General features: G+C 46.0%; 1 protein-coding gene across 1 annotated transcript; it reads left to right on the top strand.

Annotated features, from left to right (window-relative positions):
• Positions 1-20,929: 20,929 nt before the first annotated feature.
• On the top strand, positions 20,930-70,618 carry FDX1 (ferredoxin 1). The gene is made up of 4 exons (XM_068264977.1): positions 20,930-21,114; positions 51,017-51,141; positions 62,300-62,429; positions 70,353-70,618. The coding sequence occupies exons 1-4, from the start codon at positions 20,993-20,995 to the stop codon at positions 70,465-70,467; spliced, it is 492 nt and encodes a 163-aa protein (XP_068121078.1). The 5' UTR covers positions 20,930-20,992; the 3' UTR covers positions 70,468-70,618.
• The last annotated feature ends 1,471 nt before the right edge of the window (positions 70,619-72,089 follow it).

The following is a 72,089-nucleotide window of genomic DNA, read 5'->3' as shown; positions in this document are numbered from 1 at the left end:
ATTGGTGATATGCTCCTATTTATTGCCTGAGGAAGTGGGATATACCCGTGAAATGCATTGCACCTTGTTCTGAGTATGTAAATAAACTGATTTTTGCTTAAAATAGCAATTTTTTGAGTCTGTTTTGGAGCGGTAAGTCCACCGCTACCTACTTCATTTGATCTATTTTAAAGAAATATTGTTTTTACCCTGTTGGCGCCTCTGTACTACTATTATAGTTGATGCAGAGTTGTGTTTTAATCCCTGAAGGGCAGATATCACATTACATTCCTACATTTGTGAAATAAAGTGCTGCTTAAAAACATTCGGCGTGTGTACTTGTCAGGTAGTGTATGGGTTAGGCCTACTACACAGTGACAGACCAAACGCCACATTTACCGCACTGCAAACAACCACAAAGAGCTATAGATTATGAAGTGCGCCCAGTAACGAGGTTAAAAAATCCCCAGCTCCACAGAGCCTATCCTAGCACCCAGCTCATACAGATACTCATTGATGGCTTGTTTTTTTTCAAACACATGAGAATGGTATTGCAGCGAGTCTGGCTGTTGCAAAAATGAATCGTCTCACTGGCATGTTGTTTCGCCACTGAATTTCAGCAAGGCGCTTTGACCGTGTATGAACGTCTGCAGCAGAGGCCAGAACAATGTTGTCATGGCGTATACATAGTTACATAGTTATTTGGGTTGAAAAAAGACATACGTCCATCGAGTTCAAACAGAGAACAAAGTACAACACCAGCCTGCTCCCTCACATATCCCTGTTGATCCAGAGGAAAGCGAAAAACCCTTACAAGGCATGGTCCAGTTAGCCCCAAAAGGGAAAAAAATTCCTTCCCGACTCCAGATGGCAATCAGATCAAATCCCTGGATCAACATCACTGGGCTTTACCTAGTAATTATAGCATGGATTCCTTTCAAAGCAAGGAAAACATCTAAGCCCCTTTTAAAGGGGAACTGAAGTAAGAGATATACAGAGACTGCCATATTTATTTCCTTGTAATCAATACCAGTTGCCTGGCAGCCCTGCTGGTCTATTTCTCTGTAGTAGTATCTGAATAACACCAGAAACAAGCATGCAGCTAGTCTTGTCAGATCTGACTTTAAAGTCTGAAACACCTGATCTGCTGCATGCTTGTTCAGGGGCTATAGCTAATAGTATTAGAGGCAGAGGATCAGCAGGGCTGCCAGGCAACTGGTATTGCCTAAAAGGAAATAAACATGGCAGCCTCCATATACCTCTCTCTTCAGTTCCCCTTTAAATGCTATACTAATTACTCCTATGGCAATACATTCCACATTTTAATCATTCTTACTGTAAAGAACCCTTTCCTAAATAAATGGCTAAAACGTTTTTTCCTCCTGGCGCAGATCATGTCCTCTAGTCCTTTGAGGAGGCCTAGGGACAAAAAGCTCATCCGCCAAGCTTTTATATTGCCCTCTGATGTATTTATACATGTTAATTAGATCTCCTCTAAGGCCACATATACACATCAGACCATAGTCTTTGGAAAATGAAAGATCACAGACCAATTTTACCCCCTTCCATGTAGTATGAGAGCCATACTCTACACAGTCTATTCTATGGAGCTGAACTCCCCATCAGAAAAAAATCTTTGCAAGATGCTGCACACACAGATGCTGTACAGACACAAAAGATCAGTATCTGTAAAAGATCTGTTCCTGCCAAAGATCCGTTCCTGCAAATTGCATTCATAGTCTATGAGATCTGCAGATCATCATACACACCTTGTTTAACTGACATTCATCTGCAGATCACACCATCATCTGCAGATCTAAAAATCCATCCTGGTGGATCTGATCTGCAGATGAATGTCTGTTAAACAAGGTGTGTATGATGATCTGCAGATATCAGACTATGGGCTCGATTCAGTAAACCGTGCTAAGTGTTAGCACGCCTTTGAAAAGCCCTATAGCATGCCTAAAGTTAGTTTAGGCATGATAAATTCACATCTAAAGACTTTAGGCGTGATAACTAGGGTGTTAACTGGGTTAGCACCCTTTACTAAATTCACATCGCGCGCACAGTCCCGCACGCAAAACTTTGCGCGCGCACCGCGAAAACAGTGCACTCGATGCGCCTATAAGGTCGCATTGGGTGCAACCTTAATGTCGCACTATGTGACGTTAAAGTCGCACGCAATGCGACCTTATAGGCGCATCAACGCACCGTTTTCGTCGCACCGCGATGCAACATTTCGCGCACACCGCGCTGTGGGCACGCAAAGTTTTCAGTGTGGGATTTTGCGCGCGATGTAAATTTAGTAAACGGTGCTGACCCAGTTAGCACCCTAGTTATCACGCCCAAAGTCTTTAGGCGTGCTAACTGGGTTAGCACCGTTTACTGAATCAAGCCCTTTGAATGCATTTTGCAGGAACGGATCTTTTGCAGTAACATATCTTTTGCAGATACTGATCTTTTGAATGTCTACAGCATCTCTGTGTGCAGCATCTTGCAAAGATTTTTTTCTGATGGGGAGTTCAGCTCCATAGAATAGACTGTGTAGGTATGGCTCTCATACTACATGGAAGGGGGTAAAATTGGTCTGTGATCTTTCATTTTCCAAAGACTATGGTCTGATGTGTGTATGAGCCTTAGGGCGTCTATTCTCCAGACTAAATAAACCCACTTTATCTAACCTTTCTTGGTAAGTGAGACCTTCCATCCCTGTTATCAATGTTGTTGCTTGTCTCTGCACCTGCTCTAAAACTGCAATATCCTTCCTGTAATGTGGTGCCCAGAACTGAATTCCATATTCCAGATGTGGCCTTACTAGAGAGTTAAACGGGCAATATTATCCTAACCAATATACCACCAACACAACACACTACAATGCTACATGCTGAAGCCAGCCTAGCATGTACCATTGTGATATACCCAAGAGAAAAATTAGCTTGCTTAGGGAATTGTAGGATTTCAAAAGCCAGCTTACATACATTGGCCGGGAATTGAACCCAGGTCTAGTGCTCAGTAGGCTGCTATCCTAACTATTATACCACCAACACTACATGCTGAAACTTCTTGGAGCAGACTTACTTCCTCCCTCCAAAAGACACATACATCCCCATAAAATCATTCAACAGCAACTGCATGCACAGTCTTTGTGGTACACAGTCTCTGTGGCACAATTGGTTAGCGCGGTTGGCTGTTAACTGCAAGGTTGGTGGTTCAAGCCCACCCAGGCATGGCCTTGCCTTTTGTGTTCAACAGTTGTCCGAAGAGAACCCCAGATAGCCATGTAGATTCATCTATCTCTCTCTCTCTTTCTCTCTCTCTAGTAGGGATGGTCACCACTTTCCGGGGAATTGTATTTTCCGCAATTTTAGGCGGAATTTGGTCATTCCGTTTGGTCGGAACGGAATTGCTTTTTCAATCCGGCGGAATTCCGAAATTGCCTGTGACATTCTGAGAGAGAGAGAGAGAGAGAGAGAGAGAGAGAGAGAGAGAGAGAGTCATTTTTCTCTTGGGTATATCACAATGGTACATGCTAGGCTGGCATTGTAGTGTGTTGTGTTGGTGGTATAATGGTTAGGATAGCAGCCCTCCATGTGTGCGCAGGCGTGTGCGCACTGCGTGCTGAACTGCGGCCGATGCGGCAGCAGTGACAAGGGCGGGAGGGGGTTTTGAGGGGTGTAGCGACAGAGGCCTAGTGCCCATTACTGTAACAGGCCTAAGGTCTAGTAACATATAATGATGTAGTACTTACCAGCTTCCAGTGGCAGACACAGCCAGCAGCGGGCCCCTGTGCAAAATTCCAATTGCGGGCCCCCATGGCCTCCGGCGCGTGAAAAAAAATGGGTGTGGCAATGACCGGATGAGGGCGGAGCTAACTGTAATTTAAAGTGAACACGGGGTTAGAGTGTTATGGAGGCTGCCGTATTTATTTCCTTTTAAACAATACTAGTTGCCTGGCAGCCCTGCTGATCTATTTGGCTGCAGTAATGAACTGAATTACACCAGAAACAAGCATGCAGCTAATTTACTCAGTTCTGACATTATTGTCAGAAACCACTGACCTGCTGCATGCTTGTTCAGGGTCTATGGTTGAAAGAATAAGAGGCAGAGGACCAGCACGGCAGCCAGGCAACTGATATTGCTTAAAAGGATGTGAGCAGATTTGCCCAGAAAATATGTTCAATCATGTCGGCAGATTTGACCAAAAAACATGTTCAATCATATGGCAGTTTTGACCAGAAAACGCGTTCAATCATGTCGGCAGATTGGACTAGAAAATATGTGCAATCATGTGGCAGATTTGACCAGAAAATACGTGCAATCATATCAGCAGATTTGTCCGTAAAATACATGCAATCATGTTGGCAGATTTGCCCAGAAAATACGTGCAATCATGTCGGCAGATTTGCCCAGAAAATACGTGCAATCATGTCGGCAGATTTGCCCAGAAAATACGTGCAATCAAGTCGGCAGATTAGCCCAGAAATTACGTGCAATTATGCCGGCAGATTTGCCCACAAAATACGTGCAATCATGTCGGCAGATTTGCCCAGAAAACGTGCAATCATGTCAGCAGATTTGCCCAGAAAATACATGCAATCATGTCGGCAGATTTGACCAGAAAATACGTGCAATCATGTCGGCAGATTTGCCCAGAAAATACATTCAATCATGTGGCAGATTTGACCAGAAAATACATGCAATCATGTGGCAGATTTGCCCAGAAAATACATGCAATCATGTGGCAGACCTGCCCAGAAAATACATGCAATCATTTGGCAGACCTGCCCAGAACATACACCTGCTAATATAAATAAAAATAAAACCATTTACTCACCTGCAGCAGCAGACCTCCTGTCCCAGCCTCCATCTGGCGCGCAGGTCCTATGGGTGGGTGGGTAGGTAGCCTGGTGGGCGGGTAGGTAGGTAGCCTGGTGGGTGGGTAGGTAGGTAGCGGGGTGGGTGGGTAGTTAGGTAGGTAGGTAGCCTGGTGGGTGAGTAGGTAGGTAGCCGGGTGGGTAGGTAGGTAGGTAGCCTGGTGGGTGGGTGGGTAGGAAGGTAGGTAGGTAGCCTGGTGGGTGGGTGGGCAGGTAGTCTGGTGGGTGGGTAGGTAGCCTGGTGGGTGGGTAGGTAGGTAGGTAGCCTGGTGGGTGGGTAGGTAGGTAGCCTGCTGGGTGGGTGGGTGGGTAGGTAGGTAGCCTGGTGGGTGGGTAGGTAGGTAGGTAGCCTGGTGGGTAGGTAGGCTGGTAAGTAGCCCGGTGGGTGGGTGGGTGGCTAGGTAGGTAGGTAGCCTGGTGGGTAGGTAGGTAGCCTGCTGGGTGGGTAGATAGGTAGCCTGGTGGGTGGGTAGGTAGCCTGGTGGGTGGATGGATAGGTAGGTAGCCTGGTGGGTGTGGGCTAGGTAGGTAGGTAGCCTGGTGGGTAGGTAGGTAGCCTGGTGGGTGGGTAGGTAGGTAGCTGGGTGGGTGGGTAGGTAGGTAGGTAGCCTGCTGGGTGGGTGGGTAGGTAGGTATCCTGGTGGGTGGGTAGGTAGCCTGGTGGGTGGATGGGTAGGTAGGTAGCCTGGTGGGTGGGTGGCTAGGTAGGTAGGTAGCCTGGTGGGTAGGTAGGCTGGTAGGTAGCCCAGTGGGTTGGTGGGTGGGTAGGTAGGTAGCCTGCTGGGTGGGTAGGTAGGTAGCCTGGTGGGTGGGTAGGTAGGTAGCCTGGTGGGAGGATGGGTAGGTAGGTAGCCTGGTGGGAGGATGGGTAGGTAGGTAGCCTGGTGGGTAGGTAGGTAGCCCAGTGGGTGGGTGCTTAGGTAGGTAGGTAGCCTGGTGGGTAGATAGGTAGCCTGCTGGGTGGGTAGGTAGGTAGCCTGCTGGGTGGGTGGGTAGGTAGGTAGCCTGGTGGGTGGATAGGTAGCCTGGTGGGTGGGTGGGTAGGTAGGTAGCCTGGTATGTGGGTGGCTAGGTAGGTAGGTAGCCTGGTGGGTGGGTAGGTAGGTAGCCTGGTGGGTGGGTAGGTAGGTAGCCTGGTGGGTAGGTAGGTAGGTAGCTAGGTCGGTAGGTAGGTAGCCTGGTGGGTAAGTAGGTAGCCTGGTATAGGTAGGTAGCCTGGTGGGTGGGTAGGTAGGTAGCCTGGTGGGTGGGTAGGTAGGAAGGTAGCCTGGTGGGTGGGTAGGTAGGTAGCCTGGTGAGTAGGTAGGTAGGTAGCCGGGTGGGTGGGTAGGTAACCTAGTGGGTAGGTAGGTAGCATGCTGGGTGGGTGGGTAGGTAGGTAGCCTGGTGGGTGGGTGGGTAGGTAGGTAGCCGGGTGGGTGGGTAGGTAGCCTGGTGGGTGGGTAGGTAGGTAGCCTGGTGGGTGGGTAGGTATGTAGGTAGCCCCTAGGTAGGTAGCCTGGTGGGTAGGTAGGTAGCCTGGTGGGTAGGTAGGTAGCCTGGTGGGTGGATAGCTGGGTGGGTAGCTGGTGGGCTAATAGGTAGCTAGCCTGGTGGGGGGCCCTACTCCAATCCTCCCTCCCTCACCTCGGGGGCCCCCCTCTCAGTACGCGTGGCAGAAGAGCAGGAGAGCGGCAAATATAGTAAGTCTCCGGCGGTTCCAGCTGGCGCTAGAGGTTCAGCCGCCTGGTCTACACTGTCCCCTCTCCTCTGTATGCTGCTCACTACTTCCTGGATTAGTGCGAGCGACATACAGAGGAGAGGAGACAGTGTAGACCAGACGGCTGAACCTCTAGTGCCTGCTGGAACCGCCGGAGACTTCCTATATTTGCCTCTCTTCTGCCGCATGAGGGGGGCCCCAAGGTGAGGGGGGATAGAAGTCGGGGCCCCCAAGGAAAAAAAAAATAATACAATTTAAAAAAAAAAAAAAACAGCAATACTTAATGGGCCCCTGAAACAACGAAACTTCAGGGGCCCTCGTGCGGTGGCACGGCCTGCACGGCCGTATGTCCATCCCTGCCAGCTTCTTCTGCTTCGCCAACACAAGGGGAGATATCCGATAACTGATATTCCGGCGCTGGATCCCCAGCTACTACCTCCACCACATGACCGGAATCACCTGTGAACACAAAGATAAAAGAATGATTAGCCTAGAATCCTGACTTTGTACATGTAGAACACATTAAAACCACTTCCCTACCACAGATTATTTCCCCTTAACAAGGTTAACCTGTTAGTGGGGTTTAAAGGATAACTGTAGCGAGAGGGATATGGAGGCTGCCATATTTATTTATCTTTAAACAATACCAGTTGCCTGGCAGCCCTTCTGGTATATTTGGCTACAGTAGTGTCTAAATCACATACCAGAAACAAGCACGCAGCTAATCTTATAGGAACTGACATCTGACAGTAATGTCAGAAACAACTGATTGTTTAGGGTCTGATTGTTCAGCATGCTTGTTCAGGGTCTATGGCTAAAAGTATTAGAGACATAGGATCAGCAGGATAGCCAGGCAACTAGTATGGCTTATAAGGAAATAAATATGGCAGCCTCCATATACCTCTCCCTACAGTTGTCCTTTAACTCACCTAGGCTCCGCCTCACTCTCGGTGCGCTCCATGCCGCTCTTCATCTTTCATATTCTAAACTGGAAGTCCCGCTGTAAAGGCGGAAGTATCAGAAGATGGAGAGCGACGTGGAGCGCATAAGAAGTGAGGCGCCGGAGTATTTATTATTATTATTATTATTATTTAGTATTTATATAGCGCCAACATATTACGCAGCGCTGTACAGTGTATATATATATATATATCTTGTCACTAACTGTCCCTCAAAGGAGCTCACAATCTAATCCCTACCATTGCCATATGTCTATATCATGTAGTGTAAGTACCGTAGTCTAGGGCCAATTGTTTAGGGGGAGCCAATTAACTTATCCGTATGTTTTTGGAATGTGGGAGGAAACCGGAGTGCCCGGAGGAAACCCACGCAGACACAGAGAGAACATACAAACTCTTTGCAGATAGTGCCCTGGCTGGGATTCGTACCAGGGACCCAGCGCTGCAAGGCAAGAGAGCTAACCACGACGCCACCGTGCTGCCCACAAGTAGGTGATTTTGCCGTTGCTTACATCCCCACACACTCCAAAACGATTACTTTTTAGTGAAATCGATTGGACTGATTCCATGATTAAACCAATCAGACAGGACCAATCACATTGGACAATTAGACCAATCAGAATGGACCAATCAAATTGCATGATTGAACAAATCAGATTGGACCAAATTTCAATTGTCTACAGGAAATAACACTCTATGCTGAGCTGGTGCTTCCAGAGGGGCAATCTAAGCCATTTCACAGGGTCCTAGTGCAGGCTGATGCCCCACCCAGGTCTATACCCAAGATAATAATGATCACTCCCTCAGGGTCCTGTATTGATGCAGTACTTACAGTGGAGCACACTCACCTTTCCAGCCGACACGCCCCCTTCCTATGTCCTGCCGTCTCCATTAGAGATGGCCCGAACAGTTCCCCGGCGAATGGTTCCAGGCGAACTTTGGGTGGTTCGCGTTTGCATGCGATCGCAAACTTTCCCGGAAGGTCGATTCGCCCCCATAGTGCGCCATTAGGGTCAACTTTGACCCTCTACATCACAGTCAGCAGGCACATTGTAGCAAATGAGGCTACACTCACTCCTGCAGCCACTCCCCCCCTTTTATAAGGCAGGCTCCGCCGGCCATTACACTCACTCATGTGCCTGCTATAGTGAGAGAAGGGCGAGCTGCTTCAGACTGTTTCTCCTTATGCTCTAAGGAAGCGTGTCAGCTGATCAGCTGTCAGCGGACATCCATGGCTCCACCTCCGGATCCGGATTGGCCAAGCAGCTTGGGGGCGTGTTCTCCTGCTTACCCGGACTACTTAAAGGGGAACTGAAGAGAGAGCTATATGGAGGCTGTCATGTTTATTTCCTTTTAGACAATACCAGTTGCCTGGCAGCCCTGCTGATCCTCTGCCTCTAATACTATTAGCCATAGCCCCTGAACAAGTATGCAGCAGATCAGGTGTTTCAGTGGTTCAGACTTATAAGTCTGACCTGACAAGACTAGCTGCATGCTTGTTTCTGGTTTTAATCAGATACTACTGCAGAGAAATAGACCAGCAGGGCTGCCAGGCAACTGGTATTGATTAAAAGGAAATAAACAGGACAGCCTCCATATACCTCTCTCTTCAGTTCCCCTTTAAGCTCTGTTCTGACACTTGCTCACTGTCTGCTCTAGCTAACACTTCGCAGTGAAGGCTTCAGACCCTAGTCAGTTCCGTGTGTGGCTTGAACTGGCAGGACCCCGGGGATTCCATACTAGCTCAGCCTATATATATATATATATATATATTGATTACTTGTGTTTTGACTTCTGCCTGTTTCTCTGACTTCTCTTTGCCTACCGATTCTGTACCTCTGCCAATTTGATCTGTTGTCGACCTCTGCCTGATTACTCACTTAGATTTTGCCTGCCGATTTTGTACCTTACCAATATGATCTGTTGCCGACCTGATTTGTTTGACCATTCTCTTGATCTGTACTCATTGTTAGTATTGCCTTCTACTGACACTGTCTGCAGACATTTCCCTTTCAGGGAACGTCTGATATTTGTCTGTCTGCTAGTGCTCTCACACTAGCAGATCGTTACACCTAGCTTTTGTGTTAAGTGAATGCACCTCATCACTGCATATACCTAGCTGTTGTGTTGAGTGAACCCACCTCATCACTGCATATACCTACCTTTTGTGTTAAGTGAATGCACCTCATCACTGCATATACCTAGCTTTTGTGTTAAGTGAACCCACCTCATCACTGCATATACCTAGCTGCTGTGTTCAGTGAACCCACCTCATCACTGCATATACCTAGCTGCTGTGTTCAGTGAACCCACCTCATCACTGCATATACTTACCTACCTTTTGTGTTGAGTGAACCCACCTCATCACTGCATATACCTAGCTGCTGTGTTCAGTGAACCCACCTACCTACGTGAGTGCCAGCAGTGTGATATACCACTTCGTGCATACCTGTTAACTGCTGCACCTGTGTGACTACACTTTGTATTAGTCAAATCAAGGCATACCTTTAACTTCATCCCCCCCCCCCCCCCCCCGATATGGACAAAATGGACAAAACAGGTAGAGGAAGATGCAGACCCAGAGGAAGGCCACCCGGCTCCGGCAGGTCTGTGCGAGGTCGTGTTGATGTGATTTTGTGCAGCCCTGGCTCAAAGTACAGTGCTCAGAAGAAGGCACATCCCATCACCTCCCAATATCGTCAGGACGTGGTTGACTATTTAACACAGAACACCTCATCTTCCGCAGCCACCAGTGCTACTACAAGTGCCACATCTGCTGCATTTGACAATTCGATGAAGTTATTTGGTGGTGAAATCACAGATTCACAGCCACTACTGCTACAACAAGATGAAGGCACTAAGGAAGTTACACCACCTCATATGTCTGAGCTAGGTGGCGACACTATGGACATAACGTGGGAGAAGGAGGATGATGAAGTGCCTGCTGTTGGTGTAGTTTTGAAGTTCTCTGATGCAAGCGAAGCTAGGCAGGATGATTATGATGATTATGATGATACGGATCCCACATGGGTTCCTAAGAGACAAGATTGCCAAGGGGACAGTACAGAGGGGGAGTCAGAGAGGAGTAGGAGGAGACGAGTTGCTGAAAGAAGCAGGGGGAGCTCGTTGTCAGAAACAGCTGGTGGCAGTGTCTGGCGCCATGTATCGCCACCCATGGGCAGCCAGCCAACATGCCCTTCAAAGTCAGCTGCTGAGGCCACCATAGAGCCCACACCCCAGGGTGGCTCAGCAGTGTGGATATGTTTTGATGTGTCTGCCTCAGATCAGAGTAGAGCCATCTGTTCTCTCTGTCTCCAAAATTGAGCCGTGGAAAGGCCAACACTCACGTAGGGACAAGTGCCTTACGAAGGCACCTGGAGAAAAGGCACAAACTGAAATAGGAAGAGCACCTGAGCAAAAGCAGCACACAAAAGAAAAGCCACCGTCCTTCTCCTTTCCTCATTCAGGTGCAGCATCTTCAGCCACTTTCTCCCTTGCACCTTCACAGCCACCCTCCTCCACTCCGCCTCTGCCCTTGAGCGGTTCCTGCTCCTCTGCCCACAGCAGCCAGGTGTCCATGAAGGAAATCTTTGAGCGGAAGAAGCCAATTTCTGCGTGTCCCCCACTTTCCCGGCGTCTGACAGCTGGAGTGTCGGAACTGTTAGTTCGCCAGCTGTTACCATACAAGCTGGTGGACTCTAAGGCTTTCCGTAAATTTGTGGCCATTGCGACACCGCAGTGGAAGATGCCAGGCCGCAATTATTTCTCTAAAAAGCAGTAGGGTATTGTACTGTGTTAGCCATCAGTAAAAGCAAGAAGTTTTAAATCAGGATGATACCATTTATTGGCTAACTAAAAATGAATAAAAATAAGCAAGCTTTCGGCCTTGCAGCCTTCGTTGGGCTTATATCCTGTTAGTTTGCAGGCTGGTGGTACAGACAGCTTATATACATGCAACATCAAAAGGGAAAACAGATTTTTGAAATGGAGAGCAGAGGACAGACAGCGTTAGACTTGAGCTGGAAGGTGAGTCCATAGGCAGAGAGCAAGGGGGGAAAAGGGGGGCACAGGGGAGGTAAAAGCACAGGGGGCAAACAGAGTACAGAGGCACAAGGGGTAGAAACGGAGGCAGGGGGGTGACAAAGGCGCAGAGGGTACAAAAATCCCCCTGTGAAATGGAGGCACAGAGGGTACAAATGGAGGCACATGGGGTACAAAGGCACAGAAGAGGTACAAAAGGCATAGGGGGTACAAACAAAGGTGGGGACATAGAGAGGCACCGAGGGGGGGACAAACGTGCGCAGAGAGAGTTCAAGGCACTGAAGGAGACAAACTGGCACAGAGGGAGACAGAGAGGCACAGAGGGGGGCACTGGAGGTAAAGCGGACAGAGATAGCACAGCGTTCTGACTTAAGAACGGATTCAGGTTAAGAACGAACCTTCAGTCCCTATCTCGTTTGTTAACCGAGGACCTGTAACCGCTAAAGTTGACAATATTCTTCAATGTAATCTTGCCTAATTCGGGGCTGCAGTATCCAAATCCGAACAGCCGTTTTCGGGTTGAACATAAGGACGACCCAAATTCGAACACCAACACTAATAATACATGTATGTATTTCTCTACTATAAATATGTTTATGTGTCTCCAATAGGTATTCCCATGATCCCATGCTGTAGTGATTTACAGGCTGTTTATGGATCTCCCCTCTGCGTCACTGCAGAGGAAGCGTGCGCATGCGTTCCCTGCCTATCCCCGCCCACCTCTCTTGACGCCAATCGGCATTAGGCGGTCCTGGGAGAGCCACTCTGTGGCCACCCATCGGCATTAGGCGGTCGCAGAGCAGTGAAGAACCACCTGCCTTTTCTTCTTCTTCCTCCAAGGCATCATAGCAGCTTCTATGATTTCTTATAAGGACTGATATCGTTTTAGAAAACATGGATGCTAATTGTTATTATTAATAGTTTTGATAACTTTTTTTACTGTGCAGTATGTGTGAAAATTTACTGTAGTGTGATAATTTACTAAAGCTAAGCAGCACTGTGACTTTTGTGCAGTCTGTTTGCGCCCTCTAGTGTATTTTCTTATGAAGGGAAGTTTGACACTGCAATTGTGCATAAGAACACTGTGTTCTATAGTGCATGTTCTAAACTAGACTGACTGCAAGCCAACACTTGAAATGTAAGATTGCATCCAAATCAAGTGTGATCCAATTTTATGCTGCTGACCGTCCGTTTTTTCCTCCGTACACAGATTCAGATGCAGCCTATTGATTTCAATAGGCTGTAAAATTGTGTCCAAATTTTCATGCAGGGAAACGGATAGTAATCAAAATAGTGAAAACTGAGCCTAAGACCCAAGCATTCTGTTAGGGCCTTTTGCCACGCCTTTTCTTGTTTTGAAAAAAAAAAATCAGATAATTTATGTTTGGCCTGTTCTTGGCCGATCCCAGGGCACTGTGGTTTCAATGTAATTATGCTGCCGAATTCCCAATGATGTTTGCTACAATTGTCCAACAGTTTTGTTTGGAGGCACAAGCAAATTGCGTAATAAATGTAGTACTATGCGATTTTCTTGAGAAAATTTTCTCTTCAGAAAATTGCAATCCCAACATGAAACCCAACTGATTGCATGAAAACTGCACCACATACAAACCAAAAATTGTATGGTGGAAATAGTAGAAACAATAATTGACCAGTCTGCACTCAAGACACTCACAGCAAGCCGGAAAACACCAAAAGCATTAAAAGCAACTAGGTTGCAAAATTATACAGAAATGGTACATTGGCTTCCAAAATGGATTGCGTGCAAAAATCATTGTCTAATAGACCTTTTCACCAGCGATGAGGTTTCCCCTTATGGAAAAGCCACGATCGGAAAGCCACTACTGTGTCTGCGCTTGGGAAGGTAAATATTGCAGGCACTACTGCACCTGCTCCCTTGTCAGCTGTAGTTTTGGGGGAGCCAATGCTGGAACCGAGAGGCAGAAGAGGATGGGTGGAATCCTCATTAGGATCCAGAGGCTTCCCCTTCCCGAGGTAAGTGTCCCCTGGGCAGGGGCGCAGCGAGGCATAAAGCGAACCAAGCGGACGCTTGGGGCCTCAAGATCGTAGGGGCCTCGGCGGCTCAGTGATGTCGGCGTGACGTCACTGTTTTCCCGCAGCCCCGCGGGGCTGGCAGAGCAGAGCAGGGCAGGGCTATGGGAAGATGGCCGCCGCCGAAGCCCTGCTTTGGAGACTATTTATGCCTCCAGTACAGGGCTTCGGGTGGCCATCTTCCCGTAGCCCTGATTCAATCAGCGCGGGAGATTGGAGGAGGGAGGGAGCTCTGTGGGAACTGCGCGCCTGAGGAGCCGGCCAGGAGAGGAGACGGGGAGAGAAGACTTCTGCCAGTGCCAGGTGAGTAAATTCTTTTTTTTTTGCAGCTCTGAAAATGTGCCCTAATTGCGTTTGATATCTGCTGAACTGTTCCCTAATTGTGTTTTATTTCTGCTGAACTGTGCCCTAATTGTGTTTGATTTCTGCTAAACTGTGCCCTAATTGTGTTTGATTTCTGCTTAACTGTGCCCTAATTGTGTTTGATTTCTGCTGAACTGTGCCCTAATTGCGTTTGATTTCTGCTGAACTGTTCCCTAATTGTGTTTGATTTCTGCTGAAAATGTGCCCTAATTGCGTTTGATATCTGCTGAAAATGTGCCCTAATTGCGTTTGATTTCTGCTGAACTGTGCCCTAATTGCGTTTGATTTCTGCTGAACTGTTCCCTAATTGTGTTTGATTTCTGCTGAAAATGTGCCCTAATTGCGTTTGATTTCTGCCGAAAATGTGCCCTAATTGCGTTCGATTTCTGCTGAAAATGTGCCCTAATTGCGTTTGATTTTCTGCTGAAAATGTGCCCTAATTGCGTTTGATTTCTGCTGAAAATGTGCCCAAATTGCGTTTGATTTCTGCTGAAATGTGGCCCTAATTGCGTTTGATTTCTGCTGAAAATGTGCCCAAATTGCGTTTAATTTCTGCTGAAATGTGGCCCTAATTGCGTTTGATTTCTGCTGAAAATGTGCCATAATTGCGTTTGATTTCTGCTGAAAATGTGCCCAAATTGCGTTTGATTTCTGCTGAAATGTGGCCCAAATTGCGTTTGACTTCTGCTGAAATGTGGCCCAAATTGCGTTTGATTTCTGCTGAAATGTGGCCCAAATTCTGTTTGTTTTCTGTTGAAATGTTGCACAAATTGCGTTTGTTTTCTGCTGAAATGTTGCACAAATTGCGTTTTTATTTTCTGGTGTCTGGGGTAACTGTTGCTGCATTTATTATTTAATTGTCATAGTTGGCTATATTTGCTGTGCTACGGTTAAGCTCCGCCCATACAATGCCATGGCCAAATCCATCTTTCGGCACAGCGCGCTGCGCGCACCTCAATCACCCCCACATCCATTTTCCCCGCAAACAGCCCCGCCACAATCCGCCCTCCAGCTCCACCCACATGTCATGGCCACGCCCACTTATGCGGGATAGCCACACCCATTTTTTGCCAGGGCCACTGTACAGCATTGGCAGTGCTCTATTGCCCAAGGGATCGTGTACTGACCCTCCCCCCCCACCCCCACCCCGTGTGTATGGGGCTCTATAGATGGCCACTTGCTGGTAGACAGTCATGACAGGGTCTGGTTACACTTTGAGGACCAGTTCACACCACAAACCTCTAGCAGATCTGCAAACGCAAGAGGTTTTTGAAGCAGATTTCAGAGCAAATCTAGGCATGTTTAGAGACGTTTTCTAAACATCCCTAGCGTTTTTTGGAGTGTTTTTGTGTAGCAGATTTCATGTATTGTTACAGTAAAGCTGTTACTGAACAGCTTCTGTAACAATAACGCCTGGAAAACCGCTCTGATCTAGCGTTATTCAGAGCAGTTTTCCAATTTCCTATACTTTAACATTGAGGCAGAAATGTCTCAGAAATCTCAAAAATGCTGCAGCTCCCTGAGTTTGCGTTTGGGAGAAAAAAACGAGCCACTCTGGTGTGCACCATCCCATTGACATACATTAGCCAAACGGTTTTCCACCTGCAAGCGTTTTAAAAACGCTCAGAACCGCTCTTAGTGTGCACCAGCCCTCAGTGATTGCTGCTCAGTCTACCTGCCCCCTCTGAATTACAAACCAATCACAGTTCAAGTCCTTGGAGAGAGATTTAGGTTTAAACTTATAAAACGCTGTAACTCAAAACCAATAAATGCCACATTTGCGCTGATAACAGATTAATATTCCTCAGATTATGACAATTCCTATGACATCAGACTTGGGTGCTTTTGCATGCCCGGTTACGAAGTAGCGGAATACCTCGGGTTCTGGGTATGTCAGTGGCTTCAATTTAATATTAAAATATTCACCAGACCCGGACCAGCAGAATGAGATAACTTCCATAACTCTCATATGAACGGTATTCCTTAAACCCTGGGACAGTAAATCCTTCGTTCCTTGATAATTAAACAAAACCTTGGGACAGTCACAGACAATAGGCTTCATTAACCCATTCAGGTTCCGTTGTTTTCACGTGAGAAATGTTCACCTCCCATTCATTAGCCTATAACTTTAACACTACTTATCACAATGCACTGATCTATATCTTGTTTTTTCCGCCACCAATTAGGCTTTCTTTGGGGGGTACATTTTGCTAAGAGCCACTTTACTGTAGATGCATTTTAACAGGAAGAATAAGAAAAAAATGGAAAAATTCATTATTTCTCAGTTTTCAGCCATTATAGTTTTAACCCTCCTGGCGGTTTGCAAAAAAATCGCCAGGGGGCAGCAAATCTTTTTTTTTTAATTTTTTTTTTTTTTCATGTAGCGAGACAAAGTCTCGCTACATGATAGCCGCTGCTCAGCGGCATCCCCCCAGCCCCTCCGATCGCCGCCGGCGATCGGAGATCCGGAGATCCCGTTCAAAGAACGGGATCTCCCGGAGGGCTTCCCCCGTCGCCATAGCGACGGGGCGGGATGACGTCACCGACGTCATCGACGTCGTGAAGTCAAGGGGGTTCCGATCCACCCCATAGAGCTGCCTGGCACTGATTGGCCAGGCAGCGCACGGGGTCTGGGGGGGGGGGCGGCTGCGGCGCGACGGATAGCGGCGGATCGGCGGGTAGCGGCGGCGATCGGGCACTGCACGCAGCTAGCAAAGTGCTAGCTGCGTGCAGCAAAAAAAAAATTATGCAAATCGGCCCAGCGGGGCCTGAGCGGTGCCTTCCGGCGGCTTACCCCGAGCTCAGCTCGGGCTTACCGCCAGGAAGGTTAAAATAATACATGCCTCCATAATTAAAACTCGCGTATTGTATTTGTCCATATGTCCCGGTTATTACACTGTTAAAATTATGTCCCTATCACAATGTATGGCGACAATATTTTATTTGGAAATAAAGGTGCATTTTTTCCATTTTGCATCTATCACTATTTACAAGTTTAAAATAAAAAAAATATAGAAATATTTCATCTTTACATTGATATTTAAAAAGTTTAGACCCTTAGGTAAATATTTACATTTTTTTTAATTTTTTTTATTGTAATGGTTTTTTTTTTATACTAAAAATTTTATTAGGGTACTTTTGGGAGGGTGGGAGGTAAACAATAGATTTATAATGTAAATGTGTGTTAATTTTTTTTTTTTCAGGTGTAGTATTACTTTTTGGCCACAAGATGGCGGCCATGAGTTTGTTTACATGACGTCACTCTAAGCGTAGCACGTGCTTAGAGTGATGCATCAGGAAGAAGACGGCCAGAAAAAGCTCAGCTTCCGAGAGAAGCTGTCGCTTTTTCAGCGGGGGAGAGGAATCAATGATCGGGCTCCGTAGCCCGATACATTGATTCCTTGGCTACCGAATCCGCGGCCGGGAGTGCGCGTGCACGCGCACGATCGGCCGCGGGGGCGCGCGGTAGCGCGCATGGTTCCTGGACGTAGAAACTGCGTCCAGGAACCAAAATAGGTTAAAGGGAAGGTTCAAGCAAAAAAAAAAAATGAGTTTCACTTACCTGGGGCTTCTACCAGCCCCATGCAGCCATCCTGTGCCCTCCTAGTCACTCACTGCTGCTCCAGTCCCCCGCTGGCAGCTTTCTGACCTCGGAGGTCAGGGCCGAATTGCGTACATTTTTACACATTCCCGCTAGTGCAGGAACATTAACGCATACATTTTTACGCGTTAGTGGTGCAACGCATAAATTTTTGTTCCTGCACTAGCTGGAATGCGTAAAAATGTATGCAATGTGGCCCTGACCTCCGAGGTCAGAAAGCTGCCAGCGGGGGACTGGAGCAGCAGTGAGTGACTACAAGGGCACAGGATGGCTACATGGGGCTGGTAGAAGCCCCAGGTAAGTAAAACTCATTTTTTTTTTTTGCTTGGACCTTCCCTTTAAAAGGCTTCCTCTAGCAGCTATGAATGCTAGATTTCCAACCAAATACCGCAGGCTTGACTGCCTGGTCCATAGACAGACAATCCAGATCTGGCAACGCAGCAACAATCGGTGCAGGAAACCGATTGCGATTGCGTTTTCTTTTCTCACGGCTGTTCCGTGACACCACGTGCCATGTGCAAAGTGCCACATACCAAGTGCAAAGTGCCACGTGCCAAGTGCAAAGTGCCACGTGCCAAGTGCCACGTGCCAAGTGCCACATGCCAAGTGCCACATGCCAAGCGCCACATGCCAAGTACCACGTGCCAAGTGCCACTGGTAAGTGCCACATCTGGCATGCTCCTGGCAGACGTTACACCTGCTGCTGCTGCATTGCCCTGCTCCTGCTGCCTTTGCTGCTCCCACCGCCAGGGTGCCACAGGCCACTGCTGCTGTGCTGATACCACCTATATTTAACCCAAGACACAATTGCTGCGTAATTTTTTGGAGGTGTTAAGCTGAAAACTGCCATGTCCCAGTTGTGTGGTTGGACTTTGGACACAATGTGGGCTGCACGACCGCTGTTTGGAACCTAGTCCTGATGTTAATTTGACAGCCATTTTTTTGGGGGGGGGGGGGGGGGTGTTAAGTTATCAATTAGTGTTTCCCTTTAAAAAATAATTATGCTACATGCCTCATTTACCCTAACAACCGTTTTTAAAGCAATTTAAAGGCCACTTCCGTTTTTTCCATCCAGATATCCGAGTGCGCCCGGATATCCCTGATACTGGGGTCGGATATCCGATTCTATTCGGATACCCAAAAGTTCGGATCCGGATATCCGATCCGAATCCGGATATCTGGGTATCCGGATCCGGATCAATTCGGATTTTGAAAAGGGGTATCCGAGCACCCCTGCCAGTGATACATTTCAGAAGGTAAATCAGGGAGAGGAAAGATTTTACAATCAGCAAACACGGACTACATAATCTATAAATGAATATTGTAAACAATAAGCAATTTTATTAATTACGTTATTTTCATGTCAGTTACTCTTTAAGGCAGGCAAAATGTGCACGATTCCACCGACTATTGAAGTCAATAGCCTCACTCGTGAAACGCTTGCCATGACCATTCGTCTACGTTTGCGATTTTCAGTGTGCTTTTAAATCACACAGCTTTCCACTTTTTCTGCTGCATGCGTTCACAATTACAGTTTATGCAGCCGCAAATTAAAAATCGCGGCAATCGCAAAAGCCGACGGAGAGCCGGGAATTGCAGGGAAAAACGGCCATGCAAGTGTGTTCCCTCCCTTTGTCGCTGACCCTCCTTTTCCTCCATAGCGACAAAAAAGAAAAGATGCATCGCTATCCGCCGTGCCTCGGAACTGCCACCCTAAATCATATACTGGTGCCTACCGCCACTTATTGAAGTGTGTATGTAGCTTTAAATAATTTAAAGTCAATCAATAAATTGTAACTCAATCAATGAATTGTTCAATGCAGTGCTTTAGAAAACGACAGTCAGGATTATATGGATGTAAAACGATAAGACCCCGTTCTTACTTGAGATCGCAAAACGCTAACGATTATTACTAGCATTTTGCACTGGTGATTTTTACGAGGTTAATATAGTATTTTTCACGGAACATTTTTGCGTTTTTTGAGCAATAGCGATTGAAATAAATTGCAATCGTGAACGCTCAAAAAATACGGAAAAATGCTGCATGTAGCGCGTTTGCGTTTCACACTAATTGTGAATTACCAGTGATCGCGGTGGTGAGATCACTGCCATATATTTAACAATGCACTAGTGCTTTAAAAAGCACTAAAGATCGCCGGTGATAAGCGGTAAACGCTCACCAATTGCCCAAGTGTGAATGGACCCCAACAGTGATAATATGATGAGTAAACTTTCAGGCTGCTTTCACAGTGGGATGTTACAGGCGCACGTTAGAGCAGCCTGTAACGCAGCCCACCGCACAGCAATGAAAAGTCAATGGGCTGTTTTAAAAAAAGTGCTGCATGCTGTGCGTTATACGCGGCTAAGCCGCGTTAGACTGTTTGCACATGCTCAGTGATGTTGGAGGAGGAGGTCTCCCCTTCTCCGGGGCCAGCCACATGGCTAATTAATATTCACTCCACTCAGTGACGTGCAGTGTTTACTTCCTGGAGCGGACGCTCTGTGCTGCGATTGGCCGGCGGGACCAGGTGATGCGGATCACGTGGTCTCTGAATTACATTGCACAAAAAGGGCGCACCAAGAGCTGCATAACGCAGCTCTAGGTAGCGTCCTCGTCCGCCACCACCAGGCGTTGCGTTAGGGGCACGTTATGCGACCTATAACGTCCATACCTCTCAACTTTTTGAGATGAGAAAGAGGGACACTTAAGCCACGCACTTGCCACACCCCTGATCACGGCCCTGTTACACCCCTAGTCACGCATGCCATAAAAATTTCATAAGAAAAATATGTTGTATTATAATTCAAACCATACTGGTCCTTGCTATCCGGGTTCATTTTCCTTCATATTAACATTTTAAAAGTAGTATAATATATCAATTTAAAGGATGGGAATAAAGTTTAGAGTCAATCAAACACATTTTTAGTAGAGAAATATATATATTTACATAGAAAGAGGAACTACATCCTGAAAGAAAGAGGGACAAATGAGGAGCAAAGAGGGACAGAGGGACAGGGCTCCCAAAGAGGGACTGTCCTTCCAAAAAAGGGAAAGTTGGGAGCTATGCAAGTACCGGTATATAAAGGCAAGCAGCTGCTGCTGACAACCATTAAAAATGAAAGATTATTTATTGTTTGCAGATTATTTGATATTATTGCATGCACATTATTTTAGATGATTGTATGCAAATTATTTTTATATACTGTATGCAGTTCACAGCCCTGCAGTGCTCACAGTCAGCATTAGTAGAGCAGATCAGCCCAAACACAGTCAGGACAGGTAGCAGGCTAGCAGCAGGTTAGCTTAGGCTGTAGGCACAGCGCCCCCTGCTGCTTCGCGGCGGGATACAGTAGGAGGAGCAAGCGTCGCCCTATGTTTGTGTAACGTCGCCTCCCGCTCCGGTTCCGGCTCCGCTGATCAGACATGGCAGCCGTAGCCAGGCTCTTGGTGACTTCTCGCTGCCTTGTGGCTCGGCTCCGGCCCGGCATCTCCGGCGTGCAGAGGGCGAGGAGCTGGCTGGAGCCCGGGGCTGCCCGCCTGTACAGGTAACACAGGAGGGGTGTGTGCTGCTTGTCACTGTGTGACCCTCATATAGGTCAACTTCTGCCTTCCCTGCAGCTGTCATCCTGCCAGCTGGTGCTGATAGTCGCTGCTGTGCTATAGGGGATACAGCCTGTGCAGGTATTTGTGGCTATGTTGTAGTGGGCAGCCTGTACTGATGGTCTCTGCTGTTCTATAGGGGGGCACACAGCTTGTGCAGGTATTTGTGGCTATGCTGTAGTGGGCAGACTGTACTGATGGTCACTGCTGTTCTATAGGGGGGCACACAGCTTGTGCAGGTATTTGTGGCTATGCTGTATAGTAGGCAGTTTGTGCTGATGGTCTTTGCTGTCCCACAGGGGACACAGCCTGTGCAGGTATTTGTGGCTATGCTGTGTAGTAGGTAGCTTGTGCTGATGGTCTCTGCTGTCTTATAGGGGATACAGCCTGTGCAAGTATTTGTGGCTATGCGGTATAGTGGGCAGCTTGTGCTGATGGTCCCTGCTGTTCTATATAGGGGCACACAGCTTGTGCAGGTATTTGTGGCTATGCTGTAGTGGGCAGCTGGTACTGATGGTCTCTGCTGTTCTATAGCGGGATACATAGTCTGTGCAGGTATTACTGTGGCTATGCTGTACAGTAGGCTGAGGCTGTGCTGGTTGTCACTGTGTTTTTACTGATGGACTCTGCTGTCCTATAGGGCACGCAGGCTGTGCAGGTATTTGTGGCTATGCTCTGTAGTGTCACCTTGTGCTGATGGTCTATCTATGCTGTTCTATAGGGTGACACACAGACTGTGCAGGTATTTGTGGTTATGCTGTATAGCAGGCTGTGCTGGTTGACACTATGCAGCTATTTGTGGCTATGCTGTATAGTAGGCATCTTGTACTAAAAAGGTGGCCGCACACTTAATTTTTTATTTTTTTTTTACAATTTTATTTTTTCATTTTGATTTGACCAAGTTGTTTGGAAGTTGAGTAAAAAAATGCTCGATTTGACGTGTGTGTTTGAGATTGCTGCTCTTTAGGGAAAAAAGTTTGTAAATGTTGAAAAAGTTTGGTGGTTACAAAATATCAATATCTCATGTAATCATCATTTGCTGTTTTTACCACTGAACACCAGTTTGCTACTTACAATGGCATTTACCACACTTTATTTTGCTACAAACCCTCAATGATTTCTGTTTATTAATTGCATAAATAAACCAAGTACAATAGTTACATATTATGACCATTCTACATTCTTTTTGTTGTTTGTGGAGGTTGCCATATTTGTTTCCTTTTAAACAATACCAGTTGCCCAACAGCCCTGCTGGTCTACTTGGCTACAGTAGTGTTTGAATAACACCAGAAGCAAGCATGAAGATAATCTTGTCAGATCTGACACTATTGTCAGAAACGCCTGATCTGCTGAATGCTTGTTCAGGGTCTATGGCTAAAAGTATAAGAGGCAGAGGATCAGCAGGATATCCAGGCAACTGGTATTGCTTAAAAGGAAATAAACATGGCGGCCTCCATGTGACTCTCACTTCGGCTTCACTTTAACCACTTAACGCCGGCCCATTGGCCGCGATGCGCAGCTGTACGGCGTGCTTCCCCTGCGTGGCACATTGCGATCATCTGTTACTGCAAAACTATTGTTTTAAAACGTCCATTTTGCATTATCTAGTTAAAGACTGATTCGATAACCAGGATTAAACAGCAGTGATGCTCAAATCCGGAACTGGATGAATCCAAATAATTGTTCGGATTTTATCCGGTTAAACTCAAATCACCTGTGCGGGGTGGGCGGCGGTGTTAATCTTACCTATCATGACGTCTTCTTTGTCCGTCCCTCGGCACTTCCCACGATGCGGTCCAAGCGGCGGTCACGTGACTAAAAACACTTCCTCCTTCCGGGTTGAAATCACGTGACACGTTTGGAACGCGCTGAAGGACGGATGAAGAAGACGTCATGATAGGTAAGATTAACACCGCCGCCCACCCCGCACAAGTGATATGAGTTTAACCGGATGAAATTCGAATAACTACTCGGATTCATCCGGATTTGAGCATCACTGTTGACCATAACTTTGCACATAGCTAATCAGATGGGGAAGGAAAGCTAATGATTAATTTCCAGAGAATTTGATTCAAGTGGTCCCGTAAATCGGTGTTTCCCAACATTATTGCGTCATGTACCCCTATTGTGAAAGACAGGTTTGCTGAGTGTCCCCCCTATTGTGACCGACATCTCAAATACTTCCCGATACACACACTTGTTAGGGGTCCTCAGTATTTGTGTATAAAGGCTTTTCAAACTCTCCTTCATGCTTTTAATTAACTAAAAATGCACATTCAGGCCTATTTATAGTTGGTTAATTATTTTTTTAAATCCAAATCTCACGGTTCTAAATTGACAATGACATTTTGAAGTGCCCCTGAAACCAGCCCAAGTACCCCCAGGGGTACGTGTACCACCTGTTGAGAACCTAGTATGTGCGGTAAATTAACCACTTCACCACTGAGGGGTTTTACCCCTTGAGCACCAGAGCAATTTTCACCTTTCAGCTCTCCTTCCATTTATTCGTCTATAACTTTATTATTATCGCAATGAAATGAACTAGATCTTGTTTTTCTCGCCACCAATTAGGCTTTCTTTAGGTGGGACATTATGCCAAGAATTATCTTATTCTAAATGTGTTTTAATGGGAAAATAGGAAAAAATGTGGGAAAAAATTATTTTTCAGTTTTCGGCCATTAGTTTTTAAATAATGCATGCTACTGTAATTAAAACCCATGAAATGTATTTGCCCATTTGTGCCAGTTATAAAACCGTTTAAATCCTGTCCCTATCACAATGTTTGGCGCCAATATTTTATTTGGAAATAAAGGTGCATTTTTTTTCAGTTTTGCATCCATCCCTAATTACAAGCCCGTAGTTTATAAAGTAAGGCTAATTTCACACCAGGACGTTGCGTTAGAGGGGGCGTTAAGGTCGCATAACGTCCCCCTAACTCAACGCCTGGTGGTGCTGGATCTGGACGCCAGAGTGAGCAGCGTTGTGCAGCTCACTCTGGCGTCAGTGATGCCGTGATGCGCACTCTTGTGCGCATGCGGCATCATGTGGTCCCGCCGGCCAATCGCCGCACAGAGCGGCTGCTCCAGGAAGTAAACACTGCACGTCATAACGTGCAGTGCATATTAATTAGTCATGTGCCTGGCCGCTCTCCGCTCCTCCCCAACATTACTGAGCATGTGCAAGCAGTCTAACGCGGCTCAGCCGCGTCCAAAGTACTGCATGCAGTACGTTGTCTTGTGACGCAGCGTTACAATGTAACGCAACGTCCGCACTGTGAACAGCCCCATTGATTTTTCATTACGGTGCGGTGGGCTGCGTTACAGGCTGCTCTAACGTGCGCCTGTAACGTCCCACTGTGAAAGCAGCCTTAGGCCTGGTGCACACCAAAACCCGCTAGCAGATCCGCAAAATGATAGCAGATTTTGAAACGCTTTTTCTTATTTTTCTGTAGTGTTTCAGCTAGCGTTTTGCGGTTTTGTGTAGCGGTTTTGGTGTAGTAGATTTCATATATTGTTACAGTAAAGCTGTTACTGAACAGCTTCTGTAACAAAAACGCCGGCAAAACCGCTCTGAACAGGCGTTTTTCAGAGCGGTTTGCGGTTTTCCTATACTTAACATTGAGGCAGAAACACATACGCAATCCAAAAAATGCCTCACCCCGGAAGTATGCGTTTCTGCAAAACGCCTCCCTCTCTGGTGTGAACCACCCCATTGAGATACATTGACCAAGCGTATCCGCAGCCGCAAGCGGCTGCAGAAACGCTGCAAAAAAGCCGCTCGGTGTGCACCAGCCCTAACAGTGTTATACCCTCTTGACATAAATATTTAAAAAGTTCAGTCCCTAAGGTAACTATTCATGTTTTTTTTTTTTTTATTATTGTATTGTTTTTTTGAATTACAAAAAAAAAAATTGGGGAGTGTGGGAGGTAATGAGTTAATTTATTGTGTAAAACTAATGTATTTGTATATGTAAAATGCTTTAGGGTGTAGTTTGTTGTCATGTGACAGTGAGGTTGTTGTCATGCGACCTGTAAGCGCCTGGAAGGACGCTTACAGGAAGCAGTATAAGGCTGGGAAAATCACAATGTTCGCGTTGTTTCTCATAGAAGCAGCAGATCATTGCGGGGGCTTAGATCAACGAACGGGAATGGATTTTCCCGTTCATTGATCGGCGGGCGGTGGCGTGCACGAGCGGCGGGAGCACGCGCACGAGTGGCGGGAGCGCGGACAGCGGTGGTAGCGCGGGAGGTACGGATTTCTCCGTCCCTTGGTTTTTTAACCTCCTTGGCGGTAATCCCGAGCTGAGCTCGGGGTATGCCGCCGGAGGTCGCCGCTCAGGCCCTGCTGGGCCGATTTAAGTTCTGAAAAAAGCAGCACACGCAGCCGGCACTTTGCCAGCCGCGTGTGCTGCCCGATCGCCGCCGCTCCGCGGCGATCCGCCGCGTGCAGCGGCGAAAGAGGGTCCCCCCAGCCGCCCGAGCCCAGCGCAGCCGGAACAAACAGTTCCGGCCGGCGCTAGGGGCTGGATCGGGCGGCTCTGACGTCAGGACGTCGACTGACGTCCATGACGTCACTCCGCTCGTCGCCATGGCGACGAGGAAAGCGAAACAAGATAGGCCGCTCATTGCGGCCTATCTTGTTACTTTCGATTGCCGGAGGCGATCGAAAGTACGCTTCCGGAGCGCCCTCTAGTGGGCTTTCATGCAGCCAACTTTCAGTTGGCTGCATGAAATATTTTTTTTTTTATTTAAAAAAAACCCTCCCGCAGCCTCCCTGGCAAAATAATTAAACCGCCAGGGAGGTTAAGGGTGGAAAAAGGGACGGAGAAATCCGTACCGCGGGGGGTAAAATGGTTAAACAAATGATCAGCTCTCTGCAATAGTTCCATTTCACACCCAACCAATCCAGATTTCTGTAGAGCAGCAAGGTGAAAAACCTTTACAGGCTTGAGCCAATTAGCTTTAAAGGGGAACTGAAGTAAAAGGTATACGGAGGCTGCCATATTTATTTCCTTTTAAACAATACCAGTTGCCCGGCTGTCCTGCTGATCCTCTGCCTCTAATACTATTTGCCATAGCCCCTGAACAAGCATACAGCAGATCAGGTGTTTCAGACTTTAAAGTCAGATCTGACAAGACTAGCTGCATGTTTGTTTCTGGTGTTATTCAGATACTACTGCAGAGAAATAGACCAGCAGGGCTGCCAGGCAACTGGTATTGATTAAAAGGAAATAAATATGGCAGCCTCTGTATACCTCTTACTTCAGTTCCCCTTTAAAAGGAAAAAATCCTTCAAGACTCAAGATGGAATTCAGGTAAATCCCTGGATAAACTATGCTGGGAATTAGCTAGTCATTCTTGCCATGGATGTCCTTGAAACGCAAAGAAAGCATCCGAGAACTCTTTATAGTGTACCTGAGATGAATGCAAAGAAGTGTAGGTGATAAGTCCTTTATGAGAAGTTTTGTGAATAGAGCCCATTGTGCAGATCTGACAAGATTAGCTGCACGCTTGTTTCTGGTGTGATTCAGACACTACTGCAGCCAAATAGATCCCGAACACTGCCAGGCAACTGGTATTGTTTAAAAGGAAATAAATATTGCAGCCTCCATATTCTTCTGAGTTGTCCATTAACCAGTACACTATTCAGCCACTTGTGGAATATATTGATTGGACACGCTGGGAAATCTCAGGCCAAAGTATAGACTGAAGACTTATTCAACCAAGCTGGTCACTTTACTGGGGCCCGGTGGTGGGCTAAAAGCATGGAGAGAGGACAGGGACATACACATCAAACTCTGGCCCGCGGGCCAAATCTGGCCCTCAGAGCCATTCAATTTGGCCCTCAAGTGGTTTCCCCACTTTGCCTTATGTTTGGCCCACTCTAGGCCACCAGGGAAGCTGTATTGGAGGTGAAGCCCTCAATCGCCAGGGAAGCCATATGGGAGAGGTAGGGGGATAGCATTAAACACTAGGGAACTGTATAGGGGAGGGTGGGGGCCTCTACACACCAGAGAACTATATAGAGGAGGGATAACCACTAGATACTAGGGAACTGTTTAGGGGTTGGAGGGGGGGCACTAGACACCTGGGAACTTTATAAGGGAGGAAGGTGGCCAGTAGACATTGAGATTGGCCAGCCACTAGGTCCTAGTGTAGAATTTCGGCCCACTTTGTATTTGAGTTTGACACCCCTGCTCTATGGGATCCTCAGCCCTCCCTCTCCATTAGTATATGACTAATTTATTTTAGCTCACTTTGTTAAAGTGTGCCAGAGACTAAATACAAAAAAATCATATATACCTGGGGCTTCCTCCGGCCTGATTGTTCCCTCGGTGTCGTCCTCTGCCTCCTTAATCTTCCGTATGGGGTCCTGTTATTCAGTAGGAGACCTTAGGCAAGTCTCCCTAACACTGCTACTGCCTATAGAGCGCGCCCTTGTGGCTGCAGCTCTGGCGCTTTGAGTCCGCCAGGAGAAAAGCGCGATATAAATGTTATGTCCTGTCTTGTTATCTTTGGCCAGGCTGGGCCAGTCGATGCATGCACAGTGCGGCTGTGCGCACTCCTCTGTCTTGCTCCCGTGGCCAGGAAAGTTCTGTGCAGAAGTGTTGTGCAGGCGCAGAGAGCTCCCGGCGACAGGAGTGTGGAGGGGAGGGTGCAGGTGGCCAGGCCGCACATGCGCAGTAAGCCCTGACTGCTGAAGATACCAGGACCCCGTACGGAAGAACTAGGAGGCAGAGGACGGCGCAGAGGGAGCGATCAGGCCGGAGGAAGCCCCAGGTATGTATGATTTTTTTTTTTATTTTATTTTTTTCTTCTTCCTTCATTAACCAGTTCAGTGACCAGGCTATTTTTTTTACAATTTTGTTCTCTGCAGCTTTAAAAGCTTGCTGCAGAGCTATACCATGCAGCACACAAATGCAGGGCTGCGGAGTCGGAGCAATTTTGGGTGCCTGGAGTCAGTCGGGAAAAAATGCGCCGACTCCTAATGAATTTGTAACTGTAATTAAAATAGAAAATATGATAAAATGTTCTATTTCTCAGATAATAGTCATTAAAAATAATGTATATATACAGTAATAGCTGTGCTTAGCCTACAAACCTGAAATAAACCAATCAAAATGAGTTACTTTTGCTGCTTCAATAAAGCAGTCCCCGTATTTTTAAAGTCCGATATACACATCTGATTGTGACTGTACAGTATATAGGATGTGTACACAGGAATCTCATATAACATCTATGCTGTAAGAATATAGCCTGATGTGTAAGCTTTCTCACTCTCATTCTCCCCCTCCCTGTACTCCCCTCTGATAGTTGTGCCACTTCTTAGGACCAGAGCTCTAGGGTTAAAAAAAAAAAAAGTGTTCCTAGACTCCCTCTGGTCAACTTCTCATGAGGTTACTCACTCATTTGAATTGACTTGCTCAATTTGTGTTCTAAACTTTATGTTCTATGTTTAAGTTGTATGGCTCAGTTATGAGTCAGTTAGCTGCAAAAATTCAAAAGATACATATAAGTATCTAATTGTTTTATATGGTTTACGTATGGTTGCAGTAACAATTTGTAGTCGCGGAGTCAATTAGATGTATGTCCAGTAGAATGGCCACACACAAGATGTACTGCAAGATTTAACGAAATACGTCCTTTATCAATATTTGTCTCCATTAAGTGTTAACATTTCAAACGTTATTGCAACATAAGTTGATTATTGTATTTGCATTTTAAGGGCCTGTTCATACTTGCTGCGTTTGTAGAACGCGTATAAATTCAAAGAAACGCAAGTTGAAAAACGCATGCGTTTTTCTTGCGTTTGAATGCGTTTTCTATTGCGTTTTGCACAAACACGTGACCCAGGGGAAAAAAAAGAATTATGGGAACCGCAGAGGAAAACGGATGCTAAAAACGCAATAGTACGCGTTTTTGATACGCGCCCATAGACTTTCATTGCGTCCGTTTCTATGCGTATCGCACAGAACTGCGTGCAGCAATGCGGATGAGAATCATATGCGTCTCATACGCATACATGTGAACTAGCCCATTCAAAAGCATTAGGAGCCGTTTCTATGCGTTTTTGGTACCCAGACACGTTCCCTGAAAACGGCTAGGAACGCATATAGTCTGAACAGGCCAGAATATAGCCTGATGTGTGGCTGTGTCATTAATAGAGATGGTCAATGAGATGGAAATAATTCTGCATTGATGCTGATTTATGCACTCTCTTTGCTCATGAAATCAGATAATTTGATATGTTGTTAAAATTTGGTTTGGTGACTACAAATTAAAGGGTACCTGAGACGGATGAAAAGTAAAGTTTTTTTTTTTTTTTTTTTTTTTTTTTTTTTTTTTTTTTTTTTTTTTTTTTTTTTATACATACCTGGGGCTTCTTTCAGCCCCCTTCAGGTCAATCAGTCTCTCGCTGTCCTCCACCACCTGGATCTTCTGCTACGAGTCCAGGTAATTCAGCCAGTCAACGCAGTCCGGCCGCGTGCCGCTCCCACAGCCAGGAACATTCTGCAACTGCACAATAGTGCTGCGCAGGTGTAGTATGCTCCCGGGGGCGGAGTGTATGCATGCGCACTATGCCCGACTGGCTCAAGTACCTGGACTCATAGCAGAAGATCCAGGTGGTGGAGGAGGACAACGAGGGACTGATTAGCCTGAAGGGGGCTGGAGGAAGCCCCAGGTATGTATAAAACTTTTAATTTCATCTGTCTCAGGTTTACTTTGTCACACACGTGTGTGTGTGTGTGTGTGTGTGTGTGTGTGTGTGTGTGTCAGTCAGTGTCAGTGTCATGAAAAGGGACCTATAGGAGGGAGTGAGCTTGATACCAAGGTAGTGTATGGACTTAGGCCTTGTCCCCACTTGAGCGAACGACGGACATTATTTTGTCTGTTCTCCGCTCATCGCAAAACTGACAGTGAACGGCACCTATTTTATAAACCGAAGCCGTTCACACTTGTTACTCTGCTACGGACCCATGTGACTGCACTTCTGTGCAGTCCGCAATAATCCCGGGCAGGTAGATGCATTTGCCATATAGCCTATAGCAGGCCTGGGCAAACTTTGCCACATTCCTAAGAGGCCTGGCCTCCTCCTCTCTCTTTTTCCTCTCCCTCCCCGCAGAGTCGCGAGCGGACGATTAGCGGGGTTAACTCGTCTACCTAACGCTTCCTTTGTCACGGCTTCATAGTAACAGGCCGTCACATGACACGCCGTGTAATATGGTGGCGTGTCACGTGACGGCCTTTTGCTATGGAGATACAACGCATGAAGCGTTATGTGGGTGAGTTAACCCCCGCTAATCACCCGCTCGTGACTCTGCAGGGAGGGAGGGGGAAAGAGAGAATACCGGCCCGCCGACAGAGGACAAAAACCTAGAACACTAGAATATTGGAGGGGAGCCTGCAGATAGCCTTGGCGTAATCTAGGAAGGAGTGTACTTCCTGATAAGAACAACAGTTCAAGGAGATGTAAAATAAGTGTTTCTGAAGAAATCTATCCTGTAATAACCTTTAAAGGGACACTTAAGCCAGAAAAAATGAGTTTTACTGACCTGGGGCTTCTACCAGCCCGCTGCAGCAGTCCTGTGCCCTCGCAGCCACTCACTAATCTTCTGGTCCCCCGCTGCCAGCTAGTTTCGTTTTTGCCGGCAGGCCCGACAGGACTGGCCACGCGTAGCTTTTTCCACATTCCCGACTGTAATTAGCGCTATTGCGGGCCGCAACGTGTACAAGAATACGCGTTGCCGCATATCTATGCGTAGGTAATGCGGCAACGCGTATCTTTGTACGTGTTGTGGTCCGCAATGTCGTTAATTACAGTTGGGAATGCGGAGAAAGCTACGCGTGGCCAGTCCTGTCGGGCCTGTCAGCAAAAACGAAACTAGCTGGCAGCGGGGGACCAGAAGATTAGTGAGTGGCTGCGAGGGCACAGGACTGCTGCAGGGGGCTGGTAGAAGCCCCAGGTCAGTAAAACTCATTTTTTTTTCTGGCTTAAGTGTCCCTTTAAGGTGGCCATATATTAGGCAACTTGGAGGCTTAGGGGAGGGAGGGAAGAGAGAATTTCGGCCCGCCGGCCGTAGTTTGCCCGGAGCTGGCCTATAATGTGTGTATGATCCTCCCCTGAGCAAACTGAGGTCCTCCGGACATGAGGTAGCCACTAACTGTCCTATCTGTGAGTATACTTGGAAAATGGTATGTGATGTTGGTCCTGTTTGCTGCCAGCCTCCCTGGCCTACATACTACACTGCACAGTGACTGATAGTGAGGAGATATCACTGCCGCAGTATGACCTCTGAAACAGTGACGTCAGTGCACAGAGCTGATAAGGTGCTTGTTTGTGTTATTTTTTATTGGCAACTCTCTGATCCAGACACCAATAAGTTCCAAGTTCTCCCTAAAGGTTATTACAGGATAGAATTCTTCACAAAGACTATTTTCATGTCTCCTTTAGGCTTGTACACACGTCCAACAAATCCGGCCGATTGTCGTCTGATATTGGTCTGTTTGATGACAATCAGGCGTGTATACACCTGGCAAACGGCTAGGCAATGACTGATAACAGGCGATTTGTCCAATCCATGCGGCGGATCAATTTTGCGCGATTTGGTCTGATATCGTGCATATGGCCAGGTGTGTACAATGTCGTTTTGAACAATGTACTTGTTTTGAATGCAGCCATGTTGTGCAGTCCGTTGTTTCACTTGTGGGCGCAGTATGTTAACCAATTCCGTACCAGCACTCTGCCAACTTAAGGATCAGAGACTGCTGGTACAGTAAAACGCCGCCTCCCGACGAATCGCTGCACATACCCTCTGCTCACGACGCTGCCGCATCGCCGCAGGCTCCTCTCTCTGCCTTCTCTCTGACGGCAGAGTGCTGACAGCCGGTCAGGAGCCGCTCTCATTGGCTCCTGATGCTGTCTATCAATGGGAGCCAATGTGTTTTGCTCTCCGTGATTACGTGGTCAGGAGCCAATGAAAGCCGATCCTGACCTGCTTACAGAGCTCTGCCGTCTTATAGACGGCAGAGTGAGCAAATTGCGGCAGGTACAGAGTGGCGAGATCAGTGGTGACGCGCGATTCATTGCGATGTTGAATCGACGTCCAGTCAGAGCCGCAGCACCACCTGCTGGACGTAGATTTGTACTGCGTCGCTCTGGAACCAGTTAACGAGATTGCCATTCAGTTGGTTGGTGGGCGGAAAAGTCGTAAACAGTTTATCGTGGTGGTCTTGCACTTTGGACTTGTGGCCATACATCTAGCGATGATGGGCAAATTCACCCAAAAGTCAGATCTCTCTCTGAACAAATCTGATTGGAGAGAGATCTGTCAGCTGCCCATACTCCGCAGGCCTATTACCAATGGATTTCTGCAGGAAATCTCTTGGGAAACAGCCTGGAGACATCGCCTCGCCAACCCCGGCACTGACACCCCCCCCAGTGTAAAATATGCCCCCTTCTGTACCCATGCATGAATACTTTAACCCTGTTGATGGCTCTGTCCTATTCCTCACACACGTGCCCATGGTGGCAACCACGTGGGACATTGTGTGAGAGGAATAGGGCAAGGACTGAGCCATCGGTGGTCAGTGTCAGGTTAAGTATTCATGCACGAGCACTGAGGAAGGGGGCACATTTTACACTGGTGGAGGGGGAGGGGAGTGCCAAGGGTTCTGTGCGTTCCTCGCTCTTCCTAATATTTCACGCCGTTACCAATGTGCAACCGATCGAGTATGTCGGGCCGACATCTTGCAGCATGTCCAATTAATACATGCAACCAATTTCAGCCCCAAATTGGTTGCATTGCATGCTCTTGACGGGAACCATTTTTATCCTATTTGATTATAATCATCTAGTCGGATGGTCGATCGGCAGCCTACTGTATGGCCACCCGGGTATTTCAGAATACTTTTTTTTTTCACAAACACTTTTTTTTCATGTAGCCTAGAAATGCATTTGTTGACATTTTTGTGTCTTATCAGGAAGTACACTCCTTCTTCTTCCTAGATTACTTCAAGGCTATCTGATGGCTCCCCTCGAGGAAATGTTCTCGGTTTTTTCCTTTGTCAAATTTTAGGTTATAAGAAGCAGCAGTTGGCTGAAAGTGTACAATAACGAGGAACTTTGAGAAGGATGTTGTAGCCACGGATGTATAGAATTTATAGAGTGCTTGAAACTGGTTTTAAAGTGTAACTGTCGGGCATAAAATCAATTCTTTGTTTTTATTTGGTAAACAAGTAAGAAGGATGCTAACCAGGCAATGCAAAAGTTAAAATCACTAATACTTCTCTTGTTGATAAATGATCATTCCCCAGTCTACCTGACTCTTATTTGGTACACACAACATTTTGTACACAAAAGAGAAGGGCATGCTGGGTTGTCCTTTTTTTTTTTTTTTTTTTTTCCTCGCTTCTCTACTTGCCTCTCTTACAGTAACTAATGCAGCTCGATTGGCTGAAGCTTCTTTCCCTCCTGTTTTCCCCTCCCACACATCTGTTCCTCTCTGATTGGCCAATGTTTCTCATGCTGAGACAATGCACTTTCTATAGAGGCGGGCGGGCAATGCATACACACTCACAGAGGACATTAAAGAGAACCCGAGGTGGGTTTGAAGAATATTATCTGCATACAGAGGCTGAATCTGCCTAAACAGCCCAGCCTCTGTTGCTATCCCAAACCCCCCTAAAGTCCCCCTGCACTCTGCAATCCCTCATAAATCACAGCCACGCTACTGACAAACAGCTTGTCAGAGCTGGCTGTGTTTATCTCTATAGTGTCAGTCTGCTGCTCTCCCCGCCTCCTGCAGAACTCCATTCCCCGCCTGCATCCCTTTCCTCCCTGCTGATTGGAGGGAAGGGATGGGGGCAGGGACCGGAGCTATGCAGGAGGCGGGGGAGCAGCTGAGACTGACACTACAGATGTAAACACAGCCTCACAGCACGGCTGTGATTTATGGGGGATTGCAGAGTGCAGGGGGACCTTAGGGGGGTATGGGATAGCAACAGAGGCTGGGCTGTATAGGCAGATCCAGCCTCTGTATGCAGATAACATTCTTTAAACACACCTCGGGTTCTCTTTAAGAGAGGAAATTACATCAGGATTGGCTTCAAAATAAACACATTGAAATTGTGAAATGCTAAGGATTTTTTTTTTTTTAAATGTAGAAAAATAACTTAAATCAAAGTGTGGACAGTGCAATACATATGTTATGTAAGTAGAGCGAGTATTTGTGTGTGTGTGTGTGTGTGTGTGTGTGTGTGTGTGTGTGTGTGTGTGTGTGTGTGTGTGTGTGTGTGTGTGTGTGTGTGTGTTTTTTTGTTTTTTTCTTTTTCTGAGCTAGTATGGCTGACAGCTCCTCTTTAAAGCAGATCTGTGAGGGTTTTTTTAAGTTATAACATAAATGTACCTTATTGCTTGCATTGTCTGCATGTCGGGTGCGCCTTTTTCGCTACTCGCATAAGTGAAGATTTTAACTTTTAAAAGTCGGCTCTTTTGAGCAAGATGGCCGCAACCCTGGCAGTACTTCTGGGTCAGATACTGCACGTCTCTGCTCATGCTGAGCGAATGAGCTGCGATGAGCCAGTGTGCCTAAAGGGGGGCCGGCTTGAGCAATGACGTGGCTAGAGGGGGCGGAAACGGGTGCAACACCACTCGGAAGAGCTCTGCGTCCTTCTGTTTTCCACTTGACGAAAAAATGTCGGTCACTAATTGGGAGACGCCGGCTGCTGCAACATGAAAATTTATTACGGACTTCCGGTTCCGGCGCCTGGATGGAAGGAGGCTGAAGGCAGAGCTCCGCTAGCCGCGTCTCCCTCCAGTGATCCGCAGACCACCAAAAGTGCCCCCACTTGCTATCACTTGCCGCTCGAGACGGTCGGACTTCCCGGACGCCAATCGCCTGCCTCATGGACCGGTATTTGACGCGGTCCACGGCGAAACAATCACCCAATGCGGAGGAACCTGTGCCCAATATGGCCACCGCACCGTCTTCTCCACAGCTTACGTAGCCACAAGTCTCCGCGCGAGAGCCCGACCATCCCTGCTCGCCAGCGAGAGATCTTACCCAGGACACCTACACGCTGAATCCAGGTGAAGGAGGGAGTGGGGGCATAGACTACCAGATCCTAGCCGCAGCGGTAGTGGAGAAACTGGCACCTGAGTTGCAGTCAGTGATCCAGGCCGCCATAGATCACTCACTTAAGGAGATTAAGTATAAAGTGCAGGCTCACGACCAACGCTTAGACCAGGCGGAAGAACGCATACAAATTATAGAAGAGGAGAGGGTCAAGGAGGAAAAAGAAGATAAAAAAATGAGAGCTGAGCATAAATTAATGCAAGAAAAGCTGCAAGATTTAGCAAATAGTTCACGGCGCAATAATCTAAGGGTGGTGGGCCTTCCTGAAGCTATGACTACTCAAGCCCTGCGAGATTTCTGTGCGTCCACACTCCCCAAGATGCTGGGTTTCAAGAGAGGCTGTAAGGTAGAACGGGCCCATAGAGTGGGACCCCCTTCCGACAAACGCCCTCCGCGCCTGGTCCTAGCCAGATATCTAGACTTTGCAGAGAAAAATGAGCTTCTGCGGGCATACAGAGATTTAGATCACCCGTTGGAGCATCAAAATACGCAGATCCGAATCTTTAATGACTACTCCGCTAAAGTATCTAAGAAGCGCCAGGCCTTTAATCCAGCTTGTGCACTATGCATTGAAAAAAAGTGGAAATTTCCTCTGCAGTACCTTGCCATAATGAGAATAACAGATGACGCAGACGAAACGCATGTTTTCCATTCAGTGACTGAGGCCCTCGCATTTCTACGAAGAGACAGCGCTGATCCAGATTGAAAAACAAAGTTTCCCTCTCTACACTGCTTACAATCAGCCGGCAGGGGGCGCTGCCACACTAAAGTTAGCTCATCTCTCTGTGTTAACAGCTAAAGTGTGATCATTTTTGCTTTCAGGGCCTGGTTTCTCATGGTTTTACGGCTTTTGAAGAGAGATAAAGCTTCTTATTACTACCTACAGCTAAGGATTTGACACTGGTCAGAGCACCGACTTGGAGCTACTCTGAGGAGGAAGACGTCCAGGGAAGAAGTGGAGTCAAGTAGCTATGCTTTTGTTTACCTTTGTTTCGTTTTAATTTTTAGTTACTATTTCTATCCCCAACTGACTCAGCCGTTGAAATTCATGGGGGCATCCAGGAGCAGTTCAGCTCCCTGGTTAAGTTCCAAGTCATTTGGGGGGAGGGGGAGGTGGGATAAGGGGTGGGGTTTGGGAGGGCTCTGTCATCTCGGGAGTGAATATAAGTTGTTATACTATATAGTAAATGTGAAATGTAGCCAGCCAGCTAACCTGATCCGTGACACGTTATACCTATGTCGCTCAGGATAACTACATGGAATGTTAAGGGGCTGAGATCCCCGGGTAAGCGCTCAATAGTGCTTCGCCACCTGAAGAAACTCAAATCAGATATAGCTATGCTCCAAGAGTGCCATCTATCACAAGATCAATTTAAATTTATGACTAAATCCTGGGTGGTTCAAGTTTTTGGTTCTCCAGCCCAGGGGCGCAAAGCTGGGGTGTTAATCCTACTTCATAAATCCCTACAGGGACAGGTCGTTCCCCACAAATGTGATGGGGAAGGTCGGTGGTTATGGATCAGGTTACGCTTGGCTGGGGAGGATATAATATTGTTTAATGTATATGCACCTAATGAGGAGGATAAGCGATTTCATGATGTGATCAGACAGGGGATCCTGCTGCTGGGGGACACCAAAATAATTCAGGGGGGAGATTTTAATGCCATGGCAAATATATTAGAAGATAGATCTAGGAGAACACCTGCTAGTAAGTCCACCATTTCTAAATCTCAGACGCTAGCGGAATATATCTCATCCACAAGGTTGTGTGATAGCTGGAGAGCTCTGCACCCAGACAGCGAGGAATATTCTTTTTTTTCCATACCTCATGATGTGTGGTCCCGCTTGGACTACTTTTTTGTTACCCCCTCTGTGATGTCTCAGGTACTCCAGACGGAGATTCTGGATCTGGTGATTTCTGACCACACCCCCATACAGATGACATTCTCTACAATAATCCCCAAAGGTACAGATATCATTTGGCGGTTCCCCTCATACTTGTATGAGGATGAGGGTTTTGCCCAATTGCTACTACAATGGTGGTGGGAGTATAAAGATGACAACTCCTCACACATAAAAGATATATTCCTATTTTGGGAAGCAGCTAAACCACCACTCAGGGGAAGAATTATAAGCTATGTAGCAGGGAAAAACGAAAAAAATCACACGAAGCATATATAGCATCTATGGAGGAACTGCGGTCAGCCCACAAAGCATTTCTAAGCAATCCTACCCCTGAATTACGCTTGAAGTGGTTGGCGGCAAAAAAAACCTCAGACACAGATTACAAAATCAGAGAGAGATATTTGAAATCGTATAGGGACCTATACTTTTATAAATATAGGAACAAAATGGGGAACCTCTTGTCGAGAATGTCGAAACCTCCACATTTGAACACCATGATCACCAGTCTCAGATCTCCGTCAGGTCAGATCCTAAATGACCCCAAATCTATAAATACCCTTTTTGGCAAATTCTACAAAAATTTATATGAACAGTCCAATACGCAAACCCTACAATCTTCATCCCCACATTGGTTTGATAGTATTTCCCTCCCATCTCTCTCGGAGGAGGAATTGATGGCCCTAAATGCACCCATAACTCCAGAAGAAGTATGTGCCACAATTAAAGCTCTGTCAAATAAGAAGGCCCCGGGACCAGATGGGCTTACCCCTGAATTTTATAAGATCTTGAAACAGGGATTAGCCCCATACCTCGTTTCTTTGTTTAATAAGATCCTCAAGGGGGGGCAATACCCTTTATCAGCGAACATGGCTTACATTAAATTGATTCCAAAACATGGCAAAGACCCCTTGGAGCCAGGTTCGTATCGCCCCATCTCCTTAATAAATCAGGATCTCAAGATCCTTTCGAAAATAATGGCCGATAGACTAGCAGATTTACTCCCCAAACTTGTGAGTCCCAACCAGGTGGGCTTCGTCCGCCACCGTTCCGCTATAGCCAATATCCGAAAGGTACTGATAGCCCAAGATCATGTCAGAGCTTACCCCAAGTCGTGCAAAGCGTATGCTCTTCTGTTGATCGATGCCGAAAAGGCCTTCGATAACGTTAGTTGGAGCTGGATGGAGAAAATATTAGATAAAATGAATATACAAGGGGGAATCAAAAAACTGATCGAAGCTATGCACATTAATCCTAAAGCTAGAGTCCATACCCCGGGATTCCTCTCAGAGGAGTTTTTACTACAAAAAGGCACTAGACAGGGTTGCCCTTTATCCCCCTTATTATTTAACCTAGCCTTGGAACCTTTAACCCAGATGCTTGGCAAAAAGGTAAAGGGGATAAAAATAGGGGAAGAAACGATATCTCAAGCCATATTCTTGGATGATCCAGAAACCCAGCTTGATAAAGTATTTGAAGTAATTTGTGAGGTAGGATCGTTTAGTGGGTTCAAGGTAAATGTAGCTAAGTCTGAACTACTATATCTATCCCCGTGCGCTCCTAGACATACCACAACGCACTTTCCAGTCAAAGTTAGTTCAATGGTCACTTACCTGGCTATAAAAATACACAAAGACCCAAATATGTTATATTCCCTTAATTATGATCCACTAATCAAAGACCTAATACGCCAACTAGCTAGCTGGGAAAACTTGCCAATTAATCTCTCAGGGAGGGCGGCTTTAATCAAATCAGTCTCATTTGGTAGACCGCTCTATTCCCTGCAAACCATTCCCTTGCTACTAAGGCACAAAGATATACAAGAACTAAATAGGGCCTTTACTAGATTTCTGTGGAGGGGTAAAAAATCAAGGATAGCCCTCACCAAGTTGACACTTCCTAAAATGTGGGGAGGCTTGGCGATACCAGACATCCGTCGATACAACCTGGCCTGTTTGACCAGACATGTGAGAGACTGGATAAATAAATCTAGCCTTTATTCAAATTACTCCCTCGAGGCATCTTTTTCTGAGCCATGGTCGCTGACCGGTCTACTACATACCCCCCAAAAAGATATGCCCCACAAGCTTAAAAACAGCAGAGTTATAAAAGATACGGTTATGACCTGGAGAGCCCTCAGGAAAATATATGCAACACCTCAACAAATTTCAAAATACATGCCACTGTGGGGTCTTCCAGGTTTTCCAGCTAGCCTTGCTCACGGGGGATTTCTGTCCTGGTTAGATAGGGGGATCGAGAATCTTGGGCAGATGTGTGACTTGCGCAGGGGGAGACTCTTGACGTTTCTAGAAATAAGAGCAAAATTTGGAATGCCAAGGGGCCACTTCCTATACTATGGCCAATTAGTCATATATCCATAGCAAAATCAAGGATATCCAGGCCATAGCAACCTTGGATTCTTTTGATAGTTTTATATCCCCCCATCGATCTCGTCAGTCATTATCCGAAATACATGCTAAATTACAGGAAATAGATCTAGAGACCAAAGCCCAACATAACTTTTCCAAATGGAAGAAGGACTTTCCAGTCGAGAACATAGAAGGGAAAATCATAGAGGGATACAGGGTAATACATAAACTGATCCCAGGGGAAAATTGGAGGGAATCGCAGCTCAAACTAATTCATAGGGCAAAATATGCCTTTAACATAAAATATCAGTCACCTTCTGCGCACTACTCACCAAAATGTCCCAAGTGTTCTCTACAGAACGCTGATTTGTCTCACTGCCTGTGGTTCTGTCCGTCAATAGTGATATTCTGGAATAATGTCTTACTATACATTAGACGCGTGTGTAATATCCAACTTAATTCATGTCCGCTCCTGCTCCTGTTCAATTATGTCGAAAATAAGGGATCTGATCCTGCCTCAGCAACTAAACCTGTTTTAAGCAAGCTGACACATTTGATTATAATAGCAGCACGCAAGGTCATTTTTAATAAATGGATCTATCCAAGTATTCCCACTGTGTGGGACGTACAGGAAGAACTTCAACATCTCTATAACCAAGGCAAGTTGGAATCAATCATACACAAAGATAAGAAAACAGCCGGTTTCTTCAAAAAATGGAAAAGCTTTATTCTTATATCCTATACAGACATTGAGATCAGAGCCTTAATGGAACATTTTAAACACACAAAATGGTACCTCACGGAGCACTTGCAGGGGTCCTTGGGTCGATTGGACATAACGTAGGTGACTATATAATTGAGGGAAGGTTCCCCGAGATGACAGAAGAGGGGAGGGGAGGGAGGAGATATGGGGGATAAAGGTTTTGACACTTAAAGTGACTCCGAGCTCATAAAAAAAAAGAAAGTTGTACTCACCTGGGGCTTTCTCCAGCCCAGTGCTGGTCGGGAGGTCCCACGACGGCGTCCTGGCTCTTCTCCTTCTCCCCGCTCCGGAATGGCTGACAGGCCGCAGCCCGGGCGACACTCGGCAGAGTGTCGGGCTGCTCCTTCCGCGTATGACGCGGATTACGTCACACGCCGGCCGCCTCGCGTCATCACGGCGGCCGGCGTGAAAGTACTGCGCATGCGAGCTTTAATCGCGCATGCGCAGTACTTTCACGCCGGCCGCCGTGATGACGCGAGGCGGCCGGCGTGTGACGTCAGCCGCGTCATACGCGGAAGCTGCAGCCCGACACTCTGCCGAGTGTCGCCCGGGCCGCGGCCTGTCAGCCATTCCGGAGCGGGAAGGAGGAGAGGAGCCAGGACGCCGGCGTGGGACCTCCCAACCAGCACTGGGCTGGAGAAAGCCCCTGGTGAGTACAACTTTCTTTTTTTGGGTGAGCTCGCAGTCTCTTTAAATAAATCCAGGAACATACAATTGTTTGCTATGAATGGCTTTAAGCAACGCATAACTTGTAATTGATCTGTCTGTTTTAAACATTGTGTTTTTTCCCTGTATTTCTAACTGTTGGGAGAAAAAAAAAAAAAAAAAAAATTATTACGTTGAGTGCTATGTCTGCATTAAAGCTACATACCTATAGAAGCAGTTTATACTGTGAAAAATCACTGTAGATTCGCTTTGTTGCAAAATGAAATATTCAGTAGAAATATTATGATAAACTCTCCTGTATTGCCTCACTAGAATCTTTGAACATAGCTCTGTTTTGCCAAGGACCCACTTTAAAGGTAGCCATACATCTAGCGACGATGGGCAGATTTGACCAAGAGACAAATCTCTCTCTAATCCAAGGGTGTCAAACTCGAATACAAAGGGGGCCGAAATTGTACACTGGGACAAAGTCACAGGCCAACCTCCATGTCTACTGGCCACCTTTATAAAGTTACGAGGGGTCAAATGGCCCCCCACCCTCCCCTATACAGTTCCATAGTGTTTAATCATTTTGCCCATCTCCCCCATATGGCCTCCCTAGTGTTCTAGGGCTTCACCTCCAATATAGCTTCCCTGGTGGCCTACAGTGGGCCAAATGCAAAGTGGGGAAACCACTTGAAGGCCACATTTAATGGCTCTGTGGGCCAGATTTGCCCCGCGGGCCGGATTTCGACATGTATGCTCTAATCAAATCTGATTACAGTGTCGGTGACACAGCTCCCCCTTACCTAACGGTGCCCACTAACTTTCAGTCGGATTCGATACCCGCTCGTCCCCGCCGGCGCCGCTTATCTTCCGCTCAATTCCCCGCTATTGTCCGCTCGCGGGGAATCGGCCGCGGCGAGATTGGACCTGTCGGAACTTATCAATCGAGCCACATCAGCGGCTCGAATGATGAGACAAATCTGCACGTGTTGATGTTGACTGAGCAAGTAGGACACCTGAAGTGAAAGTAATATGGAGGCTGCATTATTTATTTCATTTTAAGCTATACCAGTTGCCTGGCTGTCCTGCTGATCCTCTGTCTCTAATACTTTTAGCCATAGCCCCTGAACAAGCATGCAGCAGATCAGGTGTTCCTGACATTATTGTCAGATGTGATAAGATTAGCTGCATGTTTGTTTCTGGTGTTATTCAGACCAGGGCTGTGGAGTCGGAGTCGTGGAGTCGGAGCAATTTTGGGTACCTGGAGTCAGGGAAAAATGCACTGACTCAGACTCCTAATGAATTTAAACTGTAATTAAAAAAGAGACCTATGATAAAATGTTCTATTTCTCAGATAAGTCCTCACATATAATGTATATATACAGTAATAGCTCTGCTTGGCCCACAAACATGAAATAAACCAATCAAAAAATTGTTACTTGTGCTGCTTCAATAAAGCAGTCCTCGTATTTTTAAAGTCCGATATACAGATCTGATTGTGACTGTATATATAATGTCTACACAGGAATCTCTTATATATACTAAATAACTTCTATGCTGTAAGATTAAAGCCTGATGTGTAGCCGTGTCACTAATAGAGATGGTCAATGAGATGGAAATAATCCTGCGTTGATGCTGGTTTATGCAAATGTATGCACTCCTTTTGCTCATGAAATCAAATAATTTGATATGTTAAAGTTTGGTGACTACAAATTAAAGGGTACCTGAGACGGATGAAAAGAAACGTTTTATACATACCTGGGGCTTCCGCCAGCCCAACCAGTCCCTCGCTGTCCTCCTCCGCCACCAGGATCTTCTGCTATGAGTCCCAGTAATTCAGCCAGTCAGCGCAGTCTGGCCGCATGCGACTTCCACAGGCAGGAGCGTTCTGCACCTGCACAATAGTGCTGTGCAGGTGTAGTACTCTCCCAGAAGCAGAGTGTGTGCCTGCGCACTACGCCAGACTGGCTCAAGTACCTGGACTTCTAGCAGATGATCCAGGTGGCGGAGGAGGACAGCGAGGGACTGATTAGTCTGAAGGGGGCTGGAGGAAGCCCCAGGTATGTATAAAACTTTAATCTGCCTCAGGTTTACTTTGTTATACAGTAGTACTATACTCTAAATATGCACTCCCCACAGAGCTGCAGGGAATCCCCTGAGAATGTTGTGCACATTGAACACAGAGGTGTTGTCTGTCACCCATAAACCTGGTTCAGATTGTGCATGAAGAATGTGTAATAGAAGAAGAATCTCCTCATTCCCCTGCAGAGTACCTGCACATCACTCTTACATGTACCCACAGTCACATTGCCTAGGGCCTGATAGATGTTGTTTGTTCCGGTCTGTACCTTCTACAAGTACTCTCACTAAGGACTAGTTTTAACCCCCCTTCACATCTATGCAGCGCAGATGGCCATGAGATCGGAACGCAATGCATACGGTCGCACGCCATCTGTGCTGCTACCCGCTGCACTGCTGATCCCATCCATTGACAGTGAATGGGTCAGCTCTGCGCTTGCGGGCAGAATGCATGCAGCAGTACGCAAGCGCACTGTACTGCTGCGCAGCGCATTTGATGTGAACAGCAGCAGGGCTGTCTATACCCTTCTGCCGTTCTTGCATGTTACCACATCATACGCGCTTCCAACTGCGCACGGAAGCGTGTATGATGTGAAAGAGGCCTCAGTCTATGACTAAAAGTATTAGAGGCAGAAGATCAGCCAAACAGCCAGGTAACTGGTATTGTTTAAAAGGGAATACATTTAGCAGCCTCCATATCCCTCTCAGCTCAGTTGTCTTTTAAATTCCTAAGCGTTGGCAGTTAAGAGATGCATTTTATGTTACATACTTTAAATCAATAAGATTGTAATACACAAATTAGAGGAGTCTGAGTTTAGGAGTCTGAGTCGGTGGAATACTAACCTGAGGAGTTTGAGTATTTTTGTACCGACTCCACAGCCCTGATTCAGACACTGTTGATGTCAAATACACCAGCAGGGCTGCCAGGCAACTGGTATTGTTTAAAAGGAAACCAATATGGCAGCCTCCATTAGGCCTGAACGATAAATCGTTTCAGGATCGAAATCGCGATCACGGAAACGGCGATTCCGTGATCGTCATGGTGGCGATTTTGATCCCCTCTGTGGGAAGTATATCAGTGCTCTCTCCCGCTGTGCGCAGCTCGCCGCTACGTCCAGCGGCGGGTCAGCGGGCGTTACTCGCGGCGATTGAGGCGGCTCACTCTCTCCCCCTGTGCACAGCAGCCTATCAGCGGAGCGGGCAGCAGACAGCAGACTCCGCCTGCAGGCTCTTAATTGGCTCACTCCTCCCAGCTCCTTCATGTCATTGGCTGGAAGGATAGCAGACTCCGCCCGCAGGCTCTCAATTGCCTCACTCCTCCCAGCTCCTTCATGTCATTGGCTGGGAGGATAGCAGACTCCGCCCGCAGGCTCTTAATTGGCTCACTCCTCCCAGCTCCATGTCATTGGCTGGGAGGATAGCAGACTCCGCCAACAGGCTCTCAATCTCGTGCGGCTCACTCCTCCTGCCATCAATTCAGGTTTACATCTTGTGCTATGGCTATGGCTGTGGCTGGTGTAAGTAGTTTTCTAACAGAAGGTTGAAAACATTACAAGCAGTATTTGTGTGACAAGATTTTATGATCATTGGCTATAAACATCGGTGCATGTTTGCAATTGTTACTGTGCACAATGTGAATTTAGCGATAAAGCTTGATTTGAAAAAAATCGTGCATAAAATCGAAATCACAATTTCTGACAGAAATCGTGCGATTCAATCTTTTTTCCTAAAATCGTTCAAGCCTAGCCTCCATATTCTTCTCACTTCAGTTGTCCTTTAAGAGGGTACAGGAAGTTGGGCAGGCAGCCATGTTGCTATGTAGGCCAAACGACATTGCAGCATGTGATAAAGCGGCCGGCGGCTAGCAGGTAAGGAGGTGAACAATGCACTCTGCCATCAATGTCTCTTAACCACTTCACCACTGAGAGGTTTTACCCCTTGAGCACCAGAGCAATTTTCACCTTTCAGCGTTCCTTCCATTCATTCGTCTATAACGTTATCATTACTTATATCACAATGAAATGAACTATATCTTGTTTTTTTCCGCCACCAATTAGGCTTTAGTTGGGACATTATGCCAAGAATTATTTTATTCTAAATGTGTTTTATTGGGAAAATAGGAAAAAATGTGAGAAAAAATTTATTATTTTTCAGTTTTCGGCCTTTATAGTTTTTAAATAATGCATGCTACTGTAATTAAAACCCATGAAATTTATTTGCCCATTTGTCCGGTTATAAAACCGTTTAAATTATGTCCCTATCACAATGTTTGGCGCCAATATTTTATTTGGAAATAAAGGTGCATTTTATTCAGTTCTGCGTCCATCCCTAATTACAAGCCCATAGTTTATAAAGTAACAGTGTTATACCATTTTGACATAAATATTTAAAAATTTCAGTCCCTAAGTTAACTATTTATGTATATTTTTTTTAATATTATTATTTTTTTTTTATTACAAAAAAAAAAATTTGGGGAGTGTGGGAGGTAATGAGTTAATTTTTAGTGTATAACTAATGTATTTGTATATGAAAAATGCAAAAAAAGTGAATGAATGAAAAAGTGAATGAATGAAAAAGTGTAGTTTTACCATTTGGCCACAAGATTGCCACGGTAACATTTTGTTTATGCGTCCTGCAAGCGTCCGGAAGTACGTGTTACGAGTGTTATGAGGCATTATTTTTTTCCCCCACAATGATCGCGCTGCTTCTCGTAGAAGCAGCTAATCATTGCGGGGGCTTGGATCAACGAACGGGAACGTTTTTTTCCCGTTCATTGATCTCTGAGCGGGCGGTGGCGTGCACGAGCGCGGGGTCCACTTTAAAAGAACCCTGAGACAAAGTATATAGAAGAATTTATTCTTGCTTGTGCCTTTCTCCAGCCCCATGAACTCCATGGGTTTCCTCGCTATCCTCCTGGGTGGTTCTGTTTTGTCCGCAGTCCTTCCCATTAGGAAGGCTTCAGGCATGTCAGTCTGGCTGCTCTGCACATGCATGGCCTGGCCGCGCACACACCCTCCCATCACTGGGAGCATTTTGCGACTGCGCAACGAACTTCAACTTGCAAGCAAACTCCCAGAATTTAACCTGTTTGTAAGTAGGGGACTGCCTGTATGGGAGGAAACCAGCATGCAGGGCCCAAGCCCACCGAGTCACAGGGAGAACATACAAACTCGAGAAAGATAGTGTTGTGGTGAGACTTGATGCTGAGACCTTAATGCTGCAAGAGGAGATAGCCAGCCGGTTGGCCTCCAAGTCGCCCCATCTTACGTTATTTCTACAGCCCAGTTTGCGTTCCATTTTGATCTTGGACTTCCTAATCCGCCCTGTACTAAGTTTATAACATAGGAAGGTATATATGGATCAGTTTACAATTGTTGGAGAATGTAACCGATCCAGATAAACCTTCCCTGGATCTTTTTAAAAACCGTCAGCTGTTACGTGACAACAATTTGCAAACCCTCATGTGGGTGACAAAGAGAAGAATGCTGTGAAGTTAGTGGATTAGTGTTTCTGAACCAGGAAATCATTTTTTTTATTTTTTGTTTTTAACTGAACTCTTGCAAAGGACAGGAGGAAAACAGAGAGAAATGCACCCTGTATGTATTTACAGAGTTTAGCCTGTCTAATTCCCCCTCATCTGTGTCCAATCACAAGTTGTAATTTGATCTCTGAGTCAGCTGGCTGCCTCAGCAGAGCAGCTAACTTGCAAACACAGGATCTCAACTCTGTCTGCTTCCCGGCAATCTCTTGCTGCAGCCCCCCGAAGTGTGTAAATATTTACCTTCCGCGATTCAGCGCAGGCGCACTGGCCGCTCTTCTTTCGGGGTTAATGTGGAAATATAGCAAAGAAATGAACAGCGCTACTTAAAAACAGATGAATGCTTACCTGCAAAAAAGTGCAGACCCCACTCATGGGATACAAATACACAATGAGCACACATCTAACCTGTCTACCACTTGGAGGATGTTAGTTTCCACTAACAGCTTGCATGCAATTTGTTAGGTACTCGTCCCTCCCACTGTCGAAGAAGTCTTTCCTCCATGGGAGGGGACCTAACACTAACTAAATTATGCATATGCATAGCCTGGGCGCGCTACCACTTAATGTGGAAATAGCCGAACCCGATTTATCCGCTCTACTGCGCAGGTGCGAGTCCTTTTGCGCCTGCGCAGTAGAGCGGCTAAGATCTTGCTCGACTATTTCCGCCTAACCCAAACAAAGAACCGCTACTGCGCCTGCGCAGGATCCCGAAGGGGTAAATAAATCCATTCTTGTCGGGGGAGGATTGCGGGAGCCAGCGCTGGATTCAATGAAGCTACAGGGGATGGGGAAGCCTCATTGGGACCCTAAGGCTGCCTCCTCCCCCGGGGACTATTTTTTTTTTTTAATACAGAGTCTCTTTAAAGTGAAATAGACGAAGCACCCTCATGTATTTTACCATATAGATCAGTGGGAACATTAGAGAAAACACCTACCCTGCTTTCTGTTTCATTCTGCACTGCACAGCTTGTTTCTGATCAGCCCTGATAAAATCCCCGACTGAGCATTCAGTCTGGTGTTGCTATGACTCAGCTATGATTCCTGAGCAGAGCCAGCAGGGGTCAGGCTTGGACTTGAAAAGACCTGAGGGAACACAGACTGAACTATAAATATTCCTGAGCAAAGCCAGACTGAATGCTCAGTCGGAGATTTTATCAGGGCTCATTAGAAGCAAGCTGTGCTGTGCAGAATGAAACAGAAAGCAGGGTAGGTGTTTTCTCTGTTTCCACTGATATATATGGTAAAATACATGAGGGTGTTTCATCTCTGGTTTACTTTAAATGAATGCATAAAAAAAGAATGATTGCTGTAGGTACGTGTACAGTAGCACACATTTTAACTCCCTGATCTTTCATCCTTCCTCACATATACTTGGCTGTGGCCCGGAATACGTTTACAAACATTAGGCCTCTGTTGAAATGTAAAGAACAAAACAAACTCTCAAGCATTGCAGGATCAACTCTCTTCTGTCTTCTCTGTTCTTAGGGCTGTTTTCCACTAGCAGCCCCCTGCAGTCCTATTCCGATTGCTTGTGGATGGCAAAATGTCTGGTCTTGCTTAAAGGATAACTGTAGTGAGAGGGATATGGAGGCTGCCATATTTATTTCCTTTTAAGCAATACCAGTTGCCTGGCTATTCAGCTAATCCTCTGCCTCTAATACTTTCAGCCATAGGCCCTGAACAAGCATGCAGCAGATCAGGTGTTTCTGACAAATTTAGACAGATATGACAAGATTAGCTGCATGCTTGTTTCTGGTGTGATTCAGACACTTCTTTAGGCAAATAGACCATCAGGGCTGCCAGGCAACTGGTATTGCTTAAAAGGAAATAAATATAGCAGCCTCCATATCCCTCTCACTACAGTTATCCTTTAACCTCCTTGCCGGTTATCCCAAGCTCAGCTCGGGGTAACCTGCGTAGGAGGATTTCTCAGGCCCCGCCGGGCCGATTTTTCAAATTTTTTTTTTTCCCTACATGCAGCTAGCACTTTGCTAGCTGCGTGTGGTACGCAATCGCCGCCGCTCTCCGGCGATTCGCCGCTATCCGCCGTGCCCCCCCCTCCCTCCAGACCCCTTGCGCAGCCTGGCCAATCAGTGCCAGGCAACACTGAGGGGTGGATCGGGATTCCCTCTGACGTCCCGACGTCCATGACGTCACTGACCGGGGAAGCCCAGCAGGAAATCCCGTTCTGAATGGGATTTCCTGCTTACTCTGATCGCCGAAGGCGATCGGAGTGGATAGGGAGATGCCGCTTGTCAACGGCTATCATGTAGCGAGCCCTGGGCTCGCTACATGATTTAAATTTTTTTTTTTTAAAAAAGTGCTGTGCTGCCCCCTTGCCGCCAGAATTGTAACGGCAAGGGGGTTAATCCTACCTACACCATTTAATTTTCATACAAATAGTATAGACATTTCCACCACCCCAATCTTCCGTTTTATTGGAAAAAAAAACAAGACAGGAAATTCAATCAGATTTCTTGCTTTAATTTAAAGGAAAAAAAACACCTTACATCTTTCTGTACAGCCAATTGTTTTAATTGAATTGCAGTAAAATCTAATCTTTTTAATGTACCATTTGCATGACCACCTTTTAAGCCTCGTACACATGCTTATTTATTTATTGTATTTATAAAGCGCCAACATATTACGCAGCGCTGGACATTAGTTTAGGTTACATACAATATTTAGGGGTGACATACAGCAAAATGACATTACCTGAATACAAGAAAGACCAGATTATGCAGCACGGTATGAGTACAAAGTAATGCTTAGTCACTGGAGGGGAGCATGGAGATTGGGCAAGTTAGATTAAAGTTGGCTGAGGCTGCTGATCACTGCCTCAGCCGATAATCAAGCATGTGAATGGATGCTTGCGAACCCCGACCCACGATGCACCAGCGGTCTGCCCCGCAGATCAACTCACCCCCAGCGACGGGTGATCCTATTGTCCATGCTACTCTCACACCCCCCCCCCATGTGAGATCACACAGCGATTCAGCCCTCCGCATAGCAACAGAACACATCTTCGGCTACACAGCTGACATGTTTGTACTGACCAGCCTAGCGATCGGGTCCCCCGATGGGCGACCTGCATCACTGGTGTGTACACACCTTTCGGGAGAGCATCTCATAATATAGGTTTCCTTCTAAGTGTACCTGAGGCAAATAGTGAAGCCTTTGGATCTTATAGAGGCTTCTCACGCCGTCCTCCAGTTTCCTGTTGCTGAGCGTGGACCTTGCCAAAGAAATCTGACTAGGATTTGTCAACTTGAAGATCGGGGCAGCGCTCCTCTTCAGGTATAGGACAGGAGGTTCCACTCTACTGTGCAGGCGTACTCGTGCCTGAGGAGGTGCATGGCCTGGATCTTCCTCCAAAGAGCCCCAGTGAGTGGGGAGGATGACGTGGGAAACCTCTTCAGCAACCAGAGCACTCTTCTTCCTTTTAAAGAGACTCGGGATCAAAACCAGATAGATACCTTAAAAGCCTCAGGATCCTATGTAGGCTTTCGTCGATGCTGTAAATCTCCCCATTGCAGAGCGAGGCCCCTCCCCCCCTTCACATTGGGGGCCGTGCAGCTCTTGTTCCGGAAGCGGGTCCGCACAGTAGCCATGCATGTGCAGTACCACTGAGCCTGCAGCTCCGGCTTGATGCGCATGCACAGGCGGGCTGGGTTGGCTATTGCGTGGCCATGCTGGAGCAGGAAGAGCTGTGCAGCCCCACTAGGATTAGCAACAATGCATGTTGTTAATCTTCTGGGGCTCCACGCTCAGCAATGGGGAAGAACACAACAGGGAGGGAAGCCTCAATAGGATCCTGAGGCTTCCCTCTCTTTAGGGAAGTATCTGATTTTGTGCACCTGATCTTCGACTCCGGTACTCTTTAAAGTGACCCAGAGACGAGCGCTGTAACAGATTTTTACTTACCCGGGGCTTCCTCCAGCCCCATAAGCACGGATGCATCCCTCCCCGTCCTCCTGTGTGCCTCATTAAGCTGCGATCAGCTCCGGTATTCTGCTCGGTTGAGCCTAGTCTGACTCCGTGACGTCAGCCGGGGTCTTCTGCGCTTGCGCAGAAGGTCCGGGCATGCGCAGAAGGCCCCGTACTGATATCACTGAGCCGAATACCAAAGCTGATTGCCGGTTAAGGACTGCGGGAGGACGGCAAGGGACACGTCCGTGCTTATGGGGCTGGAGGAAGCCCCGGGTAAGTAAAAATCTGTTACAGCGCTCGTCTCTGGTACACTTTGTTTGTCTTTTTTGTTTTACCCTCGGGTTCCCTTTAAAGTTTGATGAATCTGTAAATTTATGACTGATAGGATGTACCAAATAAATCTGTAATCGGTTTTAATTACTCAGGAATATATTTGATTTATCATGTTATCCTTTTTTGTGTTTCTACCCTCCTGCAGCTCAGAGGAAAAGGTGACGGTGAAGTTTATTAACCGGGATGGAGACCCGATAGTAGCGGAGGGGCAGGTCGGACAGTCTCTCCTGGACCTCGTAGTAGAGAAGAAACTAGACATTGATGGCTTTGGTAAGTCCATATTGTCTGCTAGAGAGAATTTACGTTGTACAGGTCACACTGCCCTGAAGTGGGCCATTATGGGTGCTTCATTTAGGATGAGTGGAAGCATTCCCACGCAGCTACATTTTTATTTTAAAGCCATCCTGGACCACAATAAAGTATAAAAGTTACATGCATGCCTCATTAGTGGGAATCCTCTGGATAGTCCATGGGCACCTCGATCCTTCTTCAGCCCACCGATCCAGCGTTGGGCTCCTCTTTACCTTTTGGCCCGGGAGCATATGCATGTGAGCTGTGAGAAAGGTCCATGCATGCCCAGTAGAGGTAAGCACAAAATCCTGTGCATAAACGCTTCTACCGGGCATGCTCAGACCATACTTGCACATGCCCAGTACGGATGTACTGGGGGGTACTTACCTCGGGAGGGGGAAACCTATGGATCCTAAAGAGGCCTTCCCCCGTCCTCCTAAGCCTCGGCGATCCCGCGCCTGCAGCACCGAATAGCACACGTCAGTATTTATGATCTGCGCTCCTGCGCAGTAGCGGACCCGATCAGGCTTGGCTGTTTTAGTCGGAGCCCATAGGAAAGCCGCTACTGCGTCTGCATAGGATCCGGGTAGGTAAGTATTGCCACGCAGTGCAGGGGCTACCACGCCTGCACACGTTGTTGGCAGATTTTTTTGGGAGCTGCCAGCGCTGGATCCCTGAAGCTTAGGACGATGGGCGGAGCCTCATTAGGATCCAGAGGCTTCCCCCTCCCGAGGTATGTACCCCTTTTAAAACCCAGTGCACACCAAGTACCCCCTAGCATAGTAAACATTATCAAAAGTACCCCTTGATAAATATATATGTAATCGTAATACATAATTGGTTCTAAACAATTTCCAAGCATTCATTATTGCTTTTAATTAGCTAAAACACTAATTTGGTTGTGTTTTAAATAAGCTTTATAATTTTCTGAAAAAACTGTTAATTTGTTATTCTTGGTTAAGTATAGATCAAGCCTGAGTACCCCCTGAAACCATCAGAAGTACCCCCTGGGTTACACGTACCACACGTTGAGAACCTAGGGCCTAGCCTACATCCTCCCACAAATTAAAAGACCACTATCACAAAAAAAGTAAATTCATGTTTACACATATTTATAAAATGTACTTTTGAATTGGGAGGTCCAAAATATTTGGGGAATAGCTAACCATTCATGAAAACTGATGATATTATTATTATTGATTTAGAAAGCGCCAACATATTCCGTGGCGCTATACAAAGTAAGAAGTAAAGATGATATATTAGCTACCGTACTTGTGGGATGGTACCTTTCCCACTTACGCTTGGCCAAGATAAGGTCAACAGAAGCCAATTACCAGGAATGTATTTCAGCAGAGGGCACCCTTACTCACATGTGGGATTGGTCGTTGATCCAACAATTTTGGTCAGAAGTAGAAACCTTCTGCAGAATAAATGTAAAACTCTCCACAAAATTGAGCTTTAAACTAGCAGTTATGGCGATATGAGGAGTGGAGGCCCACTGTTCTGAGCAGAGCTGGCGCTTCCATAGAGGTAAAGGGGGCAGTTGCCCCAAGCCTGTGGGAACCCCCCCCGGGTGCCCCCCTCCCCTCCAGCTATGGTGACCCATGAGAGCGGGAATGCGGTCTGTTTACTCAGTAAAGGGGGGGGGGGGGGCATATGAAGGACACCTATTGTGTGATGGGGTGAGGACTGGACCAGGCATTGCAGCCGGCGCAGGAACCTGAGGGAGATTTTGTTGGAGGGGGGGGGGCATCAGACCCCCCCCCAAGTTAACTTTGCCCCAGGGCCCCATTGTAGCAAGGACTGGCCCTGGGTTTGAGTAAAAGCCCATTTCCACTACATCCAGATTTTCAGCGTTTCCCCGCTTGCGAGCTGCACAGGGAAATGTTGCCTATCTTTGTGGTGGCCTGCCGTCCAGATCGCACTTCAGTGTGAATCTGGGTGGCATGCTGCAGATTTCTTGGCTAGAGATTCGGGCTGCGGCTACGCAGCAGAATGGGAGCCGTGGCTGAATTGGAAATGACCGCGGCTCCCAGTGGAAATAGGCCCTACGTGTGAGGTACTCACTTGCTTGAAGGATCATTATCAGGAACTGGAAAGCGAAGGATGTCCCCACTTTGGCGTCTTGGATAGGTGAAATGTTGCGGGCTCTTGAAGATGAATTATGGGAAGGGGAGGAAGATCCTATTTCCACAAGATTGAGAGCATTAAAATACAGCTGGGATAGTATAGTATAGTATGGTAACCTGATATTTGGGCTAGAATCGGTCCAACAAGCTTTCTTGTTTTTTGTTTTAGGATAAGCTGCAATTGGAAGGATCGGGTCAAGTGTGTATGGCCTGCGTGAGTGAATTACTGGTAATGGCTGGCAGGACAGAGTGGATGTGTTTGGCTGTACTGCTGATCCTCTGCCTTTAATACATTCAGCCATAGACCCGAACAAGCATGCAGAAGATCAGATGTTTCTGACATTATTGTCAGATCTGACAAGATTGTTTGTTTATTGTTTAAAGGATACCTTAGATTGAAACGGGGGGGGGGGGGGGGGGAGGGGGGGGGGATGGAGCGGGCATTTTTAGCAAGCGATCGCTGAACTTCAGGAGGCAAAGAAGTGACTTCGGGAGGCGATTACAGCATAACGGAGAAGAACGGGAGAGCAGTGGGCATCAAGATCGCTTGCGAAAACATGCCCGCTTTCCCTGTTTTGAATGCTAAGGTATCCTATAAAGAGAAACCGTGACCAAGAATTGAAATTCATCCCAATCAGTAGCTGATACCCCCTTTTACATGAGAAATCTTTTTCTTTTTCACAAACTGATCATCGGGGGGCTCTGTATGGCTGATATCGTGGTGAAACCCCTCCCACAGGAAACTGTGAGGACCATAAATGTCAGAATGTAAATCAGGGAGAGGAAAGATTTTGCAACGGGCAAACACTGACTAAATCATGTACACATAATTATTGTAAAAATGATGCACCTTTTTTTATTTTCACTGGAGTTCCTCTTTAAAAGGAAATTCATGTCATCCTCCATATTCTTCTCACTTCAGTTGTCCTTTAAAAAACATTGCCTGTGTTTGTGGGCATCACAACCCTCCAGATTCACAAGATCACTTGGTATAGCTTGGGTGGGATGTGCAATATTACTGGCTTTCTTTTTCCCCTTGAGCTATTGTGTACTATACACTATATTGTTAAGACTTTTCAATGCGTACACTAGATGTCAGTGTTGCATTACTATGTGCCCCATCTGCTTGTGTAGTGCCCTAACTCTGCTCACTCACTCACATATTTTATGTTAGAGGGAAAACTAAGCAATATGCTGAAGGAAATACAAAGAATGAGTAAACTTGCAACTTCAGGATCCCCCACCTAAAACTGCTAGTCGGAGGTCCTGAGTGAAGTGAGCCTGTGCTCATCCTGCTGCTTGGCCTTTGTTGAAAAGTAATCGAGGTTTATGGGTAAAACTTCAATTCTGTGGGTGAAGAGGGGATCACACTTTTCTAATAAAAGTAAGCCTCATTTTTTGGGCCCCGCTCTTTCTTTATACCCCAGCGACTGAGCTGAAGTGGTGTTATGGTTCAATGTGACCGCCTTCCTCTCTCACTCCTCCTCTGAAAATGGACCAATTACATTACACCTTGGCACCCCAGTTAAAAGGCTGTGGGGTCCAGGCGGCTGTGCACGTTTCTGTTGCTTCTATTTGGCTGCTGGGCCAAGTTTTTCCTCCCGAGAGGGAAGTGTGGCTTCCCCAGCCTGGCAGGGTAGAGTGGGCGGCAGGGAGCTTTTTATACAATCCTGGATCGGCTTTTTCTTCCTCCACCGCGGCAGCATACTCCCAATATGTCTTCTCGGTTCCAATCACATGATATGAAATGTGATTGGGAACCAGGAGACCATGTCAGCGTTCCAGCGTCATCCGGTGGTGGAAGAGGGGTGATGGTAGAGTCTCTTCCATCTCTACCATCATCCCTCTTCCACCACTATGTGGTGCTGTAACGCTGACATGGTCTCCTGGATCCCGATCACATGTCATATCATGTGATTGAGGGCCCAGAAGACCTGCCGAAAGTTCAGAGCCGCTGGTGTAGAAAGAGGAGAAGCCGCCTGGAACAGGTAACTATAACTGCTTTCTGCACTTCAAACATTTGGTTGAAGCTGCCATTGGGTTAAAATGAACCAGAGACAAAGCACCCTCATGTATTTGACCATATATATCAGTGGGAACTTAAGAGAAAACACCTACCCTGCTCTCTGCTTCATCTTTCACTGCTCAGCCTGCTTATCAGCCCTGATAAAATCCCTGACTGAGCATTCAGTCTGGCTTTGCTCAGGAATCATTATAGCGGAGTCTGTCTTCTCTATCTTTTCAAGCCCAAGTCTGCCCTCTTCTGATTCTGCTATAATGACTCAGCTATAATGATTCCTGAGCAAAGCCAGACTGAATGCTCAGTCGGCGATTTTATCAGGGCGGTTAACAAGCAGGCTGAGCAGTGAAGGATGAAACAGAGGGCAGGGTAGGTGTTTTCTCTAACGTTCCCACTGATATATATGGTAAAATACATGAGGGTGCTTCGTCTGTGGTTCACTTTAAGACTGTAAACTGTCAGTTTTCACTTTAATGCATAAAAATGCCTCCACCTCCTTTATAAAGATGTGGTCCACATTGCTAGATTGGCCTCTGTACAAAAATTGCGGGAGCTCTCCCGTTCTCTCTCATTGGCCAGCCGGGTAAGATGACATGGCCCACTGAAACCAATGTAGAGCCAACTGCAGGGAGCAAAACATTGCTGCCCATCACAGCGGTGTTAAACACTACCAATAAACCCCACAGCATTTTATAGATGGGCTGATGGTCCGTTTTGCGATGAAGACCAGCTATAAAGAGGCGAAGAATCCCTGCTTCACTGTCTTTTTAAATAGACCTCGTCTCAAAACTGCATCTCTGGGAGTTACAGGCCAGCAAACTGCTGAATCTGATCTCTACCTGCATTTCATGGGCTCTTACCTGCTTCCTCGGGTTAGTTATAAAAAGCAAGTGCCTTGATATGACTGTTTGTGGAGCATGGGTGCATCCTCATTCTATGTGACTAGAGAGAGGCGCCCACGCTCCACAGTGCTGGTCGACAGTGAACTGAGGGCTGGTTCAGACGGGCATGTGAGCCAGCAGGCCAGCGTCTCGGTCAGATGCTTTTCTGCTAACATGATGGTCCAGGAAGACCAACCTATTCCTCTCAATTTTTATTTAATTTTTCGATGCAATTTATTGTCCTGGTGCCTGTGTTGGTTTAGGAGAGCTCTTGCTAAGCTCTAAATGCCTCATTTAATTTAACAGACTGTAACTTCAGGTTCCCTATAAGTTGAAAGTTTGGAAATCCTGTACAGGCAGTGTTTAGGACTCTCTTCCACTACAAGTGCAATCGCACTGCTTTTGTGATTGCACACGCTGTTTTCCACGCACCGTCGGGAACGCAGCGTGACAAGAATTGATAAGTTCTAAGGCCTGGTGCACACCAAAACCCGCTAGCAGATCCGCAAAATGCTAGCAGATTTTGAAACGCTTTTTTTAATTTTTCTATGGCGTTTTGCTAGCGTTTTGCGGATTGCTGCAGCGGTTTTCAGTATAGTACATTTCATATATTGTTACAGTAAAGCTGTTACTGAACAGCTTCTGTAACAAAAACGCCGGCAAAACCGCTCTGAACAGGCGTTTTTCAGAGCGGTTTGCGTTTTTCCTATACTTAACATTGAGGCAGAAACGCACCCGCAATCCAAAAAAATGCCTCACCCCGGCATTTTTCGTTTCTGCAAAACGCCTCCTGCTCTGGTGTGCACCACCCCATTGAGATACATTGACCAAGCGTATCCGCAACCGCAAGCGGCTGCAGAAACGCTGAAGAAGCCGCTCGCTGTGCACCAGCCCTAAATTCTTAAATGTCTCTCAGGTCAGCATAGATACCGAATCAGAGCGTGCTCATTATGCTACTGCGGAACCAAATCTAATTTCACTTGATGCCCAGAGCTGTATGTTCTCTTGATGGAATTTCACATTGTGAAATAGTTACACAATTACTAAGTTGGGTTGAGAAAAGACTTAAAGAGAAACCTTGACCAAGAATTGAACTTCATCCCAATCAGTAGCTGATACCCCCTTTTTACATTAGAAATCTATTACTTTTCACAAACTGATATCAGGGGGCTCTGTATTGTGGTGAAACCCCTCCCCACAAGAAACTCTTGAGGACCATGGTCCTGGCAGTTTTCTGTCTGTGAACCTTGATGCATTGTGGGAAATTGCTGTTTACAGCTGTTTCCAACTGCCAAAAAAGCAAGCAGCAGCTACATCACCTACCAGCAGTAAAAATGTCACCATGGGATAAATGTCATAATGTAAATCAGGGAGATTTTACAACGGGCAATCACTGACTAAATCATTTATACATGATTATTGTAAAAATGATGTACTTTTTTATTACATTATTTTCACTGGGGTTCCTCTTTAAGTCCATTGCGATCATCCAGAAAACCAGTCCTGACATCTCTCTGGACATTCTTGAACTGTAACCTACCTCTCCCGACTCTTCCCGATGCTATTGCCGGCCGTATGCCGATCTCCAGTGATTCTACACATTCCTCCCTGACAGAACAGAGCCTTTGTTATGAATAGCTGGCCTGGCACGAGACCACAATGCTAACAACCGAATCCACTTAAGGTATAATAGTGGTTTGCCACCAACTATGCATGGTGAGGGTGTTTTACAACAGCCAAACAATGGGCTCCATTCACAAAACACTGTTTATCTCAAGTATGTTTTTCTCATTTAATTCAGGGAGCTATTTTACTATGTCCTGTAATTGACAAAATAAAGTGGACTAAAATAACATTAGCTCTGTGAACTGAACTGAAAATAAGCTAAGAGGATAATTGTACATGTACTGTAGTTGCAATAGTGTATAGTATTGTTCTATACTGGTGTCTCATGTTCTTTATATTCAATTTAACAATTTCGATCTGCGGGTTGTTTTCTCCTTATGGACGAGAGGAATTTTCACATTTCAGCACTTCTCCCAATTATTCCTCAATAACTTTATCACTACTTATCACAACAAAATGATCTATCTCTTGTTTTTTTCCATCACCAATTAGGCTTTCTTTGGGTGGTACATTAGGCTAAGAGTAATTTTATTCTAAATGCAATTTAACAGCAATAATAAGGAAAAAATGGAAAAAATTTATTATTTCTCAGTTTTCGTTTCATTTGTCCCAGTTATTGCAACTTTAAATTATATCCCCAGTGCAATGAATGGTGACAATATTTTATTTTGAAATAAAGGTGCATTTTTTCAGTTTTACATCCATCACTAATCACGAGCCCATAATTTATTAATAATATGCCCTATTGACGTCCATATTAACCTCCCTAGCTTTATGATTATTTCCAGATTTAGGGTCTAAAAGATGAGCAATTTCTCCAAAAGCTTTTATACCCTTAAAACAAGAAAAAAAGGAAAAAAAAAAACATACAGAGAGATCTGCTGCAGCTCCTGCATATAACTCACTCAGGCACGGGATTACCGCTCTGAGCTGTGCATTTCCCTCGAGCCTGACTCGGGATTACCGCTAAGGAGGTTAAAAAAATGTATTTCCTTTTGTGCGTAGGTGTAATTCTACCATTTGGCCACAAGATCTCCTCGCGCAGTACATCCTATTCTCGTACAATAAGTACACTATAGGAAGTTTTGTTGTGTTACATAACTAGTGACGTGACACAGGCATCCATTGGTGCCTGCAGGGAGATGAATGAATGGGAACAATGTTCCCATTCATTAATCTATCGATCGGTGGCGGAAATCAGCGAGCGGGAGGCAGCGCGGCGGTACGAATTGAGAATGATCACTGTTTTTGAACAAAAACCGTGATCATTTTTGGCAGACAAGATTGTTTTTTGTCCCCTGCCACCAATCCCCCTGTTGGGACCATCGCAATCACCCGCACGATCGGGCGTCCCTGTGGTTGTAGGAGCTGCCGCTGCGGATGTGCTCGCGTCCCAGTGGCAGTATGGTAAAAGGGCTACATTTCTACTCTGACGTGTTAACCGTAGCTATTGCAGGGTGACATATAATCTGGTTCGTTCAGCTTCCAAAATAAAGAAATACTTAACTCTTGAGCTATTCTGTACTTTCCCGTTATCAACATGCTTGATCAGCCAAATAAAAGGGTCTTGGCTTCTAAGTAGGCAGGGCCTAAGAAGGGTTTGTGCAATACCTATCCAATATATATCACAAAATATCAGACTGCGCTATAAAAATTCTTTATTCATTAAAAAATAAAAAAAAATATATAAAAGGGAGCTCCTATATAGGTAGGATTAGTGTCCTCCAAGGAATAGATTCATTGATTGTGAAAAGAGGAACAGAGAATGTCTGGCACTGTAGCTTTAATGCAAAACAGCAGGTGTACAATGGATATTGCATACAACACACACAGGGACAATGTCCGTGGGGATGGTGGTACTTATCGTGCTCTGCTGAAGGTGGAGAGGCGACTGTGGGCGCCAGTGGGTGCACGGCCTTACAGCTGTTTCACAATGGGGTGAGCCTTGCTTCTTCGGAGGCTTCTCGTGCCATCTTGTTCCCCATCTGTAGTTTGTACTGAGTGCCTACCTATCCTTCTCTAAGTCCGCTCAAGGAATAGATTCATATTGGCCATGTATTTCTAGTGCTGGGCTTTGTATGGCTGTATATGCTCAGGGGTACCCCTGCTATACATCCAGTACATGCTGTCAATGCTGTTTGATGACCTCTAACTAGCAGCAAAGTGTTACATGTAACCATACCCCCTAATATATCACTTCATGAATTGATGCGTTAAGAAATTACAACATAAGGAATTGGATTCTATGCACATAGACGTTTTGAATATCTAGGGCATCAGCCCTGGGACAGTTGATCACTGCAATATTAAATTTGAGAACCGGAAACTTTTAGGCTTCTTACACACCAAGACGTTGCGTTTTAGGGGACGTTATGGTCGCATAACTTGCCCCTAACGCAACTCATGGTGGTGCGGGAGAGGACGGTAGAGTGAGCCGCGTTAGGCGGCTCTATCCGCATAAGATCTCCCAGGGTGGCACTGATTGGCCGGCGGGACCACGTGATGCGGAGCGAGACACTCCGCATCACATGGTCCCTCCGGCCAATCAACAGCCGCCAGTGCAGTGCATATTAAGTAGCCATGTGCGCGGCTACTGTAGCGGCATCTCCCGCCTCCTCTCCGCCCCCCACTGAGCATGTGCAAACAGTCTAACGCGGCTAGTGCCACTAGAACGCACAGCATGCTGCACTTTCACTACAACGTGCAGCTTTACATGTAACGCAACGTGGGCAGTGTGAACAGCCCACTTGTGTTACATTGCTGTGCGTTGGGGGAGCGTTACAGGCTGCACTAACGTGCGCCTGTAACGTCCCTGTGTGGAAGCAGCCTTAATCAGGACACGGGACCCTTAGCTCTGGGATACTTTAATAATATTCAGCAACAACTTTACTCCTATGAGGATTGAGATTCAGCTGATACACAGCCGTGCAGGAGCTTTGAGATAAGTAATCAAGGGCCATTATGATCATACCTTTAAGAGGACTCTGATCCTAGGTTTTTCACTAGTAATCTATTAGCAACATAACGTCTATGAAGATTGACCTCTAACTGTTATACAGCCATGCAAAGCCCAGCACTAGAAATACAGGGCCAATATGAATCTATTCCTTGGAGGACACTATACCTTGGACTTTCAGTTGATTTTTTTTTTTTAATTTTTTTGATTTTTTTTTTTATATTTTTATTATTATTATTATTATTATTATTATTATTTTATTTTTTTTAAGCAAGGAATTATTGTATTTCCACATCTATTCTATCACACTTTTAAAGCATCACTGCCAAAAATTGCTATCTATATAGAAGCTCATATATATATATATATATATATATATATATATATATATATATATATATAATTTTTTTTTTTTTTTTTTTTAATGAATAAAGAATTTTTATAGCGCAGTCGGATATTTTGTGATATGTTTATGCTTTCTTCGGGGTTGGGAACCCCAATACACCAGACATAGCTGCTTAACATTGAGATTGGGCGCACCACCATAAATAACGAACAATACCTACCCAAGTTTTCCTGATGTTGCATGTCAGTTCAAATACACTTTAAAGGACAACTATCAAAGTTAGCTAACATTCTAAATGCCACATTTTTCTAGTAATTACTAGCAAATAGTAATAAAAATGCTTTTTTTTCATCTTTTCATGTTTTATCAACAAAATGGCATTTACAGAGAACAGTTCTCACTGTGAGCATTACTATGGAGTACGGTGTCCAGAACATCCAGCATACAGAGACACTCTTCATTGGCTCTGATACTGTCACTGGAATCTGTTCATAATGATAGAAAGCAGAAATATAGCTTCAAATGTGTGTAAATATCAGCTGAAGCTCTGTGTTCCTGTCTGTCTCTCTACCTCGCAGTGTGAAGTAAACAGTTAACAGCCACGTTACAGTTCATCGGCGGAGATTGCCAATCTGGCCATGATTTGCAATTATTCTGCAATGGGAGCCACTATATTTCTCTCAGTTCAAGTGTACTTTAACCAAGTCGGCTTAAAACATGATTCTGTAATTCAACTTGTTTATACCAGTTAATGATTCACAATCTGATTGGTGTGTGGTTATTCCATGTCCAGTCAATAAACTGGGAGTGGGCTCTGGGCCTCAAGTGTGTTTGTCAGCTGTTGGGGAAAATGTAAGTTTTGCAGAACTAGTTATACCAAGTTGCCACTCTGTCTGAATCACGAAAATATTATTTAAAAACCTTCCCCCCCCCCCCCCCCCCCTTTTTACAGCCTCTAGTGATGTCAAAATTACGAAGCTCTTCTTTCTCCCATTTATCTCCTGACTTCTGTAGCCAAGACTCAAAACTTCATGCAGCTGTGTTGTTGTTTTTTTTAATTAATTTATTTATTTAGGATAAGATTTGGCCTTATGGACATGTGCTCTAATCCTTTACATAAACTGATTATAAACTGACAGTGTTGTTGTGAAGGCTGTAATGACCCCGTTTGCCTTCCAGGTGCGTGTGAGGGGACGCTGGCCTGCTCCACCTGCCACCTCATCTTTGAAGATAACATATTTGAGAAGTTGGAGTCGGTCACTGATGAGGAGATGGACATGCTAGACCTCGCCTATGGACTCACTGACACGTAATCTTATCTGCTGCTCTTCAATTAAAACAGAAATGCATTGTACCTGTGACCTCAGTATGAAGTAACTGCATTTATTAATTAAAAATAACTTCTCACACTGGGTGGTAAATGCATGCGAGTGCAGGAAAGGCCTATTTCCACTGGGGGGCCGCGTCCATTTCCGATCCGGCCGCAGCCGGAATCGCTAGCTGTGCAAGGCGTGGCTATAGGGATTCGGCTGCGTGTTGCATAAATCTGCAGCATGCCGTCGAGATTCGCACTGCAGTGTAATTGGCATGGCAAGCCGTGCTACAGATAGGCAGTGTTTCGTCATGCAGCTCACATGCGTGGGAACGCTGCAAATCTGCAGCTAGTGGAAACTGACTTTAACCCATTCGCGTTCCGTCGTTTTCACGTGAGAAATGTTCACCTCCCATTCATTAGCCTATAACTTTATCACTACTTATCACAATGCACTGATCTATATCTTGTTTTTTCCGCCAGCAATTAGGCTTTCTTTGGGGGGTACATTTTGCTAAGAGCCACTTTACTGTAAATGCATTTTAACAGGAAGAATAAGAAAAAAATGGAAAAATTCATTATTTCTCAGTTTTCAGCCATTATAGTTTTAAAATAATACATGCCTCCATAATTAAAACTCATGTATTGTATTTGCCCATATGTCCCGGTTGTTACACCATTAAAATTATGTCCCTATCACAATGTATGGCGACAATATTTTATTTGGAAATAAAGGTGCATTTTTTCCATTTTGCATCTATCACTATTTACAAGTTTAAAATAAAAAAAAAATATAGAAATATTTCATCTTTACATTGATATTTAAAAAGTTTAGACCCTTAGGTAAATATTTACATGTTGTTTTTTTTTAATTGTAATGTTTTTTTTTTTTTTTTTATAGTAAACATTTTATTTGGGTAGTTTTGGGAGGGTGGGAGGTAAACAATAGATTTATAATGTAAATGTGTGTTAATTTTTTTTTATTTTTTTCAGGTGTAGTATTACTTTTTGGCCACAAGATGGCGGCCATGAGTTTGTTTACATGACGTCACTCTAAGCGTAGCACGCGCTTAGAGTGACGCATCTGGAAGGAGACAGCCAGAAAAAGCACTGCTTCCGAGAGAAGCTGTCGCTTTTTCAGCGGGGGAGAGGAATCAGTGATCGGGCACCATAGCCCGATACATTGATTCCTTGGCTACCGAATCCGCGGCCGGGAGTGCGCGTGCACGCGCACGATCGGCCGTGGGAGCGCGCGGTAGCGCGCATGGTTCCTGGGCGTAGAAACTACGTCCAGGAACCAAAATAGGTTACAGAAAAACTCCAACCTAGAATTGAACTTTATCCCAATCAGTAGCCGATACCCCCTTTTACATGAGAAATATAATGCTTTTCACAAACAGACCATCAGGGGGCGCTGTATGACTGATTTTGTGCTGAAACCCCTCCCACAAGAAGCTCTGGGACCGCGGTACTCTGGGCAAACTGCCACAATGTAACAATGTTCACAGACAGGAAATAGCTGTTTACAGCTGTCTGTAACAGCCAGAACAGCTAGAAACAGCTACATAACCTGCCCACAGTAACAATGTCACCATGTAATGTCAAAATGTAAATCAGGGATTTTAAAGATTTTACAATGAGCAAACACTGACTAAATCATTTATACAGAATTATGGTAAAAATGAAGCACTTTTTTTTTTTTTTTTTTTTACTACATTATTTTCACTGGAGTTCCTCTTTATTACAACTGCTGTGTAATGATGCGTTCAGCAGTGTGGTCTGACGTGCTGCAGGTGAGGTAAATCCGCTTCATTGTTTTATGGTTTTAGCAATCCTGAACCCATCATAAAACCGAACCCAATCTACTTAAACTTCATGTCCAAACCCCCACCCCTCCCTACTCCCATCCCAGTACCTCTCAACCCAGTACCTCCCCTACCCCCTCCTCCCATCCCAGCACCTCCCTTACCCTCCTCCCATCCCAGCACCTCCCTTACCCTCCTCCCATCCCAGTACCTCCCCTACCCCCTCCTCCCATCCCAGTACCTCCTCTACCCCCTCCTCCCATCCCAGTACCTCCCTTACCCTCCTCCCATCCCAGTACCTCCCCTACTCTCCTCCAAGATGAAGCCGGAAAAAAAGGACACAGGAGCACATTCGGAAATAATAGCACGGCTATAGGCACCTATTATAAAAGCAGCGAATAACAGCAAAGTGGCCGCTATCAAACCTTTCTGGCACCCAAAATGTTGCAGATTGCGGCTTTTATATTGGCCGCAATATGCGCGGTAATCAAGGTAAATTTGAATGCCGGGAGGCTCACTATTAGAGATAGTCATTTGAAATATCCGTACTGGGGCTTGCGGAAATGCAAATAGCGGCATTGAATTTCCACAATGCTGCTGTTTGTATTTCCGCTCTTCTGCAATGCTGCTATATGCATTTCCGCAAGCCCTGGCACCCGGGATCATTTCAAATCCTCCTCCAGGTGCCGAAATTTACCTTGATTGCTGCACTTTGCAGTAGAGGGGGGAGGAAAGCTTCGGGGTGGGTGTTTAGGGTTAGGCACCGCTGGGGGAGTATTTGGGTTAGGCATCACCTGGGGGGGGGTCTTAAGATTGGGCATCAGTAGAGGAAGATATCTATTTCCAACTGCCAAGCAAGCAACATCTACCTGTGTGCATATACTGCAGACAGCGGTGGAGGATGGGCGAGCGGGACACATCGGTACGTGCGTTGCTGGGGGGGGGGGGGGGGGAGCGCCCATTTATTAACCCATTCGCGTTCCGTCTTTTTCACTTGAGCAATGTTCACCTCCCATTCATTAGCCTATAACTTTATCACTACTTATCACAATGAGCTGATCTATATCTTGTTTTTTCCGCCACCAATTAGGCTTTCTTTGGGGGGTACATTTTGCTAAGTGGCACTTTACTGTAAATGCATTTTAACAGGAAGAATAAGAAAAAACGGAAAACAATTCATTATTTCGCAGTTTTCAGCCATTATAGTTTTAAAATAATACATGCCTCCATAAATAAAACTCACGTATTGTATTTGCCCATATGTCCCGGTTATTACACCGTTAAAATTATGTCCCTATCACAATGTATGGCGACAATATTTGGAAATAAAGGTGCATTTTTTCCGTTTTGCATCTATCACTATTTACAAGTTTAAAGCGGAATATAACCCTGCATTTCAACTTTGCTCTAAAACATTATTTACAGCATATTATATGCAAAAAGCATATTTTTTTTTTACTAGACCAGCATTGGAAGGGTTAAACACAGGTGTAAAGTTCCATGGAGAGATATGCAGAAGTTCAGATTGTTACATTCTATTTAGTTATATGTATCTATTGAGAAATGTTACACACTCTTTGGCTGTCCTCCAACTCCTTCTCAGTCAGAGAGAGGAGTCACATTCAACACTTAGATACATTTATGTAAACAAAATGTATCTATGTCAGCTTCGGCTGCGTCTGCAGAAATCTCCAGGAACTTTAAAGCACTATGTAACCCTTCCAATGCTGGTCTAGTAAAAAAAAAATGCTGGTTGCATATAATATACTGTAAATAATGTTTTAGAGCAAAGTTGAAATGCAGGGTTACATTGCGCTTTAAAATAAAAAAAAAAAAATAGAAATATTTCATCTTTACATTGATATTTAAAAAGTTTAGACCCTTAGGTAAATATTTACATGTTTGTTTTTGTTTTGTTTTTTATTGTAATGTTGTTTGTTTTTTATATTAAACTTTTTATTTTGGGTATTTTTGGGAGGGTGGGATGTAAACCATAGTTTTATAATGTAAATGTGTCTTGAGTTTTATTTTTTTTACTTCTAGTTGTAGTTTTACTTTTTGGCCACAAGATGGCGGCCATGAGTTTGTTTACATGACGTCACACTAAGCGTAACATACACTAAAGCTAAGTACACACTGGGACAATTGTAGCTGTCGCTAACACACGGGAGCGTGTGCGCGACAGCTCGTCGCCAAGTCCCTCTGCATCCACACGGCAGCAGAGGGATTAGCGATGCGGCGGAAGCTGTCGCCGAGGTTCCTCCCCCCCCCGCCGGAAGCTCAGTGTGCTGTGTGTGGGTTGCTGTCGCTAGCCCGCATACACATGCGGGACTAGCGACAGTTCCGGCGAAGTTGCGGCGACAGCTGTAGCCGGCGATTGAACATGTCAATCGCCTGGCGACAGCTCAGACGGGCGATGGTTCGGGGCGCGCGCGTCATACACACGGGCGACCTGTTGCCGCAACACGCGCGTGCCACGTGGTTGTGGCGACGGCCGTACCCCGTGTGTATGAGCCTTTAGAGAGACGCATGGAGAGGAATCAGTGATCAGGCACCGATTCACTGATTGCCTGGCTAACGAACCGCGGGCCGGGAGCACGCGTGCACGGCCGCGGGAGCACGCGTGGTTCCTGGACATAGTTTCTACGTCCAGGAACTAAAATATGTTAATGGGCGGGCTTTTTTACTAGTAGTAAAATATTGGTTAATATTACCAATATTTTGCTATTTGAATTCAGTAGTAGAATATAGCTAATTTCAGTGAGATTCTACTAGCGGCAAACCCCTCTGCCCATTTTTTCCAGGTGCCTTTTTTACATGTACCTTCAACTTCAGGGTCATGGGACCCAACCAGGCAGATGGCTAAGGGCATGGTCTCTACTGCCATGCTACTTCTGCTTGGAGTTTGTACGGTCTCTCCATGTTTGTCCGGGCTTCCTCCTGGTACCTCAAGGGAGCACGTCGATTAGAGCGCAGGAAATTTGGGCGTAATAAAAATTGAAGCTTTAGCGACGCACAGTTAGAAACTTCGCACCGTCAGAAGACGCAGCTGAAGTTGCTTTTAAAACACTGTAATTCGGCCGCCAGCAATAGCTCTAAGCCAAATTACATCATTCCCTACCGTCCACGTGGACCTAGAGGGGGAATAGTAATTAACGCTGTCGGGACTTGTGCAGGAGCAGGTTAAGCCGTATAGCGGCTGTATCCTGTGCCGAAGTCCCCCGACGGTGATTTCTTTCGTACTCACTTCAAGGACCACTATCATGTAAAATTGACTTTTTTTTTTTTCTCCTAGAGTAAGATAGGTTGTGAATCACATCCCCCCCCAATCATTGCTCTACGTAGTAAACAGCCCATGTCCTAGGAGATTCTCCAAAACTTTTTTTTTTTCCTTTTCTTACAAAAGCCTTTCCTGGTAAGAACCTGTACAGAGACATCAGCCAGCTTCCCTATTTGTTTGCACATGTCCTGGCAGCTGGACTGAGAACTGCAGTTCAGTAAGTGCTTTTGCAAATACATAGATAACTCAGAATCCCCCATGAGGAGATGGACTAGACCAAAACTTGACATATCTGTCAAATTTTCATTGCCTAATGTAAGTAACCGCTACATAGGAAAAATTGTTTTTAGTGCATCTTACTCTCTTTATATGTATGAATTTTAAATTTTACAATTTTTCACAGTAGTTGTCCTTTCACGTGCGTTCCACATCTCAAAACCATACAAATTAGTTCGTCCCCCCAAAAAATATATAACCATTATTTCACCAGGTTTCAATACATAAAATCTGTCTTTGCAAATGGTAAAAGTGGCCACACACGATGTATTAAAATGATTAGATTTGACAGCAATTTCGATTAAAAACGATCATTGTTTAAAGAGAACCAGAGGCGGGGCACTCACAACAAAATCCCCATACAGAGGCTGGCTCTGCCTATCGAGCCCAGCCTCTGTTGCTAATCAGATCCCCCCCTAAATCCCCCCTGCACTCAGCCAGACCACATAAATCACAGCCGCGCTGCTCGGCTGTGTTTACCTTCCGAACGTCAGTCTCCGCTCTCCTCCCGCCTCCTGCAGAGCTCCGGTCCCCGCCCGTGTCCCTTCCCTCCAATCAGCGTGGAGGGAAGGGACACGGGCGGGGACCGGAGCGATACAGGAGGCGGGGAGAGCCGAGACTGACGTTCGGAAAGTAAACACAGCCGCTGCTGACACGCTGCGTGTCGGCAGCGCGGCTGTAATTTATGGGATCTGGCTGAGTGCAGGGGGGATTTAGGGGGGATCTGATTAGCAACAGAGGCTGGGCTCGATAGGCAGAGCCAGCCTCTGTATGGGGATTTTGTTGTGAGAACAACACCTCGGGTTCTCTTTAAAAAAATCTAAAGGTTTTTTTTTATTATTTTATTAGAGCTAGAAATCCAAACGGATTTCCTGTGGGTTGTTCCCCCCCCCCCCCCCCCCCCCCTTCCCGATATGAGTCGATTTAGAAGGCTGGATTTTTCTGATCAGTTTTTAGGAAAATTGAATGGTGTGGTGTAGATTGTTAATTAATGTATAGACCCAAAGCAATTTTTTCAAAGTTTTCAATCCTTTATTTATTTTATTGTATAATTGGGGGGAAAATTGAACACACGTGTTAAGGTAGCCATACACTGGTCGATTTGCCATTAGATCGACCAGCTGACAGATCCCTATCTGATTGAATCTGATCAGAGAGGGATCGTTTGGCTGCCTTTACTGCAAACAGATTGTGAATCTATTTCAGCCTGAAACCGGTCACAATCTGTGGAGCTGCTCCTGCCGCCTGTGCCCCCCCCCCCCCCGTATACATTACCTGAAGCTGGCTCCGGGTCCTCTTCTCCGCGCTGCACCGCATCCCAGCGTACACTGTGTCACTCCGTGACCAGGAAGATCAAATAGAGCGCCCTCTATCTGAACTTCCTGGTCACTGCAGTGACACAGGAAGTTAATGTACGCTGGGATGGAAGCAGGAACAAAGCGGTGCAGCGCGGAGAAGATGCCCGGGAGCCAGCGTCAGGTAATGTATACCTGATCAGATCGGCCGCCGCTAGCGACGCGCTCCCTACCCGCGGGCGATCGACGGTAATTTCCCGCACGGCGCGATCGACAGACCGATCCGATTTCGGGAGGAAATCGGATCGGCGGGTGCGTTTAGCGTGAACTATTGCAGCATGCTGCTGTCGAAACGGCGGCAAATCGGGCCAGTGTATGGCCAGCTTTACATTGTTCAGATTTTTTTAAACGTTACCATCAGTCAGAAAAATAGATTGTAATTCTTGGTTTGAATTTTTTTTTTTTAAATTGTATGGTCTGTGGTCACAACTGAAGTGAGAAGTGTATGGAGGCTGCCATATTTATTTCCTTTCAAATAGTACCAGAAACAAGCATGCAGCTAATCTTATCAGATCTGACAATGTCAGAGACATTTGATCTGCTGCATGCTTGTTCAGGGTCTTGAGGTGCGTACACACATGCGACTATAGTCGTTTGTAACGATCGTTCCCCGATCTTTACCAACGACGATCGTTACAAAAAACGAACCACCGACTATTAAGGCAAACGACGAACGAGCCAAATCGCTACAAAAGAAAGTTCTGTCTCGGCGGATTTTAACCAACGACGATCGTTTGCAAAAGTAGTACATCGTTGGAAACGATCGTTCGTACTAGGCTTGACATGCGCATTTCACTATTTCTCCATGGAACTTCTCATTTTTATGCGCAGGCGCAATAGTTGCTTTCTGTGATGTAACGTTCGTTCTAACGATCAGATCGTTACACACATTTTAAAACTACCTTTACTTAGGTCGTTCTTTCATCAATTAAAAGTTCGTTCGTCGTTCTTAACGAACGATCGTTGTCGCATGTGTGTACGTAGCATTAGGCTAAAAGTATTAGAGGCAGATGATCAGCTGGACAGCTAAGTAACGGTCATCATTAAAAACTAATATGCAGCCATATTACCTCTTGCTTCAGTTGACCTTAGAGACTTGAATATTGAAGTTAGAGAGACTGTGATATAAGCTGGGCACTTTTCCTGATTTGAATTGTGTCCTCCTGGTCTTCATTTGTGTTATTATTGTTCTTTCCTCCTCTAGGTCCAGGCTTGGCTGCCAGATCATCCTGCGGCCATTTATGAACGGAATGACTGTCCGAGTCCCCGAATCTGTAGCGGACGTCCGGCAAGCAGTAGATGTGAGCAAGAGTTCATGAAACAAGCCAAATATGAGTCCATCTATTAGCCTTTGACTTTTTTATATATATATTTTTTTTTGTTTTTGTTTTTTATTATAGTTCTTAATCTTAGTTGATGATCTACTTTTTCCAACAGTCCTCCTGTTAATAAAATATATTTTTAAATGTGCCTTCGCTCTGTTTCTGGCATGAGCGTCCTTCGACATCGTTGAACGGCGATGATCCGCTTCGTGTCGATGTGAATTGTCAGATCTCAGTGTAAGTGTAGACGGACTGATAGGAGCTAAAGGGGAGGAGATGACTGAACAAATCTTCTGATCCTGAAAGGCAACCCTCCTAAATGGTACTGCCAACTCTAGATCATAGTTTATTATTTTGTTTATTGTATTTATAAAGCGCGAAACATATTACGCAGCGCTGGACATTAGTTTAGGTTACAGACAATATTTATGGGTGACAATACAGGAATACAACAAAAACAAGATCAGGCAGCACAGTAGGAGTACAAGGTAATGCTTAGTCAGTCACTGGATGGGAGCATGGAGATTAGGCAAGTTAGGTTCACTCAAATACATTGCATGGGTTCACAGTAATGGAGGTGCATGATCAGGTAGGACACAAAAGGAGGAGGACCCTGCCCAGAGGCTTACAATCTAGAGGGAGAGGTAGGGACATGAAAGGTTGGACAGGTTTTGTGGACAAATTTGTAGGTCAGACACAGTATCTTGAATCTGATTCTGGCCTGGATAGGAAGCCAGCGGAGGGATTCACGGAGGGGAGCTGTCGTGGTGGAGCGATGGGAGGAGTGGATAATTCTGGCTGCCGCATTCATGATGGACTGCAGTGGGGCTAGGGAGACCAGACAGAAGGGCATTGCAGTAGTCAAGGTGGGAAATTATGAGGGCATGGATGAGGAGTTTGGTGGTGGCAGAGGTCAGAAAAGGGCGGATCTTGCAGATGTTACGAAGGTGGAAGTTACAGGACTTTGTGAGGTTTTGGATGTGAAGAGTGAAAGAGAGTGCGGAGTCCAGGGTGGCTCCCAGACAGCGGGCTTGAGAGGTAGGGCGAATGGTAGTGTGGTTAACAGTGACATGCACATCTGGGAGGTTCAGGGATGGCTGGGGTGGGAAGATCATAAATTCCATTTTGTCTAGATTTAATTTCAGGAACCTAGCGGACATCCAGGAGGAGATGGCTGATAGGCAGGAGGAGACCTTGTCCATGGTAGTGGTGGATATGTCAGGGGTGTGGAGGTAGATCTGAGTGTCATCTGCATACAGATGATAGTTAAAGCCCATGGAGGAGATAACCATGCCAATGGAGGATGTGTATAGGAATAACAGTAGGGGGCCAAGGACCGACCCTTGGGGGACTCCCACTGAGAGGTGGTTGGGGATGGATGAGGGCTCATTGAAGGAGGTCGTAACAGAGCAGTTGGAGGTAGGATGAAAGCCACTGGAGGGACTTTTGACAGTGTTTTCTGTTACCTTTGCTCGTGCACGTAAAGCTCTTCTGCATACTGTTGCTGTGTATGTACAGACTAACCACAGACCCGAGATGAAGAGAAAGATATTCAAACTGTGCTAGCTATTGTCCTATTACTGAAATATATTGTGACCACAAGAAGGCCAATAAGATCA

Source organism: Hyperolius riggenbachi, chromosome 2 (assembly GCF_040937935.1).
Source record: "Hyperolius riggenbachi isolate aHypRig1 chromosome 2, aHypRig1.pri, whole genome shotgun sequence".
Taxonomy (NCBI): Eukaryota; Metazoa; Chordata; class Amphibia; order Anura; family Hyperoliidae; genus Hyperolius; species Hyperolius riggenbachi.
The sequence above is the reverse complement of the archived record's forward strand: the minus strand, read 5'-3'. Positions and strand labels throughout refer to the sequence as shown.

Coding starts and splice junctions, on each gene's coding strand:
- FDX1 (XM_068264977.1), top strand. CDS start 20,993: ATGGCAGCCGTAGCCAGGCTCTTGGTGACTTCTCGCTGCCTTGTGGCT. Junction 21,115..51,016: donor GGGGCTGCCCGCCTGTACAG/GTAACACAGGAG, acceptor ACCCTCCTGCAG/CTCAGAGGAAAAGGTGACGG. Junction 62,430..70,352: donor GCCTATGGACTCACTGACAC/GTAATCTTATCT, acceptor TTCCTCCTCTAG/GTCCAGGCTTGGCTGCCAGA.